The sequence below is a fragment of the Typha latifolia genome, chromosome 7 (genome assembly GCF_019914945.1).
Source record: "Typha latifolia isolate L0001 chromosome 7, TyphaL0001v2, whole genome shotgun sequence".
Lineage (NCBI taxonomy): Eukaryota > Viridiplantae > Streptophyta > Magnoliopsida > Poales > Typhaceae > Typha > Typha latifolia.
The window spans coordinates 9,841,585-9,907,453 of NC_133092.1; the positions used below are offsets into that span (position 1 = coordinate 9,841,585).

Below are 65,869 nucleotides of genomic sequence, written 5' to 3' on the forward strand. Positions count from 1 at the left end.
GCACCATGCAAAATAATCACAACAATCATCCTGCATTGAGACTATTAATACTTCAATCAAACACCAGTAGAATATCAATTAAATTGCAAATCATACCTTATGTCCAAGGCAAGAGTAAAATATTCTTTTTTTGTTCTTCTTCATATTAAAAACTCAAATTTTGCAAACACCCCTACCATAAGGGCAACTGAAATTTTCACCCACATCATTCAAACTCAAATTTGAGCTCATTGATGATGACATTAACCCTCTTGGGAGCTACAGAAAAGTAAATTTGAGCTCATTAATTAGCTAATAGCTATGCCATTTCTGAAATCTATACTTTAACATTTTAAATAGGAAGTAGGTTCAGAATTTGATAAGTGAAATTGTTGTAAAAACTAAAACCCAAGCTATGCCATTTCCAAAAATCGAAGCTATGCCATTTCCCAAATCTAAAGCTAAATCTAAAGAAAATATCAAACCCAAGATAGAGGAGGAGAAGAGAAAATCCTACCTTTCCTTTATCGGAAGAAACTATAGGGGTTCTGCCTAAAAGAGAGGAAGAACAGAGAGAAGTAGAAATAGGGAGGAGGAAGAAGAATATAAGGGTATTTTTGTCATTTAAGAAAATTAATTGTAAATTTGATGGAATATTCCTATCTGCCCAAACGGTGTTAGTTAAAATCTAACCTAGGGTGTTTTCTATAAAATATTAATTGAATCATAGGGCTCGATCTACAAATAGTGAAAATATAGGGTGTAAATGTAAATTTAACTAAAAGGCAGGGTGTTATATATAAATTTCCCTTAGATATATTATATATATGTGGATTACATATTTTATTTTGAACTAGTCAAATTATATGTCAACATGGCAAAAAAAGGCAAGTTGAGTCCTACTATACTGGACATTTTGAGGTGTTAGAGTGGATTGGAGAGGTGGCATATCAAATATGTGACCCACCTCCCCACTCGCCTATTACACGATGAGGAAGAGGTGGCCATGAGTTCTTCGACTAAAGCGTCAGATTTTCAAATATGATTCTAAACTTTCCCTATAGATCAAAACCCTTGATCCCTCCTAGTTTACTCATATTCTTCTTCCCCCTTTCTTTTCCATCAGAGTTGCATAATAGGATCGGACTGTCGAAGCACCGTCGGAGCCATAAGAGACCATCACCCAACTCGTCGGTGAATTCTCCCCTGTCCCACATAATTAATTTGGAATTTTATAGGGTATTTAGTGTAGTACCTTAGTTTTGGTGTTTGTGGCTTTTGCTGGGATTCATTTGTTGATAACTTTAGGTTGCCATTGTAGTGGTCGGAAAGTTTCACACTGTTGGCTTTGTGCTGTGGATGCTTTTCATGGGAGCTCTCGTGGCTTTGGCTACTATGGAAGCAAACTCCGTGGCCATTGGCCATGGAGAGAAGGGAGTCATTATTAACGACCACCTTGGGCAACCTTTCTCCACCCCGTAAGGTCCTAGGGTTGTGGCAGTTGGCGAGTATCATTGGATTAGCCCACCGGTGGCACTATCGCAAGTGATCATCCTGTGCCCTTTCTCTTATTCCTCTCCTTTGAGAAAGAGAAAACCTCGGTTAGGATCTTTTGATCCAAACCCGTGTTTGGGTTTCGTTAGACCCAACCTAATTGTGTTTTAGGTTCAAGTTTAGGTCTAGATTTTGGATCCAAGGACGCCTCGACCTTGATTAAATAATGGTGGGTTGCGGATTGCAGCCCTTGGATTTTGTGGTTGGGCCTCTCCTAACCCAACCATAGCTCTTATAGTTAAGTTGTAGCTAGCAGCCCAACTCATTTTAATTGATGTTTGGCACTTGGGCCCAACCTAAGTCCAATAATTGAGAGGGCTATAATCTACAACCAGCTCTAGTCTTCGGGCTTGATTTAGCCCAATCAAATTATATTCTTATTTTAGAAAAAGAATGATTATAATTAGATTAAAATATACTATCTATTTATTATTAAAGGTGGTGATTTTTTTAGCACATGATCTAGAGATTTCAGTTACTTATACTCAGATTAGTGAGTTCATTCATGTTTTTACCTACCTTATACTTCGTGCTTTTAGATTATTATATATATTTCTATCCGCAAAATAAATATCATATTTTTATGTGCAAATTATAAGTAGTGTGACTTGATCATACTTTCTTTATATATTTTACATCGTTTTTTAAATTTTTGTCTAAGAATTTGCCATTACATAAAATTACACTAACAATTTAACTCTTACTTACAAAAGTCTAGTTCTATCTCTCCCTCGCACCGAATTTTTATAGACGTGGAAGAAATGCTTTTCTGAATCAGGAGATTTCTGATGTTACTGATACTATCAGCACATTAGTAGTCCGATTAATGTTCAGGATAGGGCAATTTGGAGGCATTAAATCTGATTTTAATCTTAATATATGGAAGCTACCAGTCCTTTTGAAGGTTAAATATTTTCTTTGGCTTGCTTGCAATTAGAGGCTAGCTTCACTCGAGGGATTCTCTTCAGGGATTGGGTCTTCTCCAGTCTCCACTTTGCCCTTTATGTGATGACAACTTTGAATTAGTTAATCACATTCTTTTCTCTTCTGAAGTTTTTCTGCACTTCCTGATTAATTTCAACATTAACTCCCTTCCTCAGTCCTTGTAGGTTTATTGGAACTCTTGGCAATAAGATGTTTGTCAAGCCATCGCTTCAGAAAGCTAGCATATTATCTGGTGGTCACTATGGAGAGAAAGAAATAGAAGAATTTTCAAATGGAAAGCGAAGACTCTTTGCAGTCTAATTAAAAACCATACTTTCTTTCCTAAGAAGTCTGTTATCGACTTTTCTTCTGTTGTTTCTCTCTATAATTTCTAACTTTTATTCAATATTAGCATAATTGGGTCTAATCCCCATTTCTTAAAAAAAAACAGTAGGAAGATGGACGAGGGGACGAGAAGGAGAGGAAAAAGGAGAATTAAGGAGCTTTAACAAATAGGGAGATGAAAAAGTGAATAGAAATGAAGAACATTTTTTTTTCTTTTGGCCGGAGAAAGAGGAGAATTTTTTTAATTATTATAGAGAGTTGTACACCTATTTTAAAGTTTCTCACAACTTTATTTTTTATTTTATAAAATACAAGAAATGATAAAATATTTTTCTCATTCGTACAAAAATTATCGATTATTAGATATATAGTTGTGGGAGGCGGGGGGGCGGGGGGGGAGGGGGGAGGGGGATTGAATAAACTTTTCAATACTTTGAGAAATATACGAATAAAAGAGTGAAAAAGAATTAATTTTGTTATACAATTGGTCAAATTTTGAAGATACTCTTCATTAAGGATGAAGTTTTAGAAAATTAGATAAGATTTCGAAAGCATATAAAATAAATTAATCAGAATCCATATTTGAAAGATATGCCAAAAGGAGTGAATGGAAGATAATTTTATTATTTAAATTAATAAATTTAAATTTTAAACAACTAATACTTAGATATGAAGTTATAGAGGAATAAGCTTTCTAGCACTTATAAAATAATGTCGATCGAAGTTTATATAAAAAATATATGAGCAAAAATAGTGAATAAAAATTAATTATATTACTTACTATGGACTTATGCAGGCATTTATGGAATTACGTAGGTATTTATGGAATGACATTGGTAGCATTGTAATTTTATTTTTATTTAAAATAGTTTATATAAATTTTAATCCTTTGAAATGTCTCAAATTAAAGATACTCATTAATAATAAAGTTTAAATAAGCTTTTCAGCGCATATAAACCAATGCTGATCAGACTTTTCATTAGAGATAAAATTATACATATTAAATAAGTTTTCCAATGCATATAAAATAATGTCGATCAGAGTTTATGTTGGAAAGATCCTAGTGCTATCGTAGTAGGGAGATAAATGAAGACTTTAAAAATTATGCAATAATTTTTTTTTTAAATAATAAGGACAAGGATGAGGACGAAGACAAACAGCTCAAAAAATTATCATAGTTTGTCTCTACACTCAATCTCACCTAATAAGGAAGGGTTTTCTTCCAAAATACTCTTATATTTTAGGTACTAATGAGGAACATGCATTATCATTTCTCTATATTTTATTAAATGAAAAATAGAGTTGTCATAAACTTTTAAAAGGCAAGGGATGGCAAATTAGTTAGAAAATAGTAAAAAATATGGAGAATTTATAATTAAAAAGAAAATGCAACCTCCAATATATCTCGAGTTTTTAAAGTAAAAGTATCTCAAAAAACGTATACGTGATGCCTCAAATTGAAAACGTACTAAAAAAATTTATTTTTCAAGTTGCCTATTTCTTTTTATTATTAGTATGTTAAATATATATATATAAAAATATATATATATATATATATATATATATATATATTCTCATTATTATAAATTAACAATAATTGTCTTTATCCACTTCACCAGATTATTACATGTTATAAAGGTTAGTTTGTCACATTAGTTAGGAGGACAAGAAAAAAGGAATAGTTAGAAGGCTCATGATTAAATATTGGAAATAAAATAACAAATTGTAAAAGACTCTGCTAATGGGATATTGCTTAGATGGGTAAGACGAACTAATATTATATGAGTTTTTCTGGGTTCAAATCCTAGCGAAGCCTATTTAATTGAACTCCACTGAACCCCATATTATTCATAAAAAAATTTAATATCAGACATTTCATAGAGCAAAAGCTGAGAGGGAACAAGCATTAGCAGTTCCTGATGCTAGCTTCAGTGAAAATAGAAGAATTGTAACTAGTTATGTAACCTGCAGCTATACTAAGTGTAGACATGACAAAGTATTGTAACAAATGGATATAGATTTGTAACAAGCCAATACCAAAGCCAGCCGATGTCAACTCTGGCTCAGCTTGGCTTGGCTTGAACTTCTTAAAGCCAAGCTCAAGCTCAAGCTCAACTAACTGAGCTGGCTCAAGTTTGGTTTGATAGGATAGATTTCAACTTCCGAGATAACTACCCTCAAAATCTCTAGATCATCCTACGAACGGATCATTCTAGATCTAGTACGTAATATTGGTATTAGAACCGACGTTCCTTGGACGATGATTAACACATGATCCAAGACGAATGAGGAAGGGGCGACCATGGAGGGTCAGGAACTCATCTCCGTTCTTGTGAAAGTATCTTCGGCGTCCCCTCCATCATGAGCAATCGTCGACGATGAGCCACCAGCATGGGCAAAGGCATTTTTTAACAAATTTTCGGCCAAATCGAAAGAGGGTCCCGAAAGGATCAAGAAGACGATCCAAGCATTGACGGCCGTTCTCCTAGCCCAGCGCAGCCGGCCCATGCCGCCAGCTATGCTAGCGCCGTTGGCCATGGCAGAAATAGGCCAACCACTGCCACCAACTTCAAATTATGAGGGATATGGAGAGGAGACCCAACCGTCGACAAACCCCTCCTCCGATCAAGGAGGAACGCCTTCCATCCCTATAGGCCGAGCATGCCGTTGTAGTGACGCCGGAGCAACCAATTAAGACAGCCCTCGAGTCATCTTCCCCACCCATGGTGGGAGCTAGGGCCAAAAACCCTAGCTTCCCACCAACGGCCCTAATCGCCACGTCCACTCGCTTCATCGGACCAACCGCACCCAGGACGTGGCCTCTATTTATGCCAACAACCGCTAGAAGACCGCCAACGATAGTGGTTCTCACTGCAGCAAACCTGTTGCTGGTGGCCGCAGGTCCAGCGCTCCCACGACCATCGACGGCCATGGTGGGCTTCCTCGGGCCTACTACCGGCTAGTGGTGGCCGCTGCAGTCGTCGACAACCCTAACCCTCGGGTTTAGCCACCCGAGGGTGGCTGAACCCGACAGTCACAACCATAGGAAGCTAGCCGTATGTCGGGGTGGCTCCACCGCTATTGTTCCCATGCAGTGGGGCCACGGGCTCCTTCCGTAGCTGCCGGTGGCCGATGGGCCTGCTAGCGATGCACCATGGTCGTCGCTGCACCAACTTGAGCCCGAGCTCGAGTTCGATCTTCCACCACCGCTCGTTGCCATTTCACCACTACAAGGACCAGCTAGGGGCCGACTGCTGGCGACCCACGATTGAATCCAGCCGCCGCCCCCATGCACCCTGTGGTGACGCCCCTAGGCCGAATTCCAAATTCAGCCCTAGGGTTAGGGTTAGGTTATTTGAATGAAGGTGATGAAGTGCACAATTTTTGAGACAGACTAAATTTTTGCAAACCGATTCGACCACCTCGTGTGAACCAATTTGGAATCCAAGAATATGACCCTGAGCATGAGTACGGGCCCAAGGATGAATGGTGGAATGACCCGGTGGGCCTGCATCATTAGATTAAGCCAAACCCGCGTGCAGCCCGGTGTTACGATCCGACCACATGGGTTAAGTCGAGTCAAATTAATTACTTAGCTTTATCTTTCTATTTTGAATTCCAAATAAATCGAATAATCCGCATGTGGATTGTAACAATCCAAACCAAAAAAAAAATTTCTTTACATGGGCACGACGTGGCCGGCCATAGTGTGGCCGGCCTCGTGCCCATGCATTGGGGCAGCATGGGGGAGGAGCCACGCACCCCCCCTCGCGTCACCGCAGCCAACCGGCTGCGGCGGGCCCCAGCGTTGCCGCAGCCACCGCCAACCCCCCACCCACCGCCTTCTCTCTCTCTTTAAATCTCTCTCTCTCGTTCGGTCTCTCTCTCTCTCTTTTCTTCTTCCCTCGGACTCTCTCTCTCTCTCTCTCTCCCCCACTGCCGAACTGCCGCCACTATCGTCGTGCTGCCGCAGGTGAGCCTCCTCCTCCTCTCTCTCTATCACTATCTCTCTCTCTCTCTCTCTCTCTCTCTCTCTCTCTCTCTCTCTCTTTCTCTCTTTCCTTCTTTGGGCTCGGGCTCGTCGGAGCCGAGCCGCCGGCGAGAGGCCGGCAACTGGCTAGCCACCAGCTGCCGGTGCCCTCCCCGCAGGCCGGGTCCGCACCTCCCTTCCCTCCTCCCTTCTTCTTCTTCTTCTTCTTCCTTTCTTTCTTTCTTTTTCTCTTCCCTCCTCAGCTTCCACTTCTTCTTTTTTTGCACAGTGCTGGGCTCGGCCCAGCACTGTAGCAGGCAGTGCTAGGCCGAGCCCAGCACTATAGTAGTGTTTTAATTATTTATTTATTTATTTATTTGATGTTATTTATTTAGGTTTTTCCTTATTAATTAATGCAAATAGATTATTTAGACATTAATTATTTTAATAATAATATATTCTTCAATATGTCTAGTATTAATTGTAATTTGTATAATCAATGATTAATTAGGTATAAATATAAGTAATACTCATATTTATTTATTTATATCTCTATTAGATTAATATATAGATTTGTAAATTATAATTATCAAATTTATATACCAATATTTTTATGAGATACATTTTAAATAATTCTAATAATTTATTATACATTATTATTTGTAACAAATAAGATAATGACTACATAGTCCCTAATTAATCAAGATATAATTTATAATTAGGTTTTTATCTATATTTATATTTTATTTATAATTAAAAATCTAGCCAATTATAAAAATAAGTAGAAATTTTAAAATCTAATAAATCATCATATTTTACTCGAACGAATTATATTGGGATAAACAACTAACTCTATGTTACTTAAATATTTTTAGATCCCGAACCCCTTATTTGAGACCCCGTAGACTTTGCTAGCGATGAGTGTCACTCGGTTAACTGACGGACGTGAGAGATGCGTGGTTTGTGTCTTCTGATTAGACTGTGAGTAGTCTTATCTCTTAGACGCCTCTCTCAAATTATGTTATATTATACATTTATGTACATGCATGTTTTGGCCTCCAACATGATTATATGATTTTATCTAGAAATGATTATAGTCGAGCATATTTTATCATGCATTCGATTATGCTAATTTGAAATATGAGTACATTGGTGACATATATATAGATGATTAGAGATGATTCTACTATTATGATTGTTTACCGAGTTTATTTGTAGCATGAGTATGCATGTAATAGATTAGCATGAGTATGCATGTGTTGACGATACAGTTGGAGACTACATTGCATCATTTTCTCTTGATTCCTATTCCACCTAAATTCCTATTATGCATTGACTTGTTATCGTACTGGATATATGCATATGATCTGTCATTTAGAAGGAAAGCATGAAATATGATTGATAAGATAGTTGATAGAAAGTGTGAGGATACCCGAGTAGGCGCGAGGGTTAGGACGCGTTTGGTGGATGATTGATCGCTCGATATGGTCGCGATCCTATTGGCCTTACGTCCGAGGTCATTAGTCTGTGTGCGCAGCAGACATTCAGACACATGCCATTCGTCAGGGCATATGTGGTAAGTTATCCTCACAAAATTTCTATTAGATAGAAGGGTGCTCGGTCTGGATAGAGGTTGATACTCTTAGCGGATGGCAGGATATGATTATATTTGAGATACTCCTTGTGGATGGCAGAGTATGCTCGGAGCATTCGGGCATGATGTTGAGACCGGATACCGGGTGTTGACTGTGCACAGTAGTCTAGTATGATGATGACATATAGAGATGGCATTGATGATTGAGATGTTGAGAAATACATATAATTTCATTATCATCTGATTACCTGATTATCGAGTGGTCAATATATACCATATATGGTTGCATTTGATATCATAGCATGGTCATGGTCGGCATGCATCATGTGTCATATTTGATAGAGAGTTATGATGATCATATGACATGGAGATCTGTTTATTCATTGTCGAGGATTGTATACTTTTATCAGTATGACATATTATCTACTTTTCATTTATGTATTATTGATGATACATTCATATACTCATTCATGACATGATACTCTTTCTGATTTATATTATCCAGTACTTGATTTACTCTCTGTTTGGCATCACTGATTCGGGGTAAGGTCTATTCACTGAGCCTTTTGCTCATGACTCTCTTTATTTTTTTTCTAACCCCTCAGATTTGTGGTACGTGATAGCGACCTGATATATCTTGAGAAGATATTTTAGAGTGATGATGAGGTGAGCTATTGATACGAGACGGTATAGAAGATAGTTTAACCAGACATTGAGTTGTATCGTTGTTTGTTATATTTGTACCTTATTGTATCAGATGATGATTTGTACGGTATATGTCAGATTTTATAGTACTCGTGTATTAGTTGTTTAGTTGTATCTTGATGGTTTGTTGTGGCCTATGTGGGTCCTGCCAGATTTTGTAGCGGTCTAGTGTTTATTATTGTGGACTTGGATATTCATATGTTAACATGTTTATTTGGTTAAGAGTATGATTTATTTGGTGATGGATTATCATATATGGATAGTTTAGCAAGTTTTATTTAATAATGTCATGATTGTATGTGCATAGGAGTGTATCTATGCGTGACGGGCCTCGCCCGTCCTGTCGTGTGCGCCGTGTGTGCCGTGTGGGCGTGTGGGCGCGCACGTGCCCGTGCCGGGCGGGGGCGTTACATGGATGCTATCTCTTAGGGATTTTACTCTTATAAATAGAGGTGGATATGAGTTGATAATGATCATTGAGACAAATCTGAGTTTAGTCAATTATTATTTTCGTCCTTATCTTTTTATACATTAACCGTTGGATTGTCTTTATCTTCTTAAGAGTATATCTTAACCGTAGATCCTTTTCAAGCATTCAAACCCTAGCCACCTCCTACTGATACGAACCGGGTCAGATCGGATCACATAAAAGGGAGATTAGGCTCAATGGATTGAGTCTAATTATCTTATTTGGTTATTTGGTTTACTTAGAGTCTTAGTAGGTTAGGATTTTATTTAATTAACTAAATCCATCTCTGCGTAGTTTCGAGAAAATATTCGTAGAATATTCTACACATATTCAAATAATATCATACTAGTTGTATAATTAAACTCCATATCTACAACTTTTATATTTATGACTTATCCAGATTCAGAATCTATTAGTGATAAAACGAAAGCTTAATCTGACAGTTAATCCAAGAAGATAAAAAAGACGGGTTTAGTTGGTTTTTAGGGATTTAACTTAGTTGTTGATTTGTTAGGATATGTTAGAATTGTTTAACTTAGTTGATGAATCCCTGGGTGAGCCTTTATATATATATGGAGGAAACCCTAATTGGAGTATGAAGAAGAATGCTATTGGATTATTGATTTCTTATCTCTCTATCATCTATCTAACCTAATCTCCCTCCTCCCTCTTCACCATCTTTCCACCTCTACCGTTGGCAAGATTCTCTTAACTTCTAATCTCTCTTGACTATCGAGCCACCCCTCTTCTTTGAGATCTCAACCACTTCGTTCCCTTCGTCTATATCCCTAAATCACATCCACAATGCACATTCATCTCCATATCCATCTATAATCCTAACATCCACTCCACCCATCACCACCACCATCACCCACGTTATTCTATGTTTTCATCCATGCTACAGTTCGAATCTGCAAAGGGTATAAATACGAAAGTTGTAGATCAGAAAGTTACAAATCTAATCCAATTAGTTTTGTAATTTTCTAACTACAGAAGAATATCTAACGAATAGTTTTCCACGGTTGTGTGGACTGATTCCTTTAATACATTCAAATCTTGAAGGAATCGTTATGTAGCCTATCTTTAGTTCGAGAACCTATCAATTTGGTATCAGAGCCTATCAAATTAGTATCAGAGCAGGCAAACCTCAGACCTTCATTAATGGTTGAAATAAGGAAGATGACATCAACAAGGAGACCTATGGAGAGCACACCGACAAGGGAGGACTCAATGCACGATGATCCTAACCGTGAGGCTGATTCCTTTGGAGCGACCACGGTAGGACCGAGTCAACCAACGTCTATAGGTTCGAATATGGATGAACTAAGAGGCATGTTCCAAACATTGTTGCATAGAGTTGATAACATATAAAAGGATCACAATGAATTCAAGAAATATGTCGTGAATCGATTAAGTTTGTCATCTCCTCGACGACGAATGGAGTTTCAAGAAGGACCAACAGTAGGACCCTATAGAACCAATACCCCACAGGTCCAAGTGCGTCATATGAGTGTTAATAACCTCCTCTTACCGATGCCTACACATTATCCTCCACCTCCATTACAAAACCCAAGACCGGCGGTGGTGGAACCCAAGAGGCGTGCGACACCAGTGCGCTTCGTCAATGAGGAGGATTGGCACTATGAGGATGAGGTTGATCCCTATGGAGTTGGTGATGGACGTGCTCGAAGACTTAGAGAAGGTGATCAACATGCACAAAGGTTGATCCTCTTACCGATGCCTACACATTATCCTCCACCTCCATTACAAAACCCAAGACCGGCGGTGGTGGAACCCAAGAGGCGTGCGACACCAGTGCGCTTCGTCAATGAGGAGGATTGGCACTATGAGGATGAGGTTGATCCCTATGGAGTTGGTGATGGACGTGCTCGAAGATTTAGAGAAGGTGATCAACATGCACAAAGGTTTAGACCTAAATCAAGGATCTTTCGCAAACAACCACCACCCTTGGTCATCCGCCACCCTTCGACAACCGCCACAACGTCGGAAATTACCGTTCTGCCCTCTCTGACCTATCTCCACTATTTTATTTTTATCTTTTTCATCCCGACCTTCGATTTAGATGAAACGAGCCATTAGAACCCTAACTCACGAGGCTACCTCCACCTAAATTTTCATAATCATCCTATGGATGGATCATTTCAGATTCGGTCCATAACATTGGTATTAGAGCCGACGTTCCTCAAAAGATGGTTAACACGCGTTCCAAGGCCAACGAGGAGGCATTGACCATGGAGGACCATGATCTCATCTCTATTCCTATGAGAGTTGATCTAGCACCCCCTCCAATCCCAGCCATTGTCGACGATGAGTCACCAGCATGGGCAAAAGCTTTTTTTAAAGCATTTTCGGTCGAGTCGAAGGAGAACGCAAAGGAGATCCAAAAGATCCAAACCGCCCTCAAAGACTCGATCCAGGCCTTGATGGAGGCCTTACTAGCCACCCTCCACCGACCTGCGCTGCCAGCGCCGTCGGCCACGATAGGACAAAGCCAAACGCAGCCACCATTATCAACCCGTGAGGGAGGGGATGAGCTGGCCCAAATCGCGGCCTCAACCCCTCCTCCGACAGCAGTGGGGACTCCTCCTGCCCTGCAGATCTTTCTAGAAGCTGCTGCCATGTCGGAACCGCCCACAATAGTGTCCACGAGATCATCTTCCCCATCCACAGTGGGAGCTAGGGCCGAAAACCCTAGCTTCCCACCAGCGGCTGTCCAAATGCTCATGACCCCTACTGCCATGACCAATCTCTTCCATGAGGCCCTCGCACCCGAGCCCAGGCTGCCTTTCGCGCCGGCACCGGCTGGAAGACCGCCAGCCGTGGCGGTTCGTGCTGCAGCAAATCCGCGGCTAGTGGCCACAGGTCCGACGCTCCCACGCCTATCGGCAGCCACGGCTGGCTTTCTAGGGCCGACTATCGAGCAATGGTGGTCGTCGCAGCCGCCGACGATCGTCGGGTGGCCAAACCCAACAGCCACAGCCGCGGGAAGCTACCCCTACATCGGGGTAGCTTCGCCATAGTTTTCCACCGCCACTGCTCCATTACAGTGGGGCCACTATCCCTTTTGTAGCCGACTGGCTGATGACACACCAGGATTGCCGCTGCAACAGCTCGAGCCCGAGCTCGAGTTTGGCCCTCCACCGCCGCTCATCGTCATTCCACCGCCGCGAGGACCAGCCAGGGGTCAAATGTTGGTGATCCCCGATTGAGCCCAGCCGCCGCCGCCCCCCAAGCACGCTATGGCGGCACCCCTAGGCCGAATTACAAATTCAGCCCTAGGGTTAGGTTATTGGAATGAAGGAGATGAAGCACACAATTTTCGAGGCAGGCCAAATTTTTGCGAACCGGTTCAACCACCTCATGCAAACCAGTTTGGAACCCATGAACAAGACCCTGAGCATGAGTACGAGCTTGAGGATGAATAGTGGAATGAACCGGTGATCTCGCGTCATTAGACTGAGCCAAGCCCGCGTGCAGCTCGAGGACGACATGAGCCAAACTCGTGAGCCTATGACCCACGAGACTAGCCTCAACCTCGAGGTCACTTCACCCGTGATGACAGACCATATTTTGGGATCCAAGCTCGAACCATATTTTGGGATCCAAAATTTTCTAGAGGAGACTCGCTAGATTGGACTTATCTAGCGGAGCAATTTTTCACGTACCATGGCACGCCCGACCACTAGAAGGTCTAGCTAGCCTCATTTCACTTGGAGGGTGTGGCGATTAGGTGGTACTAGTCGGCTGAGCGGACTCGACCCTTTGAGTCTTGGCAGGACTTTGCAGATGCGATTTGTGCTCGATTCGGTCCGACTCAATATGAGGACTTTCAGGCTATGTTGACTAAGCTGACTCAATCAATAATAGTTTGAGCTTACCGGGAGGAGTTTCAGCGGATAAGCAACCGAGTCACTAATTGGTCTGACTCGGCCCTGAAGAGTACCTTCATTAGTGGGCTTAGGCCTAACATTCAAGCTGAGGTCAAGGCTTTAAGGCCCACTACTTCTGAAGAGGCCTTCTCCTTAGTTGTTCTGATGGAGTCCAAGTTGGAACATTTAAATCAGATCCGCAAAGAGGAGAGAAGAAAGGCAGCCCAAGCCCATGACCCACTAGAGACGGCATCTACCCCGACTCAGATTGCACCAACGGCTCAGCCTAACCGGCAGATGATCATGCGCCACTTTGTACCCAACGACTTGGAGGAGCGCCAAAGAAAAGGCTTGTGTTTTTACTATGATGACCGATTTACCTCTGGTCATAAATGCAAGCGCCAGCTAGCGCATGTCATGTTCCTAAGCTGACTCAAAGAAGACGAACCTGAATCCACTAATTGACACGACAAGTTATATGAGTACAAGGGCGTGAGAAACTAGTCACTTTGAGGACAAGGTGTCGGAAGCGTGGTGGATTGTTACGAACCGACCACATGGGTTAAGTTGAGTCGAGTCAAATTAGTTACTTAGCTTTATCTTTCTGTTTTAAATTTCAAATAAATCAGATAATCCACAAGTGGATCCTATCTATTAGGGATTTTACTTCTATAAATAGGGGTGGACATGAGTTGATAATGATCATTGAGAGAAATCTGAGTTTAGCTAGTTATTATTTTCATCCTTATCTTTTTTACATTAACTATTGGATTATCTTTATCTTTATAGGAGTATATCTTAACCGTAGATCTCTTTAAAGCATCCAAACCCTAGCCACCTCCTACCTCCAGTAGCCACCCTACTACACGGCCGTCCACCATCACTCTTGGTCATCCACCACCCTCTAACGACTGCCACAACATCAGAAATTACTATTCTACCCTCTCTGACCTATCTCTACTATTTTATTTTTATCTTTTCATCCTGATCTCTGATTTAGGTGAAATGAGAACTATTAGAACCGTAACTCAAGAGGCTACCTCCACCTAAATTTGCATAATCATCATAAGGACGGATCGTTCTAGATCTGGTCCGTAACACCCGGGTGCGACATGAGCCGAACTTGTGGGCCTATGACCCATGAGACTAGCCTCGACCCCATGGTCACTTCACCCGTGATGATAGACCACATTTTGGGATCTAAGCAAGGACCGTCAAGCTTGATTTTCCAAAATTTTCGATTAGAGACTCACTTTATTAGACCTATCTAGCGAAGCAGTTTTTCACGTACCATGGCACGCCCAACCACCAAAAGGTCCAGCTAGCCTCATTCCACTTGGAGGGCATGGCGATTAGGTGGTACTAATCGGCTGAGCGGATTCGACCATTCAAGTCTTGGCAGGACTTTGCAAATGCAATTTGTGCTCGATTCGGTCCGACCTAGTACGAGTGATGCAAACAGGGTCAGATCAGATCACATCAAGAGGATATTGGGCTCAATATATTGAGTCTAGTTATCTTATCTGCTTATTTGCTTTAATTAGAGTCTTATTATGTTAGAATTTATTAGTTAACTAATTCAGCTATGCATAGTTTTAGGAAAATATTAAAAGAATATTCCATAGATGACCAAATACTACGAAACCACTTGGAGAAGATCGAAGACGTCCTATCTACAACTTCTGTATTCAAGGTTTCTCCAGATTCGAACTCTATCTGTGGTAAAACAAAGAATCAACCTGAGAAGGATAAGGAATGCTGATTTATCTAACTCATGTTTATATCTTATGTAAGCACTTAAGAGATGTCTAGTTAAGTCATGTAAGCCACTAAGGCAAGTTCAATTAAGTCATGTAAGCCTCTAAGGCAAGTCCTAGTTTGAGTCATATAAGCCTTTAGGGTTAGTCTAAGGCAAGTCCTAGTTTTAGTCGTATAAGCCTTTAGGGCTAGTCCGAGTAGAACTTATTGTACCCGACCTCTATATATAAAGGGGCTGGGTTTTTTTGTTTATGAGGAAATTGAATGGAAAGAATATTGAGTTAAGTTAAGTTTATTTACCTTGCATTACTTATTGTCCGTATATTTTACCGTAGCCGTTAGATCGTTGTTATCTTTTTAAGAGTAAATCTAAGTTAGAAATTCTAATTCTACCTCCAACCCATAGCCACCATCACCTCCAGCAACCACCCTATCCTACGGCCGTCCACCACCACCCTTGGCCATCCGCCACCCTTCGACGACTGCCGTGACATCTAATATTTACTATTTTGCCCTATTCTGACCTTGCTCCACTATTTTAATTATATCTTTCCATCTAGACATCCGATTGATGTGAATCCAAAGCCATTAGAATCCTATCTCGTGAGGCTACTACCATCTAAATTTTCATAATTTCTTATATCCAGATCAGTCTAGATATGGTCCGTAACAATGAGGACTTTCAAGCCATGTTGACTAAGCTGACTCAGTCAACAATACTTCGAGCTTACCGGGAGGAGTTCAAGCGGATATGCAACCGAGTCACTAACTAGTCTAACTCAGCCCTAAAGAGTACCTTCATTAGTGGGCTCAGGCATGACATTCGGGCTAAGGTCAAGGCTTTGAGGCCCACTACTTCTAATAAGGCCTTCTCCTTAGCTGTTCTGATGGAGTCTAAGTTGAATCAACCAGCTGAACCAAATCTAAAAGGAGAGAAGAAAGACAGTCCAAGCCCATGACCCACTAGAGACAGCATCTCCCCCAACTCAACCTGCACCAACGACTTAGCCTAATCGACAAATGATCTCGCACCGCTTTGTATCCAATGACTTGGAAGATCACCGAAGAAAAGGCTTATGTTTTCACTCTGACGACCGATTTACCCTTGGTCATAAATGTAAGTGCTAGCCAACCCACGTCATGTTCCTAGGCGGACTCGACGAAGATGAATCCGAATCCACTAATTAGCACGACAAGTTGTATGAGTATAAGGACATGAGAGACTAGTCACCTTGAGGACAAGGTGTCGGAAGCGTGGTGGATTGTTACGATCCGACCACATAGGTTAAGTCGAGTCAAGTCGTGTCGAGTCAAGTTAGTTAGTTAGCTTTTATCTTCTTGTTTGAATTTCAAATAAATCGAATAATCCGCATGTGGATTCGATCCGCTAGTAAATTTTACTCCTATAAATAGGAGTAGACATGTGTTGATAATAATCATGGAATATATATGATTTTAGCCAAATATTTCTTACCGCCTTTATCTTTTATTGTAGCCGTTAGATTGTCTTATCTTTCTAGGAGTAGATCATAGCCGTAGAAGCATCCGACCTTCCAAACCCTAGCCACCTTCCTCCACCAACAGCCACCCTATTTTACGTCGTCCACCACCAACCTTGGCCTTCCGCCACCCTTCAATGACCGCCGCAACGTCAATTAATTACTGTTTTGCCCTATTTGACCTTGCTCCACTACTTTAACCATAACTTTCAATTCGAATCTCTGATTGACTTCACTCCAAAGCCATTAGATTTGTTACTTCTGAGATTACTACCCCTCAAAATGTCAAGATCATCCTACGGATGGACCGTTCCAGATCTAGTTCGTAATAGAAAACCAATGCCCTCTTAACCTAATATGTTAAATTATTCTTACTATATACTTAATATGTTAAACATAATAAATATGTTATAAACTAAATATTTTTAAAATTTAAAACTAAAATATCATTAAGATATTAAATAAAATAATTAAATATTAAGGATAATTATGTAATTTTGTAAAAATAGTTGACCCACCTGGCTCGCCAAAAAACTAGTTGGATTACATGGTTCATCGGTTCAAACCATTCGATCAATTGTTTATTCGGTCTAAAAAACAATATCGAACCAGTTTGGTGGTCGATTCACCGGTTCATCGGTCCGGTCTGGTTCTAATAACTATGCAAAAAAAGAGAGTTTGAGCTTTGCTTAAGTTTAATAAGTGAGTGAACTTTATAAATATGTCGAGATTGAGCGGCTCACAAGCTATGAGCTTTATTGACCACCCGAGACTAGTAAGGATGAAAATTGGTTAAATTAATTCCAATTTGACCTGCGATCCTACTCGATTCGGATAAAAAATCCTACTCGACTCGGATAAGGGTAGAATAAAAAAAATGGATACAAATTTTGATACAGGTAGAAATCTCGGATATGTATAAGGACATCAGATATCCATTTAACCACATTGTTTGAGTGGTATATAATTTTTAATTTATTTATTTAAATGGTGAATATTTATATTATTACTAATAATGTATTCTATATTATTTTTAGAGATTGATTTTACTAAATTTATATGTATTTGATATGCAAAAAAAATTCTTTATTTTTAAAACTCTTAATATTTTGTGTTAATTGTCTCTAAAAGAAATATCATAATTTATTTAAAATTTGATCTACATTTATTTAAAATTTGATTCTCTATCCAAAAATTATTCAACTTTTGCTATATCTAATATTCGTATGTAAATTCGTATTTGGACCCAAAATATAAATCGACCTTGGTTTGAGTATATTCACCCCTACCCAAGAGGGATGAATAATAAGAACCTACAGATAAATACTGGAGGTTTGTTTGGGCATAAAATAATCTACCTAAATAGTTCAGTCCCCAACGATTTGGGTACATTCTTTTGGTACATAGGTCTAGTTAGGCATTTCGGTACCAAACACAGCATTGCTCATTCATTATCTTCACGTGTCCCCCCGTGTCCGGTCCATCTTTATTTTCCTCGTTTCTCGTTCGCGTTTCTATCTTTCCAATGCTATCCGTTTCTCAGATTCGATTCCCTCGATATGTTTATATTTTGCGGATTAGGCTTGCCAACGGAAGAGAACTAGTAGAAGTTTGAAATCCTCACGGAGCCGTTGCTCCGTACGTTTCTTCTACTTTCCGTTACAACTCTCTCTCCCTTTATACACACTCTCTGAGCTGCAAAGAGCCCCACTCTCTCTGTCCAGTCTCTCTCTCTCTCAACCCCCCCACACTCCAGTTGCATCCAAGAACCAACCACCTATAGATCAAAGCAGCCAAAAGCAATCAAACACCCCAAATTTCGAAATGGCTGGCTTTGTTGGTGTTCTTGTCTCAGATCCTTGGCTCCAGAACCAGTTCACCCAGGTGGAGCTCCGCTCCCTCAAATCCCAGGTAAAGAAAAAAAAATGGTGAAAAATAATCCATCACTCCTTTCTCTTCCATTCCACACCGTGGTTCTAATAACTCCACTTGCCTTTTCTTGATTTCTTTGGTCGTAGTTCCTCTCAATGAGAGATCATGGAAGAGCTGATGGTGGATTAAAGTTATCCGACCTCGCCTCCGCAATGTCAAAACTTAAGATCAACGGCGACGGCCTCACCGAGGAGGAGAGGTCTTCATTTCTTAGAGAGTCTTACGCTAACCTCAACGAGCAAGTCGATTTCGAGCTCTTCCTTCGGGTTTGATTCATAACCTTTTGCTCTTCATGGAGAGACCAACTTGGCTGTTTGTGTTCATGTGTTGTTGGGTTTGTTGCCTTGAAGGTTTATTTGAAGATGCAAGGCCAGGTCGGCACGAAGAGCTCCTCCTCAGCCTTCCTAAAGGTGGCGACGACGACTCTTCTTCATACTATTAGTGAGTCGGAGAAAGCCTCTTATGTCAGCCATATTAATAACTACCTTGGAGAAGATGGTTTCCTTAAGAAGTATCTTCCAATTGATCCCATGACCAATGACCTCTTTGAGATCTCGAAGAATGGTGTTCTTCTTTGGTAACCATTATTGATTTTAAAGTATATCTTTGATTGCTTGGATGTGATGATGTGGGTAGGCATTAAAGGAGATTGTTCTATTTCGTTTGGTGTGTGAAGTAAACTTATTAATGTGGCTGTTCCGGGGACGATTGATGAGAGGGCAATCAACACAAAGAGAATGCTTAACCCGTGGGAGAAGAACGAGAACCATACACTGTGTCTTAATTCAGCGAAGGCCATTGGGTGTACTTTGGTCAATATTGGGACACAAGACCTAGCTGAAGGGAGGGTATGTTCTGATTTTCATCATAATGGCATACCATAAGATCTTTACTTAGTTGTGAATACGCATTTGGTGAATGCACCATAACACAGTTATTGCTTTTCATGTTCCAGATATGTGAATCAAATCCTAGTGTAATCATGAAAATTCCCTTAATGTAATCTTATTATGTATAATCTAGTATTGTTGCCTCTTTCAATTTGCCTACTTTCTTTTTCTTATCTAGAGGATGACACAATATTTTATGACATGATATTTTATCATAGTGATCTAGGTTGGTGAATCTTCCTACAATGGTGAAGTTTTGAATGAATTTCTTTCGCTGAGTATCTTAAAGGATGATACATTGGCTGGATAAATTGTTTTACTTCCATGAAATTGAAATAGTTTCTTAATGCTAGCCTAGTGTTTTAGCCCCACTGGAGTGTCAAATTGGCCCCACGGAGATTGTCATCTCTACCTTGTGACGATGCATTTTCATGTTTACATGAATTATGAAGAGTTTATCTTAGTCATTTGATGTGATTAATGCATATATATATATATTTATATTATTGTCCTTGTAGTTCTTAGTGCAGGTCGATACTTGATAATCTTGCTTTATTGGTACTTCTCTAGCAGTTCACGTCAAAATCTGGAGGACATATAAAGCCATCCCTTATTTAATCTTTCCATGGATCCATGTATAACTCTAGTTCTGCTTCATAGAATTGGAAAGGTTGGCTAAATATGTTTAATAGCTTTACTTCAATTGAGTACTGACTACTGCATTAAGAATATCTCATGCAATATTTGAGGCTTTGTTGCTCTGCTCTATGTTTAAGAAATGATTCCATATATCAGACTCTTTGTAAATGATAGAACGCTCTAAAAAGGCTTTTTACTAATGTTATTCTACCTTTTATGCGTGCTTTGCAGCATCATCTTGTCCTTGGTCTGATATCACAAATTATTAAGGTACTTATTTGTTCTGTAAGAATATTCTTTCCTTTGTGAATTCAACATGCAAGTTGCAAAATATACAAAAACAGCAGAGAAGCTGCTTATATCTTTCTCTATATAATCTATATTATATTATTGGGACGTGAGTTGTTTAATCTTGTCTGACATAATTCTTCCATCAGATACAACTTCTTGCAGATGTCAACCTGAAGAAAACACCTCAGTTAGTTGAGTTGGTTGATGATAGCAAGGTGGGGTAATGATATCTGATCGTAGCTCTCTTCAAAACCTTCATGCTGTTGTTGTCTATCAAATAATTTAAAAGAGATGCATCTATTATGTAACTTGCAGGATGTTGAGGAGCTGATGAGCTTATCCCCAGAAAAGATTTTACTTAGGTGGATGAACTTTCAGCTGAAGAAAGGTGGCTTTAGAAGACTGATAACAAATTTCTCATCAGATGTGAAGGTTTGTTCAAACTTATGATGTTCTTATGATGTAGATCGACCTTCATCTAAAGCATTTCTCTTCTCTACAGAAGTATACTATGTATCGTTACTCTTCAGACAGCTGACTGACGTTTTACTGTTTACTGAATATCACTTTTCCTTTTCTATGTTTTGAGTAGACTATTTACTGTTATATCTGTTTATCACTGCCAGCTCAAGTTATCTATGAAGTGTAATGCTTGGTTCACTAGTTTATTTTCCAGAGATGCAATTCTTTTTGCTATAATTTCAGCATCTATCATTTCATTAGTGTAATGCTATAATTTTGCTATATAGAAAGTTTGTTGCAGAATATGCAGGTCATTACAAAGTTTACTCAAAATCCTTAATTGGCTAAACTATCATTTCATTATGCCGATTGTACCTTTGCTCTAACCAAAACTATTGCAATGTTTGCTCCTATAGTGGTGTTACGGATCAGATCTGGATCGATCCGGATGTAAGAAAATTATAAAAATTTAGGTGCTGATAGCCTCATAAGATAGGATTCTAATGGCTTTTGTTTCATGTTAATCGAATGTTTGAATAAAAAAAATATAATTAAAATAGTGGAGCAAGGTCAGAATAGGGCAAAATGGTAAATATTTGACGTTGTGGCGGTCATCAAAGGGTGGTAGATAGCCAAGGGTGATGGTGGATGACTGTAGGGTAAGGTGGTTGCTGGAGGTGATAGTGGATATAGATTGGAGATAGAATTTGAGTTTCTAACTTAGATCTACTCCTAAGAAAATAAGATGATTTAACGGCTATGATAAAAGCGATAAATGCGAGAATAAGAAGATAACTAAACTCAATTAATTCTCAATACTTAGATTCTTGGATGAATAAAACCCAACCCCTCTATATATAGAGGTCAGGTATAATGAATCTTATTCGGACTTAGCTCTAAAGGCTTATATGACTCAAACTAGGACTTGCCTTAGAGACTTATATGACTTAATTGAACTTGCCTTAGTGGCTTAAATGACTTAATTAAACTTGTCTTAGTAGATTACATGATTTAACTAGACTTGTCTTAAGGGCTTACATAAGCATGAATCAATTAAAAGAGATAAATAAGCTCGATCTATCAAGCCCAATGTCCTTATGATTTGATTCAATTAGGTTCGGATCGTATCAAGTGGAAATGAGAATTCACTATAGCTTTTCTCTTTGGCTATACTTGAGTCTTTGGGATAATATGGGAGAATTCTAAGCTTTTCCACCAAGCTCACATTTAAGCTAGTTAGTTGTATTTATATCCCCTTTTGGTATCCCATTTTGTTATGCTGAGCTTGGTGATAAGATTATCCAGACAAGTTGCTAACTTCTAGGTATCTAGTCCTTGAAATTAGACTTCATCCATGCCACTGCTATTTCTTTTAGGTGGAGTAAATCAATGGACATGCCTATGTGTTGCATTTACCACCTAATATGGGGACCAATTTCACTTTTATCGATGAAAACCTTGCACATTAGTCATAAACTACAAGTTCAGCCATTTTTAATCCTTCAAGTTCTATTTCTATTTTACTCACTCTCTTATATCCAATGTTTCCAGTATCAGGATCGGGATCGATATCGGCCGTCTGGAAAAAACGACACGTATCGCCGCTCGTATTGGATAAGACTATTTTTTAATTATATAAAATTCTAAATATTATTTAAAAATGCAAAAGAATTTCTAAAAATTTAGAAAAAATGAGAGGAGAATAAGAAAATAAAAAATACTCACGTATGAAGCCTAAAAACTTAAAAATGTATTAACTTACTTAAAATTCAAAATTTTGATGAATATCAAGCTCTCTCTCCCCTCTCCCCCTCAAAATTCAAAACTTACTCAAAAATTATTCACATAGACAAGGTTCATATTTTCTCTTTACTTCTTCCCCCCTCTATCTTAGGCTCTCAGCAACTAGTGCTGCTGCTTCACCATAGCAACAATAGTAGAGATCGTGGAATCTACTCAGTGCAGGAAGAGAAAAAGAAAGGGAATAAGAGGAATTAAAAACTGAAAAAAAAAATAAATAAAAAAACTCATCCGAGGTTGCCGGAGGTCGAGGTCGCCGGTGGAAGAAGTGAGAAAGAAGAGAAAAAGAGAAAGAGAAAAATGAGAGAAAGAAAGAAAAAAGAGAGAAAAGAGATAAAATGAAGCAGGTGGAGGGGTGGGGTTCGGGTCGGATCCCACCCGTTCCCGCCAGTTTCGGGTAGGATCGGCCAATAAAGAGGTAGGTTGAGGAGTGGGGTTCGGGTCGGATCCAACCCATTCCCGCTAGTTTCGGGCGGGATCAGCCAATACGGTCGATCCCGTCCGAAATAGATCGGGTATCGGCCGATACTCCCTGGCTAGTTTCGGCTAGGATTAGGATCGGCTCTAGCCGATCCCACGATCAGTCGAAACTGGGAACTATGCTTACATCCACCATCACCATTTTAAAAGAAGATGAAGACGAAAGACATTGGGAGCATTTTTAAGGATTGCATTTCTTTCACATGTTCCATAGGATATCACATGCTTACTGTGAAATGAAATGACAAACTTCATATTGCACATGGATTATGGATATGGATATTTAGTACCTAGTAGGAAAGTTCTATTACTTCCACTGTGTCCTCAATTTGGCAGAGTCAACTTTTCAAGCTGGAGAGATTTGCTGGGGTTATTGTCATGATCATGATGGTTCTGCACCTATTTCCTTTTTGAAGATCTTGACCATTTTAACAAATAAGGTTTACACTGGACTTTTTTAGGAAATTAAAAGCTGAATTGATACGCTCTGGATTGGATTCTAGTGAGAGTTGTTTGATTTATTTTGGATTTAATTGTATTTAGTCTAATAACCCATTTAGTTCATCATCGGTCTTAAAGATATATTATTTTTGGGCCAATTTGAAGTATGTGTGGAATGTAATTCTTGATCATGTCATATGGTGTGAAAAGTCACCCTTGATCATATCTTGGTTACTATTTGATATAGTAGACAGCCACAGGAGATGTTTTTCTTAGCTACACTCAATCAAATTAAGTTGTCTTTTCCTATGTCTGTGCGCAATATATGCTCAGGTCCTCCTGAGTGAGCCTGTTCTTGATTCCATTTGGTTCCTTCTCTTCCTTTTGCCTTTCTTCTAGTTTTTTCCACTCTCTTTTCCCTTTACTTTTGCTCTGGATTAATATTTAACAGCCAACTGAAACAGATCTAAACACATATAGCAGACCTGGTTGACCTTCTGGTCGCTTTTGCGGATCCAACATTTACAAGTGATGTAAGACATGGTTTTAACTCTTTCATTGACTGCCTATGCAAAATTGGTGTTTGTTGTTGATTAAAAAATCTTCATGATACTCCAATATTATGTAAAAGCTGTTTAGATGTCTCCTTCTAGGCTAAGCACCTAAGTAGCTGCCTTGGCTTTTATGAACTACTTTACCGACATAGCTTCTAATATATATCAAGATAGTAGATAATTACAGGCTTTCTTAGTTCATCACTTCCATTTATTTATTATTTCTCTATATTTATGTTCTTGTATATTAACTCATCAAATGCTCTAAAAACTTAAGTTATTAGATAATGGTTGTTTTTGTTCTTTATATTCTAACAACCTCATTTTTGACCTTACGATATTTTGATGTGCCTAAAAAGTGGATTGACTTTAAATAGGTATTTTTCTTCTTTTTCTTTAATTTAATTGGCAAAGTAGGGTCTAGCAGGGTTCAACAATCTGTGAACAAATTAAATTTACTTTTTTAATAATGGGCTTGTCTTTTGGACATGTGACGGTAGTCATCTTCTCTGTTGCACAATCCTTTTGTTTGCATGAAAGTGGATTATATGTTACCTAGAGCTTTGCTCATTTATTATTATTTTGGTAGTCCTTCCAAACTAAGACACTAGTAGTTGAGTTATAAACTTATAATGACTTACCACATGATCTTTGCAGGATAGTGAGGCTTATTCTTGCCTTCTAAATGTTCTAGCTCCTGAATGCAGTAGTAAACCATCTCCAATGGCCATCAAAAATCTTCTCGAAAGAGCAAAATTAGTTCTTGAGCACGCAGATAGAATGGGTTGCAAAAGATATCTGACCCCGAAGGACATTGTTGATGGTTTGCCAAATCTCAATCTTGCTTTTGTTGCACATATTTTCCAGAAAAGGTGAGATCATGTGCTATTTGATATCTACATTCTTTTAAAATTTCTGTTATTATTAGAGTTTCAAATACGTAATTGTAGCTCGAGTGTTTGTTTCTTCTGTTCTTAATGTAGAGCATCATGTATTATACTCTTGGAATGACATAACATTTCCATTTAAAAATCAACTATCATGTACTTGAGAGTTCATTACTAGTAGTGCATCTTTAAACTTCCACTGATCTGCTTGTGCTCCATGTGATGACCATATTGGACTGAATTTTGTATGACAAGGAATTCTATCTGAGTATGGATACTAGTGGGCAGGTCCACTCAAGTATTGCCATTCAGATTCAACCTATTCTGATAATCCAGCCATGAAATTGCTTGCTTCCAAGATTATGTTGAGCATATTCATCTTCAAAATTATCGTAAAAGAGGAAATAAACTAATTAAAGTGCTTTACAAACCTATAGTTACTTGATTGAGTGATCGGAGGCCTCGCCACATGCTCGAAAAGTGACCTACACTAGTTGCTATAGCCTTGATAGTGATAGTATTAAAATTAACATTATGGTTTGCCTGGGGAAGACTTTTGACATGCTTTTGTCAGGATTTACAAACTGGTGGTTGGCAATGGAACTTTTCATTGGAAAAGCAGGATAAATGTTGTGATGTGAAATGAAGTTGAGATTGTTCAATGGGAAAAGGAATGCAATGGAGCATGAAAAAGTTCACCTTAGTTGCCTTTTAGGGTAGTTTTGAAGCTGAAGTTGGAATCTCACTTAAAAACTCCAGCCTTTCTAGTATGGTGCAGTGGTTGTGATGGATGCTTGACGTAGAAATACAGAATGAGACTCTTGTGTCTTGATTTATATAATCGGTCTTAGATATTCTTCCTATCTTTCTAGAATATAGGTGTAGAGGAGCCATGCTAGAACAATCTATTGTCAGCTCCAATCGGTTTGAAAGTACAAAATTCTTCCCTCCATGTCAGCTTCAGCCTAATCAATTGCACGATATGGTTTTTCTCTTTTAATAATGTTCCCTTATTAGGTAACTTAAATTAAATTAAGGAATATAATACTTCTGTGAGGCACTGATGATAACTCAATGGGGCTATGAATCCAGGATCAAGATAATGTCTAGATATTATGTAGCCATTTTGAGTCAAACTCGAGCTAGGTACCTCAGAATTGACTTCCACTGGACTAACCAAGAATTATTCTGCTCCTGCTCGACTCAGTTAATAATTGAGTAAAACAAGCCTAACCAAGAATTATTCTAGCATGAGCAGCTGACAAGACAGCAATTTCTTTGGTACCCTTATCTTGGACATTAATCCCCTCTTATTCTATCTGCGAGTATCCTAGAATTTTTTAGTCAGATTTAAATGAGATACATTTCTCAAGTATTGTGCCCAAACTCTGCCGATGTCTTCTTTGGCTAGAGAAATCCAAAGATATCCTGAATGATTTCAAACATGAGTTTCCACCTTGCTTTCTAGATCAATGGGCTGCAAAAGTTAGTTTTCTGTTATCACTGTCTGCTTTACACTATCCTTTATTCCTCTCTGTGGTACTTGCTACTTAGTATGTTTATCGAATTATATTGTCCAAATTGGTCTTCTTCCTTTACTTTAGCTAAAGATACCGGCGTCCATAAAAGAGTTTAAACCAGAATACTACAGAATCTTGATTTAGACAAACTGATGGAAGTTCCAATATTTTCTGTTGCACATGCCTTGCAATTGTACTTTCACACTTTATCATTCCATTGCTCAACAAAGGTTGAAGATGTTGGCAACTATGTTTTACAAATCGTACAATTTTAGCATCTGAAAAAGTATGAAAAATAGTCATAATGACATATCAGTTATAAATATATGACTTTCTAATATTTGTCTTTTCTCTTTGGATTCAATTAGATAACTAGGCAATATATTTTGTGAAATCCTTGTACTAACTAATCTTTAATTCTCTGTTAACTTTTAATTCATGAGCTATTAATCAAACTGATTGAAACAAAATTAGAAAATCCCAGAGAATGAAAGGAACTACTGTGCTCCTGTACATGGCACATTTTTAGAATGTATAAGTTATAACTGCTTGAATCACCAAGGTCTACATACAAGGATGTTCATGCAATGCCTGAATTTAAAAGTACCATGTGAAGTGTGGTTTTGAGTTCTGACAGCATCTACTAGTTGGTGACTTACATTTTCCTTAATGAATGGATTGAATTGCTACAAGGCCTGTACATTGTTACTGCCCAATGCTGGTGCATAGAAAGATAAATCCTGAACTACGCTGAACATGGTAGAAATAGAAGTTGATCAGAATTGGGATAGTTGTCCAAATTAATATGATAGGCTGCTACTTCTTGTACTCGAGCTTTCTTGAAATATTTACGTCAATTTTCTTTCATCAAGAACAAATTTCACGAATCCACCTAGACTGATGCATCATAACATCATAAATATTAAAATTTGATTTGTTGCAACCCACCTAAAAAGAACAAAATGCAACAGATGTCTTTAATAGTTGAAACGACCTTATCTAGTTACTGAACATTTTATATTAAGTTTAATGGGGCTAGCTCTTTCTTAGTTTGCTCAAAACATTTGAAGTTAAATAATATTGGATAATTGATGCTTTCGCAAGTGCCTAGCATAAAATCATAAATATACTCACAGCTATGAATTGTAATATGCAGGAATGGATTATCAAAGCAGATGAAACAAGTATCCTTTTTGGATGCAACATTGGATGATGTACAAGTTTCACGAGAAGAAAGAGCATTTAGACTATGGATCAATAGTCTTGGAATTTCAACTTATATTAATAATGTGTTTGAAGATCTTAGAGATGGGTAAGGCATCTAATTTAAGTTAATATCTGTGATATGATTTTTTTTCCCTTCTGTTTGGTATGCTGTTTTTGGGGCTTCAGCTGGTATTCTAATACTTCCTTTGTGATTTTAAAACAGATGGGTCCTTCTAGAGGCCATTGACAAGGTAGCTCCTGGTATAGTTAACTGGAAGACTGCAAATAAGCCTCCAATCAAAATGCCATTCAAAAAAGTAGAGAACTGTAATCAAGTTCTGAAAATAGGGAAACAACTGAAATTTTCCTTGGTCAATATTGCTGGGAATGATATTGTGCAAGGAAACAAGAAACTAATTTTAGGTAGGTTTTATTGTATTTATTATATATCATGCATAGCTTAGGTCTGACATTGATTTGAGCCTTATCTATTTGATACATCTACATTCCATAAAATATTAGTCATTATTCCACTTCTGTTGACATCATTTAGAAGTGGGCACATTGTTGCTCAAACATATCTTACTGGTTTTGACATTGTTTATCTGTTTGGTTTTTTTTATTTCAGCTTTTCTGTGGCAATTGATGCGGTATAATATCCTCCAACTTTTGAGGAACTTGAGATTTCATTCTCATGGAAAAGAGATTACTGATGTTGACATATTGAGCTGGGCTAACAGTAAAGTAAAGAGTTCCGGGAAGCACCGACGGATGGAAAGTTTTAAGGTATGCATTTGCATAGCAACTAAAAGTTTGTGAGTTCTTCAAGAAGTATAAGATTCAAATTTATTTTATTGTTGAAAATGTTACTCATTATCTGTAACTTCTCAAAATGCCAATCATGAGTTGTTAAGACTAGGCTAAAAGAATAGCATTTACTGGTCACCAGCATAGTCACCAGCATATATATCTCACAGATATGGACTACTTTTGAAGGGTTTTTTTTTTAAATGTTTCCAATGATGAGTTACTCTTTCTCACTCATGTATAATTAGAGGTTAAAGTTCTTTTTTGTTGCAGTAAAGCAAGTGGGATAAGAGGGTATACTTTTGGATATCTTGCATGTATACTCCTCAAAATATCTTTATTTGTTTGTATGCCTTGTAAATTTCATATTACATGTATATCCTTTAACGCCCATGATTTTTGCACCAACTTTTAGGTTTTTAACGGTTATAAGTAATAAAATCTTAATAATTTAAAAAATGAAAAGACAAAGATGCCCTTAACTGAAAGGGATACATGTAAACAAGAATAAGGGCAATTTTATTGATCAAATTTTAGTGATCTTTGAATGCCATGTAATAAGAAAGAAGGGTTTTCAAATCCATGCAAAAGTCAAGTGTTTTGATGTGATACATACAAAAAATGAATATTTTATAGAACTTTTGTTCTTTTATAACATCTGAGTTGGCTCATTGCTCCAACTCACTTCATCCCCATATTTTCTCATCTTTCCAACTCTAATTGTCTGCCTATTTGAATCTTATACTTCTGAATATCAAGCCTTTTCTAGCTTCCTGCAGATGCCATAAATACATGTGTTCAAGAAAATTTGATGACTTAGCATGGTTTTCAACTTTGCAGGATAGGAGTCTCTCAAGTGGCATTTTCTTTCTTGAATTACTCAGTGCTGTGGAACCTCGAGTTGTAAACTGGAGCGTTGTAACTAAAGGAGAGACAGGTAAATGAATTTGAACCTGTTACAGAAGAAAATACTTTATTTTGGATTAGATCCATTTTGCTGAATGGACCTAGGTAGAGTGTCCATCAGCTTTTTTACATCATGAGAATTTACTTGATATATTTAACAGTTAATACCTAGAACATTGTTACCAGGTTTATATCTGAGTTTGATTTGTTCATTATTCTCATATCATTTGGTATGTTATCATGTAATTAAGTAAAGTGCCAAAATGGTTCACCTTTCTCTGCAAGCAAGTCAAGTAACTATCAGAAAAGTTGATGTCTTCTTTCTATCTATCTGGACCATCTTTCTGCCTCCAAGGTGGTCCTTAGAACTGATTGCACTATGTGCTTTATCTTTCTTGGATATAATTTGGACACCATGTCAACACTGTGATAAGATCAACAGATTAATTGCCAGCCATCGGCAGGTTACTAATTATAAGTGTCATATCTTATTTCTTTTGTCTTAGGTCAGTAGTTTCTAGTTTGGTCTTTCTCGGATTGAGGTGCATGGGCCCACATATAAGTCAGTGAGTAACTTCAGTTACACACTTTCTTCTTTCTTTCTAATTTCTACATGTCCATACTTCTAGTATTTTAGCAAGATGTCATTGATTTGTAGTTGCAAAAAGAAAAAGGAAATCAGAAAATTCCAATCTTAAAGTAACACAGTTTATGTTTCCAATCCTCCTCTCAATATCATCAAATTGTCTCTTGCAAATTCTCTTTTGTATTTTCATTACTGTACACATATCTAACCTATCACCAATTTTATTTTGGTGTCCATCTGTAATTTCTGTTCATCTATAACAATCTGTCCACCAAATTTAAAGTTAATTTTAACGTTCTTAATGGTTCTGCTATTGCTTGAGATTCTTGCTTTTCTGTCCTTCTGCTGATGCTGTTTGGTGCTTCATTTTACTCAATCATAATTTTTATTTATCTGATTCGCTTCTTTTTTGGTAGCATTTCAGTTATCTTGTTTTCCTCCACTTCTAGCTGTAATTGGAGCATTCCCTGAATAGGTTTGGCTACAATTCTGCTTTCTGTAGGCTATGTTGTCAAAAGTTTTTGGATTTCACTTCTGAGCATAAGCTTCTTGTCATTTGTGTGTCTCGCGATGAGGTTTACTTTTTTCTATTGCACAGATATTATCCTCTCCTTGCTGCTCTCGTCATGAAGCCTATTTTCTGTAACTGCTATTTCTATTATGATTGTTAGATAAATAGAAACTAGGAAAAGTAGTTATAACATGTATGTTAATTTTGCCTCGTGAATCTTCATTTGGAAGTATATTAAAACTGTAAAAGTTCTATACTCTGACAAACAGGCAAGCAAGACAGAAAAAAGCTGCAAAGGTTAATAAGTTTCAGCTTATATCATTCTGCAGTTACCTTACCATTATAGTAAACTGAGTGTTGAAATCAGTTTTTTTAAGTCCTCGCGTAACTGCATTGACTATTGATCTTTCTCTATGATCATATTTGTATTCGTATTGTTTTCATTGGTTGTTATTTTTATTAAATAATAGCTGTTCTGTTATTGCAATAGTTTTATCAGAAAATAACATGCTACAATTATACAGATGAAGAAAAAAAGATGAATGCTTCCTATATCATCTCAGTGGCAAGGAAGCTTGGCTGCTCCATATTTTTGCTTCCTGAAGACATATTAGAGGTAAAGTAACAACACAAATGTTGATAAAAGGTCAACTTTCTTGACAAGTTAGTCTCATTGCCTACTATTTATATACCCTTGATTTCACTTATTCTTCAGGTGAACCAAAAGATGATGCTTACTTTAACAGCGAGCATCATGTACTGGCATCTGAAAAGGCCAACCGAAGACAGATCTGTGCCATCAGATGGTGAAAATGGAAGTTCTTCTGAGACAATCTCAAATTCAACTTTAGATGACTCTGCATCTGAGTCATCAACAGATGATAATGGAAGCAGATAGTTGGTTATATATAAGCAGACAAAACTCAAGCTGACTCCGCTAATTTTTCTTCATCATCCATTTGTTAGAAAGTTTGAAACAAGGAAACTAGTCGCAAGCAAGTAACTTTGATAATGCAAAGGCTTGAACTAGATGGAAAAAAGAAAACACAAGCCGTAATGAATGTGAATATCTACATAAAGTAAGTCCTCAAACTAGCCAGTTTGATGCAAATATATATCAGTTGCCTCTTCAGATAATTATATCTTACAGACTGCCATTTTGAATTGTTGTGGTATTACCTTATATTTTTATTTTGAGAGAGAATAGCGGTATATCCTTATACTGCCTTGCTGCAATTCTTACATAACTAAACAATAGTTCTCTTTTCATCTCTGGCCCTTTGCGTGTATTCTTTTTTAGGCTTTATTTCATACATGTGTTGTTCCTTTTTGTTTTAGTTTATTTTATTAACCTTTTTCTTTTAGTTGAGAAATAGATAAGAAGTATAAGTATTTCTGTACATATGTTTCTATTTCCTTGTTATGAAATGAACTTTGATTTTGAAAAAGCTATGCAACTAAGTATTTCACTTGATAACTAGTACTTAAATCCTTTTTCAGTGAGGCTTCTAATTCACTGAGTTGTGATTCTACAACCACATCCCCACTGCTGAATTTAATTTTGTTTATTTGTATTTACAACAAAAAAAAATATATATATAGAAACAATTGTTAGCAAACAGGCTTTCTATTTTATATTAGAACAATGAATGTGTTAACAAAAAGTAAGCAAAAAACAGAAGCTCCAATTTGTCATGTTACACATAAAAATGAATGTGTTAACAAAAAACTGTTTTTGTTAAAGAAGAATATTGAGTCTTTAAAAGATAGAATCTAAATTTATGGATTCGCTTTTCTCATTTTACCCAGGTTTATCCAAATATTGTGTTTATAGTCGGCCTTTGGGCAATTTTTGATTGGATTCATTTGTTTCTGAAAATCATCGGATAAGATCATGATGCCATACTTTATTCGTTAAATCATATTAATTATTAAAAAAAAAAGAGGCTAATGGGATTATGCTTAGATAGTTAGAGGGGCTCAGTTATATAGAGTATTCTCTAATTCAAATCTTAGCACCATTGGTTTTAATTTGAGGCATCATAAAGTTTTCACTTCTCTCCAAAATATATATTTTGTTGAAAATGTGTAACAATCCAACCTTTAAAAAAAAATTAATTAATTAATTAATTAATTTTGGGCATGACGTGGTTGGCCACACTGTGGTTGGCCTTGTGCCCATGTAAGCTGCTCATGCAACTTGCGTGGTGGGGGCCACGCGCCCACTATCGTTGTCGTAGCCCGGTTATGGCCATCTAGCCGTGGCGGGCCCCGGCACCGTCGCTACCCCTCCTCCACCGCCTTCCCTCTCTTTTTAAGTCTCTCTATCTCTTTCGGTCACTCTCTCACTCTGCTCTCTCTCTACTCTCTCTCGCACTCCTTCCTCTCCTCGTTAACGACGTCGGCCCGCCGCCATCTCCTCAAAGCCACCGCCGTCGGTGAGATCCCTCATTCCCCTTCTCTTTCCTTCTCTCTCTCTCTCTCTCTTGCCCGAGCTCGGGCTCGTCGGAGCCGAGTCGCCGGCGAGAGGCCAGCCGCTGGCCAACAGCGACCTGCAACCCCCTCCCTCACCTTCTCTCTTTCTTTTCTTCCTCTTCTCCTTTTCTTCTTCTTCTTCTTCTTCTTCTTCTTCTTTCTTTCTTTCTTTCTTTCTTTCTTTTTCTCCTTCTTCCTCAGCTTCTTCTCCTTCTTTCTGCACAATGCTAGGCTCGGCCCACCACTGCCTGGCCCAACACTGATGGCAAAATTAATTAATTAATTATTTTATTTATGTTATTTATTTAGGTATTTTTCTTCTTAATTAATGCAAATAGATTATTTAGACATTAACTATTTTAATAATATTATATATTCTTCAATATAATTTTATTAATGATAATTTTTATAATTAATGATTAATTAGGTATAAATATAGGCAATACTTATATTTATTTATTTATATGTCTATTAGATTAATAGATAGATTTATAAATTATAATTACTAGATTTATATTCTAATACCCTCATCATATATATTTTAAGTATTTCTATTAATTTTTTTATATATGATTATTCGGCAACAAATAAAATAATAATATAATTATAGTATTTGAATCGTATCTATAATATAAACCTAGTTGTGTAATCAAAAATAAAGAGAAGTGATTCTAAATCTAATAAACATTTATATTCTAATTGAATTAATTCTAATTAGATAAACGACTAACATCATACTACTTAAATATTTTCAGATTCCGAACCCCTTTATGTGAGATCCTGTGGTCCCTGACGATGAGTTGATGTTTGACTAACGGACGTGAGAGATACGTGGTTTGTGTCTTCTTATCAGATTGTGAGTAGTCTTATCCCCTAGACGCCTTTATCAAATTAGGATATATTATATCTTATGTACACGCATGTTTTGGTCTCCAGCATGATTATATGACTTTATATAGAGATGATTTCAGTCAAGCATATTTTATCATACATTTTGATTGAGTTGATCTGGGATTTGAGTACGTTGGTGATATATAGAGATGATTGGAGATGCAAATAGATTATTCTCTGTTTGGCATCACTGATTCGAGGTAAGGTCTATTCACTGAGCCTTTTGCTAATGACTCTCTTATTTCTTTTCTAACCCATCAGATATGTGGTATGTGATAGCGACTTGAGATATCTTGAGAAGATATTTTAGAGTGATGATGAGGTGAGCTATAGATGCGAGACGGTATAGATGATAGTTTATATAGAAATTGAGTTGTACTAATATTTGATATTTGTATTCTTTTGTATTAGACGGTGATTTGTATAATACAGATCGAATCATAGTGTACTCTTGTATTAGTTGTTTTAGTTGTATCTTGATGGTTTGTTGTGGCCTGTGTGGGTCTTGCCAGATTATGTAGTTGTCTAGTGTATATTATTGTGGACTTAGATATTCATATGTTAATATATTTATTTGGTTAATAGTATGATTTATTTGGTGGTAGATTATGTGATCATGGATAGGTTAGTGTAACAACCTATCCTTCAAAAAAAAATTTCCTTTACATGGGCACGACGTGGCCGGCGTCCTCATGCAATGGGGCAGTGTGAGGGAAGGAAACGCACCCCCTCGCGTCGTCGCGGCCAACCAGCTGCGGCCAATTGGCTCCGGCGTGCCCCAGCACCGTCGCGCCACCTCCAACCCCTCCCAACGCCTCTTTTTCTCCCTATATATTTCTCTCTCTCTCTCTCTCTCTCTCTCTTTCTCTCTCTCTCGTCGAGGTCGGCCTATCGCCGTCGCCACCTCTGCGAGTGCTGGTGAGCTCTTTCTCCTTCTCTCTCTTCTTCTCTCTTCTTTTCTCTCTCTCTCTCTCTCTCTCTTTAGTATTCTCTCTCTTTTCCCTCGTGTCGTCGCCGGCCTACCGCCATCGGGGTGAGCCTCTCTCTTTCCCATTCTCTCTCTTTCTCTCTCTTCCTCTCTCTCTCTCTCTAGTTCCCTTTCTCTTGCCCTTGGGCTCGGACTCGCCGGAGCCGAGCCGCCAGCGAGAGGCCTGCCGATGCCCTCCCCGCCGGCCTGGGTCCGCACTTCCCTCTATCCTCTTCCTTCTTTTCTTCTCTTCTCTTCTCTTCTCTTCTTTTTCCTTTCTTCTTCCGCAGGCCAGTGCTGGACCAAGCCCATCATCCTTATTTTTAGTTATTTATTTTAAGTATTTTTTCTTAATTAATGCAAATAGATTATTTAGACATTAATTATTTTAATAATAATATATATTCTTCAATAAGATTAGTATTAATTATAATTTGTATAATCAATGATTAATTAGGTATAAATATAGGTAATACTCATATTTATTTATATCTCTATTAGATTAATATATATATATATATATATTTGTAATTATAATTATCAAATTTATATACTAATATTCTTATGAGATAAATTTTAAATAATTCTAATAATTTATTATACATTATTATTTTGTAACAAATAAAATAATAGGCTTAAGTATTTATTTATTATTTTATAAAGTAATGACTACATAGTCCTTAATTAATCAAGATATAATTTAATTATAATTAGGTTCTTATCTATACTTATATTTTTATTTATAATTAAAAATCTAGCTAGTTATAAAGATAAATAGAAATTCTAAAATCTAATAAATCATCATATTTTACATGAATGGATTTTTATTAGATGAACGACTAACTTCTTGCTACTTAAATATTTTCAGATCATGAACCCCCTTATTTGAGACCCGTAGACGTTGCTAGCGATGAGTGTCATTCGGTTGATGGGCGGATGTAAAGGATACGTGGTTTGTATTTTCTAATCAGTGTGAGTAGTCTTATCTCCTAGATGCCTTTCTCAAATTAGGTTATATTATATATTATGTACATGCATGTTTTGGCATCCAGCATGATTATATGACTTTATCTAGAGATGATTATAATCAAGCATATTTTTATCATGCATAGAATTAAGCTGATCTTGGATATGAGTATAATGATGATAAATAAAGATGATTAGAGATGATTATACTGTTATGACTTTGTGTCTGAGTGATTTCTAGTATGAGTGTGCATGTGATAGACTATTAGGAGTATGCATGTGTTAGATACATGGTTAGAGTCTACATTGCATTATTATTCTCTTGATTCCTATTCCACATAAATTTTTGTTATGCATTGACTTGTTATCGTACTAGATATATGCATATGATCTGTCATTTAGAAGGAAAGCATGAAATGTGATTGATATGATAGTTGATAGAAAGCGTGAGGATACTCGAGTAGGTGCTAGGGTTAGGGGTGCTTAGAGTGATGATTATGGTCACTGATATGCGATATCTCGTGGCCCATGTACGAGGTCAGTTGAGTCTGTGCACATAGACAATCGGACACATGCCGTTCGCTAGGGCATATGTGGCGAGTTATCCTCACGAGGTTTCTATCAACTATGTGGGTGCCCGATCTGGATGGATATTGATACCCTAGCGGGTGACAGAGTATGATTATATTTGAGATACTCTTGTGGGTCGCGGAGTATGCTATGAGCCTTCGGACATGATGTTGAGACCGGGTACCGGGTGGTAGATTGTGCACAGTGGTCTAGTATGATGATATTATACCGAGATGTCGGTGATGATCGTGATGTTGAGAAATGCATATAATTTTATTATCATCTGTTATACCTGATTATCGAATGGTCAATATGCATCATAGGTGGTTGCATTTGATATCATAGCATGATCATAATCGGCATGCATCATATGTATTATATTTGAGAGAGAGTTATGATAATAGTATGACATGGAGATTTATTTATACATTGTCGATGATTATATATTTTATCAGTTATGACATGACATGTTATATATTTTTTATTTATGTATTATTGAGGAACATTCATATATTTATTCTTGACATGATGCTCTTTCTGATTTATATTATCCTGTATATGATTTACTCTCTGTTTGACATTATTGATTCAAGATAAGATCTATTCACTGAGCCTTTTACTCGTGACTCTCTTATTTCTTTTCTAATCTCCTTAGATATATGGTATGAGATAGCGACTTGAGATATCTAGAGGAGATATTTTAGAGCAAGGATGAGGTGAGCTATAGACGTGAGATGGTATAGAAGATAGTTTAACTAGATATTGAGTTGTACAATTATTTGATATTTATACTTTATTGTATCATATGGTGATTTGTATAATACATGTCAGATTATAGTGTACTCGTGTATCGGTTGTTTAATTATATTTTGATGGTTTGTTGTGGCCTGTGTGAGTCCTGTCAAATTATGTAGTGGTCTAATGTATATTATTGTAGACTTAGATATTCATATGTTAACAAGTTTACTTGGTTAATAGTATGATTTATTTGGTGTTAGATTATGTGAGCACGAATATGTTAGTAGGTAGTATTTAATGATGTCATGATATAAGTGCACAGGAGTGTATCTGTGCGTGACGGGCCCCGCTCGTCATATTTGTGGGTTTTACATAATATTTTTCTTTCCGAGAAGTTTTACAAAAATATTATTATCTCATATTTGAATACTATTACTGAGATAATCCTTTTTCTCTTGTTAACTGCAATCCAAATATTGACTATGATGAATAATTTGATTTGTAAAAATGTCAACAAGGATCTTTTGATGGACAGATGATATTATTACTTGCATGCTAAAGCACAAAGGTCCAAATAATTTTATACCTTGGAATGTCTGCTATCATAAACGTCGCTTGATTTATGATCTTCTCTCTTTGAATGACAAGAAACTTGTCACTGTTGTCAAGAAGAAAAAATCCTTCAAAATCTACTGAAATCAAATAGCTTAGATGATTCTAAAATTAGAATCTCCATTCTATTACTCTAGGAAACTGGGATTCCACACAAGGTATTACATTCAGAAGAATCCAAATATCCCACATCAACCAACAAAGGAGGTTAAATGGTCTCTTGCATAGAAAATATAATTAGCTTGGTACATAACGAATATATCCTCAGTTCACTCAATATGCAAAGAACATAAGCCAAATCACTCACCTAAATCTTCTAGAGAAATTGTAAAAACTCATATCTCTTTCCGGATGGATGGATTGAATAAAATTAGGAGCATTTTAATCACACTCAAACAGTCGACGGCCAGTCCTTTCTGATCTCAAAGTAGTAGCTCATATCAAGATAGCACTTACCATCGTCGTCCACAAACTGACACAAATGGAACATAATATATCATCTCATACTCAACTCTTCTTTTAAGAAAACTTAACAGAAACTTTGTTCAATCTAGCATAATGTATACCTTTGTTCTGGCAGAATAGGATCCCCTTGCAAATAGACCAGAAGGGGTAGTCTCCTCTTCAAGTTCATATGTGTAAGGTTCCTTCTGAGGACTGAAGGTCCCTAGCATTACTTTTGTGTTCTCCACTGCACAAACATATCAACATGGTATGATGAAGTTGAAGTTAATAAATCACTTGCTCTAAGAAATGAATGAGAAGAGGATGTGTCACCTCTTACTCCAGTCTTCCAGACGGTGTTTGTGTATCTGAGCCCAGAGACAATGTTGTTGGAGACGACGAACGAGAATTTGAGGCGATAACGGCTTCCATCTTTGAGGCCGAAGGCATAGCCCTTTGTGTCCCGCTTAAATGGGATTGGTAAGACTAGATTAGGGCGTTCGGGGGTTAGTATGGTGAGGTCTAGGATCTGCACTTCTGGGTCTGGGTCCTCTGTGCAAAACCACCATTATATCTCCTCTTACTTACATGTTAATGTATCATCGCAATTATGCCATAAGAACATAGAAACAGTTGGGGGAAATTTATATTTAGCACCAATATATATATATATATATGTCGTGTTTATTAGGTTTTACTACATCTGTTAAGTGGGTCAACCTCATGAGAATGTGACATGCTTCAGCTTGGATTTGCAGGATCTTTTCTTGCAAGGAGACTTGAAGTAGAAGAGGAGTTCTTTCTTCTAAGAGTTATATTCCTAATTGGAAAGATGAGTCTATAATTTGCATTGGAGATTTGCAGTGGTGTGATCTATTTTGAGGTTTTTGGAGATTTGTATTGTTCTCATTGATAGAATTTGTATTGAGGATTTAGCTCATCAATTTGCAGAAAATTTTCTGACATTTGCCTTTTCTTTTTTGTGATTTATTTCTTCATGCACAACAATACCTTCTGTGTCTATCCGGGTGCAATTTTATATACCAATAGACATTAAAAAAAACTGACCCTAAATATTTGAGACTTATATTATTGTTGTTGTTGTCAATAGACAGTTAATGAAACTCAGGATGTAAATACCTCCAACATTAGATAAATCAACACTTCCAAGGAGCTGCTCTTTCCACCTCCTCAAGCTTTCATCATCCTGACATTTAAAACCCCATTCACCATGGTACATATTAGATATTTAGACAACACAAGAATTACAGATACTAGCAAAACAATCATAATATGAACATCTTTCTATTCAAATTTTTTTTTTGTTTTTTTGTTTCTCAAGATGGTGCATACCTTGTCCATCTCAAGCTGGTCCTTGAGGGGGACCTGAGGACCTAACAGCACGGATCGCTTCTCCTCGTCGTCCTCATCCTCACCGCCGTCTTCCTCGTCGTTTAGATCCGCCGAGCTCACCGAGGCGTAGCTATATTTCCTGCTTAGCTGCTCGCCTTTCTTGTTCTGTTCCTCATCTTCCTCCTCTTGGTGATCCTTCTTCTCCTTGTGCTCTCCTTTCTCCATCTCTTGGGTTTTGGAGGCAATGCCCTTTGCAACCTGAGAGATATATTCTTTCTTTGTCTTTCTTCTCTAGAAAGAGAGAGTTTAGAGAGAGAGAGAGAGAGAGAGAGAGAGAGAGAGAGGGAGAAGAAGGGAGGAAGAAGAGGTCATTGTTAGGAGGATTGCTATTTTGTATTGCGACAAGTGGAAGAGAGGCCTCCTTTTTTGCGAATTTGAAGACCGTTGGAGGTCTGGCTAAAGATGGAGGGAAGGAGGGCTCAATTTGAGGGGAAACAGGTGGAGGGACAAGCAACGTCCTACGACCTACGTGGGTAGGATCTTCTATAGGAAGAGCGGAGGAGTTTCGTGCAGTCAGAGTACTTGGCACCTCGTCATTGGCGTCCAAGTGGTAAAATAGTGGAAGGATAAAACTTTGGAAATTTGCAAACCCTCTATCTTGCGAGTTATTTTGGCTCAAGCCCTACGTTATTGCCAGCCTTTTACAAAATAACTCCTGCCTTTCACGGAAAAAATATTCATATAAAAAATTAATTAGGTTAATTTTAACTCACCTCACCTCACCTCACCTTAACGTATAAGAATCTAGAAATGAATATTCTAAGTTACCCTTGCCTTTCATGGTTTTACTTTTAGTAATATAATGTTTAATTTAATTCTTCCTTCCTAATTATTATATTTCTAAGTTTATATTATTCCTATCAATGAGTATTCAAATTGTGCTCTTAGCAAAAGTATTTTTGATAATTTCGTAAGCATGGTTACTTAATCTTTGTAGAGAATTTTTTTATTTAATAAGCGTGGGTCTTGAGGTTGTGTGGGAAGTTTCTTTTTTTTCAAAAGTGAGAATTCTGAGTAGTAGTAGCAACCCCTGTTTTATTTTCATTGAAACTGAAAAAAGTAGTAATCTTTCATAAGATTATGGAAACAACACAACAAATAATTTAGCCAATCCCAACATATGGGCCACAAGAAGGTCCTACAACACCCACAAAAAGAAACAAAGTTAAACAATCACTTACATCCGCAAACTAACAAACTACGGAGTTATCTAACCACCGGTCAATTACCACAGTTATCAAAAAAAAAAAAAAAATCTAGACATCCACAATGAATTACACATCAAGAAACAAAGTAAATCATCAGCAACCGCACAACTCCACCATCATTCCTCATCCAAGTCCATAATAGGGTCCCACTGTCAATGCTTCTTCACTATCTCCTTCCCTTGGATCCCTGCCCAGTAGAGAAACAAGGCAATCACCTTATGTGAAAAAGCTTCACAAGTACAAGCACGATTATTGAAAATCTTGTTATTCCTTTCCAACCACAAACTCCGCAAAAGGCACTCAATTAAATTAACCATCATTTTTTTTATCTTTGCTCAGTTGTAAGTCCAGCCAAAACTAGTCTTTCACATGCTTAATGCAATTTTTAATTCTCCACTTTGCCTTTGCAGCTAGCTCTCAAACTTGCATCTCAAAAATAGATGATCTATTAACTCATCCTAAGAGCAAAACACACAACAAGCCTTCAGTCCACCCACGTTTTACCAAATTATCTCTAGTTAACACTCTGTTGTTACATACTAACCACAAGAAGGCTCTAACTTTGAGAGAGATTTTTATTAGCTAAATTTTAGCCAAGTCATTGTTAATCTATTGTGGTTATTGATTGAGATACAGATTGGACATGACCAAACAACTTCAAATTATGTCATTTTTTATCTTTGTTTAAAAAAATAACTTCTGGTAGGTACATTCAAACGCAAGTGGAGGGTGTTCGAAGGTGACATTTAAATGCCTAATTCGCGTTCGCATATCAAAGCCTTATTTTTGGGCGTTCGAACGTCTGAATAGCATTCACATATACACAGGACGATTTTTGGCCATTTGAATGCGATAAAAGTGCGTTCAAACACGAGGTTCAAACGCCTTATTCACGTTCGCATATCCAAAGCCCTGTTTTTAGCTGTTTGAATGCAATCAAGGGGCGTTTCAATATATGTCAGTTAAGTTATTTCATGTTATGATTTGTTTAGAATTTTTGGATAATTGACTAGCATCCAAATATATGAAAAAGCAGCCATCTATTGAGTATTGAATATTGAACTTTGTTTTGCATCTAGGCTTGAGCCAAACTTCTCCCTCCTCCTTCCTCCCCCTCGATGTCCAACCTGAGCTTTCATCTACGGTTGAGGTTAATCCTCTGTCACTTCTCTCTCCTCACGCCAGCAATCAGCTATATCTAAAAGCTCCCTTTCCCACCTCATCTTATTCAAGATACTAATCCATCTACCATAGCCCTCATAATCTCCCATTACCTTAACCATAGCATCCACGTCCATTCCGTCATCTCCTAATTTTTTGTCACCATTTTCTTCATAAATTTTGATATACTTGCCCAGTCGATGAGATTTCGATTGTTTTGGATTTTTAACTTCCATAGGAACAATATATTCAAATCTCAAATTATTCCAATACTTGGATTGATCCTTACTACCTTTGAAAGTTACATATTTAGTTATGTCCAAATTAGCAACTTGGATAGACAATCATCGTTCTCAAGGTTGACCATAACATAATCCTGCCTCTATTATTCAAAATTTGTATAAAGATTTCACAATAAAAATACCACTGTGTCCAAACCTCCACACTACTTTCTCGTTCCCTTTGGCCTCATGATCACAGTTACCAAGAACATAATTTATCAACTGCTGTCCTCCCTCTAATAGTATCCTACTGTCCCTCAAATTTCAACTCCTCTTCTTAGGCCAAACATCATGAACCAGAACTTCATCTGAAACAATATTGAATAGCTAAAAAAATCTAATAGCTAGAGAGTAGTCCAACCCAGATATCCTTCTAAAACTTGATTAGTTTGCCCTTATGAGTCTTCCAATTTATACTAGTCTTAAAAATTGCTCTAGATTGAAGTACTCTCCCTTTAAAAAGGAGAAATTCTACCAAAATTTGCCAGTTTAAAAGATTTCACCTTAATTTCTCTATAGTACCTTTGCATCACAATAGATGCCCATAATTGATTGCAGAATTTACAAACTCCACCACCATTTAACGAACAATGAGCTATTAAAATTCTGTAAATTATTGATCCCCATTCCACCATATTACTTTTTCATACAAACATTGTCGGAATCAACCAAACCATATTCTTTTTTTATTTCTACAATGCCTTGCCACATAAAATTACTTCTTAGCTTATCTATTCTTTTACTCACCTAAACAAGCATATTAGAGCACTTCCAAGGGAAGGCTCCAAATATAGAGTCAAAAATGGAGCAAGATATAATATATTTATTAAACGCAATGGGCTCCATATTTATTAAAATAATAATATAATATATTTATATTTATATTAGCTATTTTAAATTACTTAATAGGTCATTTTAGTGTTATTATTTTTTAATAAAAAATATATGGTTATAAAATTCTCATCGAGATATTTAAAATAAGACTAATATTTAATAATTTTAGAAGTAATTTTAAATTACTAATTTTTTTAATTAAACGCATCAAAATTATATTACACGAAATAAACATCAAAATAAGTATTATATGTCATTAACTAAGAATATCAAAATTACATTATATAAAATAAGTAGAAATTATGGTCGAGGCACGGGAATGAAGGAATATAAATTTTAATATAATTTTTATTTGATGTACTTCATGTTTGATATATTTCATATCTGATATATTTTAATATTTAATATTTATATTGAAAAATAATTTTGAGTTATTATATTTTCGGACACATAATTTATTAGACTCATTTTTATAAATAATAAAACATTTAAAATTTAAATTAACTCAAAAATAATTTAATTATTTTAAAGGTCTCAATGAGACCTTTCTAATGGTATTATTTTTGTTAAAAACTAATTAGCAAAACTAATTATATACTCAGCTTAACTAAGTAGATTATTTAATAAATAATATAGATAGAATTAAAATTGTTGAATGCAATAATTATTGGGCAAATTTGGTATTTTTAAAAAGGAAAAGACAAATGGAGCCGGGCTCTATTTTTTTTGGTGGGCCTCCAAATTTGGAGCTCCACTATTGCTAGCTTCAAATTTGGAGCTAGCATTGGAGGCCGGTTAGAATTGCTCTTAAAGAACGATAAGAAATATAATAAAACAACACTAAGCACAGAATTAATCAAGAGTGATATAACCGCCATAGAAAGCAATTTTTGTTTCCAACCAGCCAGCTTCCTTTCAACCTTCTCAATCACAGGCATTCAGTCCTTATTTCTCAACTTAATCAGCAGCTCCTTATCTTTACAATTCAAAAGAGCTGCTAATCCTTTCCCTTTGCTCTATTGTTTTCTAAATAAACTAGAAAACACATCTTGAAATTAATATTAAAACCAGATATTGCTCAAGGCCATAAAGCAAAAATTTTAGAATCATTATATCTTTGCAGTCAGCTCTCAGGACTAGCAAGGCATCATCAATATATTGTAAGTCGATGATCCCATTATCACAAAAATCATATCCCAATCCTGTAATTAAACTGTGCTGCTTTGCCTTATTTAGCATCCTATTCAGGCTTGCAATCAACACAAAACGGTAAAGTGATAATGGGTCACCTTGCCTCAACCCTTTCTTGCATTTAAAATATTTCCCTCGTTTACCATTTAAGGTTACTACGGAAGATCTAGTGGTGATAGATTTAATCATCCAATGAATATATTTTTTTGGAAAGCCCTGCAACTTGAGAACTTCTACTAAAAAATTCCATCTCACCTTATCATAGGCCTTCTCAAATCTAATTTCATCATAATGCCCTTATCATTTACTTTTTGATACCAAAAATTATTTCATAAGAACTAACCATGCTATCCAGAATGTATCTACTTTCAATAAATGCACTTTGGTTGTCAATGTTTAACTCATCAATCACTTGACAAAGCCTGCTAGTGAGGGCTTTAGTAATCATCTTATAGCTATAGTTTAGCAAATTAATCAGCCTAAAGTTCTCAATTATGTTAGCTCCATTTCTTCTTAAGAATTAGACAGGTTATAGCATAATTCAGTCTATGCAGAAAATGATCTCCATTATAGAAGGTTGTGAACAGATTCATAATCTTGTTCTTAATAGTGCCCTAGAAGTGATGAAAAAAATTTCATGCTAAAGCCATCGGGCCCCGGGGCTTTATTTTCAATCATACCAAAAATAGCCTGATAAATTTCCTCCTCACTAAAGAAAACAACCAAAGCCTCAGCTTTGTCCATCCCTAATTTAATATATTCCTAGTGAAACACCCAAATCTTCAAATACACGTGTAAACTGTGTGGGTAAATCTCCCCACGCGATGCATCACATGACCTGTTAGTAATAGGTTTTCACAAGGCACATAGAAATATAGGTTCATACCATAAATAATCTTAAGCAATTATGAATCCGAATACAAGTTCCATAGGCCACAACAAGCCTTTGAGATACACATCCAAAATACAACTCTAATATCCAAAATACAACGCTAATCATAACACCCTCACAGGGCTCAATAAAACAAATAGAAATAGTCATAACTGAAACAAAGACGGCTACTCCTCGCTACCCCACCAAGAGGTGGTGAGCACACAACCCAACGAGTAGAATCCATACAATCTATAATAATAAAATCACATATGCATATCGAATGCATGCCTATAGTTGCTAGCAATAACAATACGCTTGTTTAAATGACTTACTATGAGTTACTAAATCAATGCAATCAATAAATACTATACGTCACTATTCTGGAATATGTTAACTCCTAATTATATCAAGATAAGTCCACACAAGTATAAAGCTTGATACAATCTTTTATTCATACAAATCTCAATCATAGTGTTTACATGTTATGCTTAGAAATAAAAGAGTAGTTTAGTCATTTCATGCTCACCAAGGCATTAATCATGTTTTATCATAGCTCACCGAGCTATTCACTGCACAGTGTAGATATTCTCAAGAAAATCATCCATCACATAACCATCCATCATCTCATACATCTAAGAGAGATATATACACATTTAGCGATAATGCCATCCAAACATGCATGACGACACTGTATGTGACCATCAAACCAAGGACCCCGATCGTGGGCCCATATCTCACTATCTCTTAATTATCACCGCCCTCAGTGGGAGAATCGAGAGCCCTCGGCTCATCAATGGACGCCCTAACCCTACGTCGTTGAGTATCGCTAGAGATATATCTCCGCCTCACAATCATATTTTTCTATCATCATAATCTAGTTTTGACTATGCAGTATAATTACCTGAATGCCACACAGGCTTCCGACCTTAAGTGTAGGTCGCTAATAATATAGTCATATATGATACACTCTACCCTTAACCCCGGGCTGAGTAAGTAGGGGCACTGCCTAGTTAGAACCCGACTACTAATGATAAGTGAAAGTGGTGTAGTTTCTATGAGTGTATAAGTCATGTTATAGTTGTCATGATCGTTATATTCTATATTCACAACAGATATTTATGCAAGAGTTTATCATACATGATACATGTAGAGCATCGTTACACTAATGCATATGCTAACATTAACATTCCCATAATATCATGATGAGTAAACTATCAATAACTGTACATGTCAAGATATATTATAGTACACTAGATGCATGTACTAATACTAACATTCTTACAGTGTCATGGATGGTATAATAGCTGCAATTATATTATTCTAGACTTGTATAAACTCTAGTCGCTTGGGGGGTCTCCATAGTAGTCTAGTTTTCCTAAGCTAGTCGGCATACGTAAGGTTAGTGAATTAATATAATTAATTATCTTATTAGGGAATTTAGGTTTAGGCATATACGTCAAGTGTCCCCTAGGGTGAGTTCTATGTCGTCCTAAAATTCACATTGTTTAGGTGATAATAATTTATCTTTAGGGGAGTGGTTAGGCTAATTAATCAAGTGGAATAGTGAAATGAGGCTATAGGGTCCAAATGACCCCAAATGGGCCTACGTTGGGATGTTGGGTTGGGCCCAAGCCTAACCCAATTAGTAAGGAAGGCCTTGGTGGGCTGCAGTCCAATCGTAGCCCACCAAAGGGTTGGATTGGTGGGCTGCGGTTCGCAGCCCAGCAACATTGTGTTGGTGGGCTATGGTCTGCAGCCCACCAAAGTTGGGCTTAGTGGGCTGCGGATGGGTGGGAGTTAAATTGACCACATCTATTTTCTCTTCCCTTGCCTTTAGCTATCTAGAACACTGCTAACACTTTAGCTCTTTATTACGATCAGACCACATGGGTTAAGTTGAGTCAAATCAAGTCAAATCAAGTTAGTCAGTTAGTTTTATCTTATTATTTTAAATTTCAAATAATTGGATAATCTACATGTGAATCTGATCCACTAGGAATTTTTACTCTTATAAATAGGAGTAGACATGTGTTGATAATTATCATTGAATGAATATGAGTTTAGCTAAGTTAATATTTTCATCCTTATCTTTTATCGTAGTCGTCAGATCGCTTTAATCTTTCTAGTAGTAAATCATAATCGTAGAAGCATTTCGATCTTCCAAACCCTAACCATCTTCCTCCACTAGAAGCCACCCAACCTTCTGGCTGTCCACCACCCTCTGACGACCGCTGCAATGTCGGATATTTACTATTATGCCCATTTTGATGTTTCTTCACTATTTCATTTATAACTTTTCATCTAGACGTCAAATTCTCATGAAACTCAATCTATTAGAACCCTAACTTCTGAGTCTACCTTCATATAAATTTTCACAATTTTCTTACCTCTAGATCATTCCAGATATGATTCGTAATATTGGTATTAAAGCCGACGTTCCTTAGATAATGGTTATTATGTGATCCAAGACAAACGAGGAATGAGCAACCATGGAGGACCAAGAACTCATCTATGTTCCTATGGGAGTTTCTCCAATGCCCCTCCACCACTAGCAACTATTAACAACGAGCCGCCAGCATGGGTAAAAGCATTTTTTAAAGAACTTTTGGCCGAGTCAAAAAAGAACTTGAAGGAGATCTAAACCACCCTCAAGGATGTGATCTAAGTCTTGGCAGAGGCCCTACTGGCCACCCTCCACCAACTTGCGCCGCTGGCCATGATAGAATCCAGCTAGATGCAGCTAGAAAACTCCACCTATGAGGGAGGTGGAGAGGAGCCCCAAACCGCTACCTTAACCCCTCCTCCAACCGCGGTGGAGATTCCTCCACCACCATAGTCCTAGGCTGCCACCATAGCGACGTCAGAGAAGCCCTTAGTGATGGCCCCAATGTTATCTTTCTCAGCCACGGTGGAAGCTAGGGCCGAAAACTGTACCCGCCAGTGGCTATCTAGTCGCTTTTGGCCCCCTCCCCCACATACGGTATCTTCCACAGGACCTCTGCACTTGAGCCAAGCCGACGACAATCGTAATAGGAGGCTGAAAGAGCATAGTTGATGACCCTCCTCATTGCAGCAAAACCGCGATAGGTGGCCGCAGATCCGGCGTTCCAGTGACCACCGACATCCATGATCGACTCCCACTAGTCGACTGCAAGACCGTGGTGGCCACCATAGCCGTCGGCGACCACTGCATGGCCAAACTAGACGGCCATGCTCGCGGCGATATTGCCCAAGCGAAGCCACATCGGGGTGGCTTCCACAGGCCTCACCACCACTAGGGCCCCAAGTAGTGGGACTACGGCCACCAACCGTAGCCATCGGGGTTGGGGGACTCGTCGATGAGGCTCCATGGCCGCCGTTGCAACCACCTAAGCCCGATCTTGATATTTGGCTTCCACCATCGCTCATCGCCGCAAGGACCACTGGGAGGTCGACTGCCGGCAACACAAAACCTTGCCCAGTCGCCGCAGGTGCTTATGCAACCCACAACGGTGCCCCTAGGCCAAAATCCAATTTTAGCCCTTGGGTTAGGTTTTAGGGTATTGAGTGGGAGGGATGAAGTGCATGTATCTCGAGGTGTGCTAAATTTTTGCCATCCCGTTCAGTCAACTTGTTCGAACTAGTTGGGAGGTTATGAGCACGAATTGGAGCTCGAGGACAACTAGTGGAATGAATATGTGGGCCTGCGCTATGGGAGTACGTCATATCTGCATGCAGACCAGTGGGCCTACGAGCATGACATAAGCCAATATCTCACTCTCTCTAAATCATCACCGCCCTCAGCAGGAAAATCGAGAGCCCTCGGCTCATCAACAGATGCCTAACCCTACGTCGTCGGGTACTACTAGAGATATATCCCCTCCTCACAATCATCTTCTTCTATCATCATAATCTAGTCCTGACTATGCAGTATAATTACCTGAATGCCACACAGGCTCCCGACTTGAGGTGTAGGCTGCTAATAGTATAGTCATATAAGATACACTCTATCATTAACCTTGGGCTGAATGAGTAAGGATATTGCCTAGTCAGAACCTGACTACTAATGATATGTGGAAGTGGTGCAGTGTCTATGAGTGTATAAGGCATGTCATAGCCATCATGATCGTTACATTCTATATTCACAACATATATTTATGTAAGGGTATATCATACAGGATATATGTAGAGTATCGTTACATTAATGCCTATGCTAACATTAATTTTCTTATAATATCATGATAAGTAAATTATCAATAACTGCACATGTCAAGATATATCATGGTACACTAGATTCATGTATTAATACCGACATTTCCTATAATGTCATGACATACGGGACATTTCCTATCTCCCCCATCTCTTTCAAGGGAGGGAGACATACCGGAAAAGGGAAAGCCCATGCGGTTGCGGTGCCGGTGGCGCAGGCTCGAGGCCAGCAGCACAGCCACGAGGCCGGTAGCGCAGCACGAGGCCGATAGGCAAGAAAAAGGGAAGGAAAAGAAAGAGGGGAGGAGGTAGCAAGGTGGAGAGGAAAATGGGGGTTGGGATGGCTACGGTGAGGGGAAGAAGAAGATTAATGGAGGTGGGGAGGGTGGCATAGAAGAAAGGAGAAAAGAGGACGGGGGGAAGGTGATAATGTCTAACGCATGTGCTCGGCGCATGCGTCAGGTTTTTTTTTTAAAATTGGGGTGTTATAACTATCCCCAGCAACAATAAATTTCGTCCTCGAAATTACGCACCTGAGTCGATAAATAAATAAGGGTAAGTAGACTGAATCTTCTCCTCAGGCTCCCATGTAGCTTCCTCTACTCTATGGTGCCACCAAAGAACCTTGACCAAATGTACGACTCTTCTTCGGAGCATTTTCACACATCTGTCAATGATCCACACTGGTTGCCCTTCATAGGACAAGTCCTTCCTCAGCTGGATAGGTTCTTCCCTCAGAATATGTGACGGGTCATACAGAAACTTTCTCAACACCGACACATGGAACACATTATGAATCTTAGACAGCTTCGATGGCAAATCCACCTGGTAAGCAACCGGTCCTATTCGTGCCAAGATCTCATAAGGGCCTATATATCGAGGGCTCAACTTGCCCTTCTTCCCAAATTGAACTACCCTTTTCCATGGGGAGACTTTGAGGAAGACTTTGTCCCCGACTTGAAACTCCAGATCTCGACGTCGACGGTCAGCATAGCTCTTCTGTCGACTTTGGGCAACCTGCAAATATTCCCGTACCTTTCGCACCTTGTCCACGGTCTCCTGGATCAGCTCTAAGCTCTCTATCTTCCGTTCTCCCACTTCGTCCCAACTGACAGATGTCCGACATTTTTGTCCATATAAAGCTTCATAGGGGGGCATCCCAATGCTGGAGTGATGACTATTATTATAGACGAACTCAATTAGGGGAAGGTGTCGGTCCCAACTGAGTCCGAAGTCTGCAACTGAAGCACGTAACATGCCCTCTAAAGTCTGGATCATCTACTAACGTCAGTCTAAGGATGATAGGCAGTGCTGAATTGCAATTTGGTACCGAGTGACTTGGCAAAATGATGTCACAGCCTAGAAGTGAACCTGGGGTCACGGTCAGAAGTTATAGAAACTGGTGCCCCATGGCGAGCAAAGATCTCATCCCGAAATAAAGTGGCTCGATGATCCATAGAATCAGTGGTACTGACTAGGAGGAAGTGAGCCGACTTGGTCAAACGATCCACAAACACCCATATAGAGTCCTTTTTCTTCAAGGTCTTCAGTAGACCCACCACAAAGACCATAGTGATATGTCCCACTTCCACTCAGGAATAGGTAAGGGCCTGAGGGTCCCAGCCGGCTTCTGATGTTCAATCTTGACCTGCTGACAAATGATGCGTCGAGCTACAAATTCTGCAATGCTCTTCTTCAGTCCTGGCCACCAGAAGTATATACGAACATCATGGTACATCTTCGTCTCCCTAGGGTGCACAGTGTAAAAAGCCTAGTGAGCTTCTTCCAAAATCTCCCGACAGAGTTTGCCCACGTTAGGTACACAGAATCTATCTCCAAACTTTAGGGTTCCCAATCCATCAAACCCTTTTTACTTGAGTCTCGAACTTGCTGGAGGACTTGTAGTAAATGTGGGTCTTCTACCTATTGTGATCCTCTCCGCTAGAGTCGGCCTCACAGTTAACCGGGGCCAGAGTCCAGCACCCACATCTTTGGCTATGATGTGCATGTCCATCTTCTGCAGATCTCGCAAGATGTCCTGCTACTGAGTAATCAAACTAGCCAAATTTCCCATCAACTTCCTACTCAAGGCATCAGCCACCACATTTGCCTTCCCAAGGTGGTAGTTAATAGTGCAGTCATAATCATTCACCAACTCAAGCCACCTGCGCTGTCTCATGTTCAACTCCCTCTGCGTGAATAGGTACTTCAAACTCTTGTGGTCAGTGAAAATCCCGCACTTCTCCCCGTAGAGATAATGCCTCCAAATCTTCAGAGCGAACACTACCGCTACTAGCTCCAAGTCGTGGGTAGGGTAGTTTCGCTCATGATTCTTGAGCTGCCTAGATGCATAAGCGACAACTTCGCCCTCCTGCATTAGAACATAGCCCAAACCCGAGTATGAAGCATCACAGTAGACCTAGTAGCCCCCTCCACTATGAGGAACTATAAGGATGGGTGTAGATGTAAATCTCATCTTCAGCTCTTGGAAGCTCTCCTCACAATCAACTGTCCATACAAAACACTGATCCTTTCGGGTCAGCCTTGTAAGGGGATTGGCAATTTTTGAAAATCCTTCCACAAAATATTGGTAGTACCCGGCCAATCCCAGGAAACTACGGACCTCCGAAATGGTACTCGGTTGCCTCCAATTGAGTACAGTAGTGATCTTGGATTGATCAACGCGTATGCCCTCTCCCGAGACCACATGCCCAAGGAACACCACTTCCTCCAGCCAAAATTCAGACTTGGAGAATTTAGCAAATAACTTTTCTCTCCTTAGCACCTGTAGTACCAGCCGAAGATGCTCTTCATGCTCCTGTTCTGAGGCTGAGTAAATCAAGATATCATCAATAAATACCACTACGAACTGATCCAAGAAAGGGCGAAAGATTCAGTTCATCAAGTCAATGAAGATAGCTGGTGCATTGGTCAAGCCGAAAGGCATAACTAGGAACTCATACAACCTGTACCGGGTATGAAAAGTGGCTTTTATGACATCCGCTTCCCTAATCCTCAATTGATGATACCTAGATCTTAGATCAATCTTTGAGAAGACGCGCACTCCACACAATTGATCAAACAGGTCTCAATGCGAGGCAAGGGGTACTTGTTGTTCACAGTCAGCTGGTTCAATTGCCGATAATCAATGCAAAGGCGGAGGGTACCATCCTTCTTCTTCACAAACAAGACTAGAGTGCCCCAAGGGGATGAGCTAGGCCAGATGAGTCCCCTACTTAGCAAGTCATCAATCTGCTCTCTCAATTCTTCTATTTCCTTCTGAGCCATACGGTAAGGTGCCTTGGAGACTGGTCCTGTCCCTGGAATTAGGTCGATGGTGAACTCAACTCTCCGTCCTGAAGGAAGCCCCTGAATGTCCTTAGGAAAAATATCTGGGAACTCCCATACCACAGGTAAGTCAGTCAGGGTTTGGGTCCCAGCTGACTCGATGAACATGATTGCCACCAATTGTGAACGATCCACCTGTCGATCCTTACACAATCGACACTCAATGTCATCATTAAGCTACAAGATAACCTCCTTGCTGTAACAGTTAATATTGGCATGGTAGGTGGCTAACCAATCCATCTCCAAGATTAGATTAAAGTCCTACATCTCGAGGGGTAGGAGGTCCGCCTTGAAATCCCACTCGCCAAAAGTCAAGGTGCAAGATCGATAAACATGGGGAACTTCCAAAAAGTCACCAAGTGAGGTGGCTATGACCAAGGGTTCAACAAGAGGTCCCGGCGCCACATCCGCATATTCTAGGAAAGATGTAGAAATAAAAGAATGGGTGGCCCCAGGGTCAAATAAAATCCTAGCGGTGTGTGCAAATAATGTCATAGTACCTGCCATTGCGTATATAAGTCTTAACTAAAATAGGAAAAACATATTTTTTCATAATATGCAAATTTGCACAGGATTAGGGAGGATCTAATATTATGTATGAGTAGGACATACGTAAAACTTAAATAATATGATTAATTTACTCAGTTACATGTGGCCACCTCATTGGATGCTTCAGCATCCTGCAGGGTCATAGCAAAAACTCGGCCGGTACGTCCGCCCCGCCCTTTGCTAGGAGGTCTTGATCGTGGGCTACCGCGACCCCTACTCGCAGCAGTACTTACTCCCAATGCTCTAGATATAGTACGCGTGGTAGGAGTGGCTAGCGCTCTAACCAACAGGGGGCACTACGTGCAAACATGCCCAAACTCTCCACATTGGAAACAGGTAATGCGAGCACTGAGGCAGTCTCCACATGCCCAGACTCTCCCTCTTAGAAACATGCCCAGACTCTCCACATTGGAAATAGGTAATGCAAGCACTGAGGCAGTCTCCAAAATAGGTCCGACTCTCAGAGGTAGACGATCGTACAAAACCACTACTGCCCGAACTGCTTGAAACTGTTGTTGACCTCCCACCACTAATAGAAGGTCGAGCCCTACTCGACCCGCCTGAACCTTAAGGGCTGGGTCTACTCAGGGTAGCACTAGAACCTGCGCCACCAGCATAGGGGTGACACCTCGATCGCAGGAAGGTCCCACCAGAATGACCTCCATGCGGACGCCCATCAAAGCGGCCGGTATGACCCGCTACCTGCTCTTGATGCTATGAGCGCTCCTCAAAGTAGGTCCCTCTCCGCTATCCCTGCATTCTCTACCAGCTCTGCTAGGTCAGGTTCTTCACCATGTTCACTTGCTTACGGATCTCGATCCGGAGGCCCATCTTGAACTAGTAAGCTCTAGCAGCATCATCAGATATGACTCTAGGGCAAAAGCGGGATAAGGCATTGAATCTGTCCTCATACTGTGCCACTGTCATATTCCCCTACCTCAACTGGGTAAACTCCCTCATTAGCTCAAAACGTAGCGATGCAGGGAAATATTGCGTGGAGGACTTCCACCAGAAGAACCTGCCGTAACTACACTAGCGACCAATCAAACTTCGCTGACGATGAGAGTTTTCCTAGGGCAGACGGACACATTACTGCCCAACCCTCCTAGACCAAGGATACCTTACTCGGCCCCACCAGGAGTGAACCATGGCGTAGATGAAGAAAGAAACAAACACTATCAGGGCAGGGGCGAACTAGGAGCAGCGTAGCCATATGAAGATGAACATGTGATTGCTCATGAGGAAGAGGAAAGGAGACGTCGAGGGCCGGAGATTCACATCCTTCATTCGCCAACAATGAGGATGGATCCTCTAATGGACAATAGACGCGATTATGGCCTTCGTGGACGATTCGCTCGGCTGGAATTTCCAAAGTTTAACGGAGATAATCCTATTGATTGGATTTTTTTCTATGTCGAATAGTACTTTTCATGTCATGGCACGCCTAAAGAGGCTAAGGTACCTATTGTGATCTTTCATTTGGAAGATGCGGCATTACATTGGTACCAATCAATGCATGCCCACCAACTGTTCGACAATTGGACAGCATTCACATATGCATTAGCTCGATGGTTTGGGACTGTTGGATATGAAGATTATGGGACCACACTCTCTAAATTGACACAAAAGACTACTGTGACAGCATATCAAGAAGACTTTGAGCGTCTTAGTAACCGATGTTTTCCAAGGTGGCCATAAGAAGTATTGAAGAGTACATTTTTGGTGGGGCTACGCAAAGAGATAAAAGCCGACATCTATTCAATGCAACTGCGAACTTTGATGAAGGCTTTTGAGATTGCCACAAGGATGGAACAAAAGTATACTACTTTGAAAGGAGTTATGAGGATGAATTGTACATCGAATGACACTAGTATATGCCACGGGCAGCATCCATAACCGGCGGTTCCAGTTACATGACAAAACCACCGGCACCCTCTTTTGGACAACGGGGTACCCCAAGACCAACGACCAGATTCAGAGGAGGAGGCATGCAACCCAAGGGCCGGTCCTTGTCCCAAGCATAGGTGGATGAAAAACGAACCAAGGTCTTGTATTTTTGGTGTGATAAGTGCTACACTCCGAGACATCGATGCGCCAAGGCTACAGGCAGTGTCATGTTGATCAACGGCTATGATGAAGAGGTAGAGGGGGACATCACAGAGGAGATAGTTGGAGAGGAGCTTGAGGAGATTATGGAGGAGGAAATGCAGGCCGAGATATCGATGCATGTGTACTCCGGTACTAGCACCCCAAAGACCCTACGGGTGGATGGGCTCATCTAAAAGCAATGTGTACACATCCTCATTAACACGAAGAGCACACATAACTTCTTGGACGAGAGATTGGTACGGAGTATAGGACTGGAGGTCAAGCCTACTATTGGATTTGACACGAGGAGCACACATAACTTCTTGGACAAGAGATTGGTACGGAGTATAGGACTGGAGGTTGAGCCTACTATTGGATTTGATGTGACCATTGGGGATGGTACTTACCTTAGAGCCGACAGCATCTGTCGAGGAGGTACGAATGAAGGGACATAGCTTCATCTTAGACTTGTACCCGCTAGCTCTTCGAGGAGCTGACATTGTGCTAGGTACTCAATGGCTACAGAGTTTTAGTCCCGTCACATATAAATTTTCATAGATAAGACTCATATTTCGGAGAGATGGACGTGTGGTACGACTCGAAGGAGTTTGCACGCAAACGAGCCCCTCTTTGCGATTGTTGGTTGACCTTCCACAGATAGGCAAGGTTACCTACTTCTTACAGCTAGCGCCCATAGAACCTGGAGTCTATCTCTAACTTAGGTACTCGTCATGATTTGGATTGCTTATTAGCTGACTTTTCTGAACTCTTTGAGGCTCCACAAGGGCTGCCACCTGCCAGGCACGCTGATCACAGGATTGAGATTGTATCGAGGGTTGAACCTACAAATGTATGGCCCTACCGCTATCCACACATCTAGAAGGAAGAAATATCGAGGCTGGTTGCAGAGATGTTGAAGCAGGGCATTATTCAACCAAGCTGGAGTTTCTATTTATCACTAGTTCTATTGGTGAGAAAAAAAGGACGACAGTTGGCATTTCTGTGTGGATTACCGCGTGTTGAATGCCATAACCGTCAAGGATAGGTACCTGATACCAGTCATCGAAGAGTTGCTAGACGAGCTGACTAAAGCATCATACTTCAGCAAGTTGGACCTTCGTGTAGGGTACCACCAGATCCGAGTGTGTGTAGAGGACGTTCACAAAATGGCATTCCGAACTCATGACGGACACTATGAGTTTTTGAACGATGTCGTTTGGGTTGATGAATTCTCCGGCAACCTTCCAAGGGCTGATGAACGACATATTCCATCCACTCTTACGACAATATGTGTTAGTATTCTTCGATGATATTTTAGTGTACAACTAGACTTGGAAGGAGCACTTGGATCATCTACGATCCGTGTTGGTGCTCTTGAGAGACCATTCCCTCAACGTGAAGCGAAGTAAATGCCTATGAAGCGAACGACGAGTGGAGTACTTGGGGCACATCATTTCAGCCGAGTAAGTCACGGCCGACCCAAGGTGGAGTGCATGCTCAGTTGGACACAACCAAGGATGGTACGGGAGCTACGTGGTTTCCTTGGTTTAACAAGCTATTATCGCAGGTTTGTGGCCAACTATGGGAAGATTGCAGCACCATTGATAACCTTGCTGAAAAAGGATGCCTTTGAGTGTACTAATGTAGTGACAAAGGCATTCGAGGAGCTGTAGCAATGGCGTCCGCACCGGTATTGGCACTACCCTACTTCACCAAGAAATTCGTGATTAAGTGCGACGCATCGAGCGTAGGTATAGGAGCTGTATTGATGCAGACAGGAGGCCCATTGCTTACCTTAGCAAGGCCTTGATCAAGAGGTCACAATAGTTATCCACTTACGAGCGAGAGATGCTCGCTCTCTATTTGATTGGGAGATGATTTGTGATCTGGATAGATCAGAGGAGTTTACCTTATTTTATGGGGCAGCGGATTCACACGCCCGCACAACAAAGGTGGATCACCAAGCTATTGGGGTATGACTATGAGCTACAATACAAGAAAGGAGAGAAGAACAAGGCGGCGAACGCGCTATCCCGACAACCCGAACTGGCCAAACTGGCGGCCCTATCTGTGCCTGTCTTCCCTTTCTTAGATGACATACGAACAGCGAGATTTATTCATCCAGATATCTTGAGAATTTTGTAGGAGAAGGAGGGGACGACCCCACTAGTCATCCTGGGATGGTGAGCCAAGGTGGATTGCTCTTGGACCATGGACGCATTCGGATACCTGTTGACGTAGGCTTATGACGAAAAGTGAAGGAACATTTTCATTCCATCCCTGAGGCAGGACACGAGGGACTCCTACGGACTCACAAGAGACTACTATAAAGTTGTACGTGGCCTAGAGTACGACATGAGCTAAGGGTGTTCGTACGTGCTTATGAGATATGCCAACGGGCAAAGTTCGACTTATTGAGGCCAGTCAGACTACTCCAATTGTAATAACCCAAGGTTAAAAAAAAAATAATTAATTATTCCTGCACTGCATGGCACGACAGCTCGTGCCATGCAGTGGCAGCAGAGATGGGCGCCACGCGCCCCAAGCGCTGGCCCGGCCAACCTGGCCGAGCCACCTGGCACGGTGGGCCCCCACCGCCGCCGCAGCCTCCCTCCCCACCGCCTCTCTCTCCCTTTTCTTCCTCTCTCTCTCTCTCTCTCTCTCTCTTTTTCTCTTTCGAGCTCTCTCTGACCTTTCTCTCTTTCTCTCTCTCAAACACTCTCTCTCTCTTTACCCGCTACCGCCGCCACCTCCTCTAGCTCTGGTGAGCCTCCCTCTCTCTCTCTCTCTCCCTCCCTCTCTCTCTCTCTCTCTACCTCTCTCTCTCTCTATTTCTCTTTTTCTCCTTGTCGGTTTCCTCTCGGAATCGCCGGAGGATTGAGCCGTCGGCGAGAGGCCGGCCGTTGAGTGGCCACCAGCGACCGCACCCCTCCCCCATGGCCCAACCCTCTTTTTCCTTTTTCCTTTTTCTTTCTTTCTTCTTCTTCTTCTTCTTCTTCTTCTTCTTCTTCTTCTTCTTCTTCTCTTTCTTCTTCCTCTCCTCATCCTCCTTCCCTTCTTTCCTCTATCTGCATTTTGCAAGTGGTGCTGGGCTCGGCCCAGCGCCCTTGCAGCGCCTGGCGCTGGGCTCGGCCTAGCGCCTTGCTGTGCATGGTGCTGGGCTGAGCCCAGCACTATATGCATTTCTATATCTTTGTTTTTTTTCTCTCTCTCTTCTCTTTCTATATATATATATGCACAATTAGTTTAGCTTAGTTAATTTAATGTGATTAAGTTATACAAATTAAATATAATTATATCATAGTTAGTATATAGTTCTAATTATACCATGTTTAGCAAAATGCCTGCAATATAAATTACTATTTTAATCCTAAGAAATTTTTAGGGTTATGTACGTATATTCTTACGTAATTAATTGCAGTAACTTAATTTTTATTTTCTTAATTATCAAAGAGAATAATAGACAGATAAAATATATTCTAAATACACAAATAAATAATATAATTATGATTAATAAATAACAAAAACAAATATAGAAATGAAGAGTACATAATTATAATAAGAAACTATTCTTTTGTCTGGTTAATTTTAATTAATAGAAAGAGTGACATATTTGTTATAAATAATTTCAGATCCCGACCCCCTTGTTCAAGATTCTGTGGACTTAGCTATCGAGGCGTGATCGTTATCGTAGTAGCGTGAACGAGTGGTGGTTTGGTATTTGCAGTGGGGTGAGTAATCTTATCCCTTAGACGCCTTTCTCAAATTAGGTTATATTTTATATTTGTGTATATGCATGATTTTATCATCACGGTGATGATCGTGATGTTGAGAAACACACATGATTTTATTATTATCTGGCATACTTGATTATTGAGTGGTCAATATACATCACATATGATTGCATTTGATATCATAGCATTGTCATGGTCGGCATAAGTCATATATCATATTTGAGGGAGAGTTATGATGATCATACGACGTGGTGACCTCTTTATTCATAGTCGAGGATTATGTATTCTTATCAGTTATGACATGTTATCTATTTTTCATTTATGTAGTATTGAGGACACATTCATTTACTCATTCATGACATGATACTCTTTCTGATTCATATTATCCAGTACTTGATTTACTCTCTGTTTGGTATCACTGATTCGGGGTAAGGTCTATTCACTGAGCCTTTAGCTCATGACTCTCTTATTTTCTCCTTTCCAAAAACCCAAGTGAACGAGAGGAGCAGGATACTCCCTTAGAGGTCTTGCTGGTGAGTGAGAAGTAGAGTGTAGTTAGTGTTGTATGCCAAATGAGTTATCTTATCTGATGTAATAGTTGACATCCTCCAAAATGTATCTGTATCCTTGTCTTATATTTTAGCAGGTGACTTTGTACTTGTATAATTATGTATATACCTCTATTGTGTATATGTAGTTGTGAAAAGCTCTTGATGATGTGTTGTGGTCTGTGTAGGGCCCATGTAGAGTTATTTGTATGCTGTTGACAGTTAGACTTGAGTTATTCTTAATTTAGATATTATGGATAAAATTTTGATGTTGCTACAGGTTTATTTGATTGTCTGTAACAAACCAATTGGTCAGGTTCTATGCACGTGTCGTGTGGGCTCGTGCTATGCACGTGTTTAGAGTGTGGGTGTCACACCAATCATTGCCCATATCGAAGAGGATTTGGGAGGACCTCTCTATGGACTTTATTGAGGGCTTACCTTCTATGAGGGGGTACTCGGTCATATTTGTGGTGGTAGACAGGCTGAGTAAGTATGCTCACTTCTCAACTCTGGCACACCCATATTCAGCAAGGACAGTCACAAAGGTGTTTGTGCATGACATTGCTAGGCTTCACGGCATGCCGCGTTTGATTGTATCCGACCGGGATCGAGTCTTTATTAGTGACTTTTGGACCAAGTACTTCACACTCCAGGGTACTCGGTTGAACCTTAGTTCAGCCTATCACCCACAAACAGATGGCCAAACTGAGGTGGTGAATGAGGCTATAGAGCGATACCTGCGGTGCTTTGTGGGTGAGAGACCGAGTAGATGGCTCGACTACTTATCGTGGGCAAAGTGGTCCTATAATACTGCATTTCACAGCATCATCGAGATGACACCATTCGAGATAGTGTATGGTAGGCCGCCACCTACCTTCAGGACATATGACCCCGATGCATCAGTAGTGAGGACGGAGACAGGGATGGAACTAGCAGATCGGGATGTGGTTCTCAGAGGTTACGGGAGCACATGACGATGGCCCAGAACTGCATGACGCAAGTGTATGATCGTCGGCATCGAGAGTTGGAGTTTGAGGTCGGGGACCTTATATTTGTGCGAGCCCAGCGATATTGGCAAGTTACCCTACGTCTTGTACGCAATCCCAAGTTAGCGCATCAATATTTTGGATCGTTCCGCATATTGGAGCGAGTGGGACCTGTTGCGTATAGATTGGAGTTGTCGGAGGGATCTCGGGTTCATCCTGTGTTTCATGTATCGCTACTACGGGCGAGAGAGTAGGGGCGTCGAGAAGGTCAACTAAAGACTGAGATCTTAGTAGAGTGGCTTGGACGACAAGGAGGACATCATGGAACGCTTTTCGGACTTCTCACCTTGAGGTCAAGGTAACGAAAGCGTGGTGGATTGATACAACTAGAGCTGGATCAAGTTGTATCAAGAGGAATAAATTTGTTTGGAAGAAAATAAAGATTTTTATCGAAAGGCGTTCGAATGCAAGGGACCGCGTATGAATGCACTATGTGAACGCCTCCAGGTGTTCACAAATACAGAGAATGAGATTTGTGCGTTCGAACGGCCTCGAGCCTATTCAAACGCATCTGTTCGAACGCTTGCATGTGTTGGCAAAGACAGAGAACGGGAACTATCCCCTTCATCCCCTTCATCCTATTCCCATCTCTAATTGCAACTATCCCCTTCATCATATTCCCATCTCTAATCGCACTATGCGAACGCATACACACCTCTTCTTCCCATTCATCCTAATCTCATCTCTATTCGCAATTATCCCTATCCACATATCATCTTCTCCTCCCCTTCCATCACCATCAAGATCTCCCTTCAATCTAAATAATCAACCCAACCCTTATCGATCTGATTCGTAACAAAATCAAAAAGTTCCAAATCTCATATCGAATTTTACCTAACTTACTTAGATTCATGATTTCTATGTTTTCTATGGATTTCTAGTTTGGGATTTGTCTGAAAATATGTCTTAATGGTTTTGAGAAAAAAATATTTTACTTCGACACGTTGTTTTGCAATCTCGAATCAATTTTAATTGATTCTACTTGATACACATGATTCTTGATATTTTGACTCAGTTTTATTTCTGTTTTGACCATTGGAGTCTTGTTGCATGAAAAGTTTCAAATTTATTATGTCTAGTTTTGACTAAAAATTATTAGAAAAATATAGCTTTGGTGACTTCAACAGTTTTGTGGCATAATTATTCTGATCAATTTATAACCATGTGACTAATTCATAATTTTGGAGTTGATGTTAATTCTTTTTTATCCAAATTTTAGGGATATTCAAATTATCTTGTTTTCATGCTTTTGAGCAATTTGTTTATCTTCAAAATATTTTACTATTATTTGCTACTCTTATCAATTTGTGACAAAAGGGCTAGAATTTGTTTGAGGGAGAGAAATAATTTTCAATGATCTCATGAGCATGAATTCTTGACTTTATATTTGTCTATTCAAGTTTGGAGCTTATTTGCTCTTTTTTTTTTAAAAAAGAAGAGCTTGATATACCTATTATGTGATAGGAGCTAATTGCATACTCATTTACTTAGCTTAATTGGTGTATGCTGAAATTGACCTATTCAAATTGATTTGGGATTATGCTTAAAAGTTTTGTATCAAATCATCTTCTAGATAATACACATGCATTTCGCGAGATTTTTTTGATATATTTATATTTGCAGGGATTAGATGTGAATATTTGAAGTAATCTCATATATCTTATTTTGTAAACTCTAATAATTGTTTAGAAATTATGTTTTATTATGAAATTGTAAAAATAGATATTGTAAGTGAGATATTTTTGTAATGACAAACTTATAGACAAAATCACATCGTATTTAGTTATACAAATTAGATTCAAGTGTATGGTCAACTCACATAATTTATGAATGAAAGATCATATTGTGTGAAAAAAAAATCGAGATGAAATTAAAAGAAGCTTAATTCAACATGCGGATTTCAGGACCTCATCCGAGCAAGACTGAAGGCATCTAGATGGTTAGTCAACCTCACTTAAAAGAAACTTTTCATAAACGAAAAGTTATTTTTGTCGGATTAGGATTTAAGTCATTTGTTAGTCTATAAATAGTTATATAAGCTTGTGGCAAAGGGTTATTGTTCAATTTAATTTATTTTCCTAATAAAATTGAGAGTTCCCTCAATCTTCTTACCTTTTTATTTCTCCGAAAGTTTATGCCTATAACCTAGTATTCCTTAGAATCAGCAGATTAAGGAAGAACTTTCCTCCTATATTCATGAGTGAGTCAACAGATTGAGGTTTAATCTATCTTCTTTCATGCTTCACAGAATCATTTGATACTAGAGCCTACGCTTTGTTCCTACAATATGTCTAGGAGATGTGCCACTATTAATCTTGTTGTTCTTGTGGACAGGAAGAAGGTATTACTTACATGCGTTAACGTGACAAACATAAAGCAAATAATGAAATAGATTTGAATGGATGACACAACTCATTTTTCAGATAGCTAAAGATCAATGTTGTGATCGCCATCAGCATCTAGTAAGTGAAAAGATTGTTGGTAAGTGTTTTTATAACGTTCAAATAAATAATGTTCTCATAATGGATCATTAATTAATTTTGTAAGATATTATTATGTAGATAGATGAGATCAATGCCGATTATTTACATAAAATTGATCTGAAAGTAAAGCACCATCATGACTTAAACCCTCAAGTTCTATCCAATGAAAGGAGAATGCTGGAGGAAGGAAAATGGTAAATTTAGCCTATACAAAGGATCCAAGATTAAAATTTGATCTCTCAATCCATTTAAGAGATATTGATCAAATTAAATATTTGACATTGATGGTTTTTTACAATTTAGGTGGATTTTAGTGGCTTTGCAGTTAGGCACATACTATTGAATTTTATTGATTGACTTTTTGGTCATATTTGATTGTCACATGTGTTTGACTTCATCGGATTTCATGTGTTCGACGAAATTAATCATTTTGGGCTATTTTTGTAGGATTTCATGGTTTCGATGAATTTTGTTAATTTTGGCTGATTTCATTACCACTCTTTTTTTCTTTATTAGATCATTATTGTTATATCTCATTATAGAATTTTATTGACTTATCTTAAGACATTCATGGTTTTTTATGCAATTAAAATTTTTGAGTATGATATGTATTGCATTATTGAAATTTTTGAATTTGTATTGCTGAAATTTTATGTGATGAAATATAGAATGTGCTAAAATTTATTACTTCATAAAAAAGCTGGGATTAAAATTTCTTAATTTATAAAATCTATTTTGAATTGCTGAAAATGAATTTCTAAAACTTTTAAAATCTGAAATTACTAAAACTGGAATTTATGAAATTCTGAAATCTGAAAAATGAAATTGTTTAATTGCTGAAAATTTAAATGCTCCTAAGAGATGTCTTGGGGTCTATGTTCTAGCATTGGAATGTCCTTCGAACGTTAGCCGTGCTCGTCTCTATCCATCAATCATTTCTTGTATACACACTCAGGGAATAGTGGTTGTAAACCTTTTTATGAGCTCGCGTTTAGTTTCAGCTTTTGAACAATTTCTGATAAATTGTTGAAGATGAACCAAGAACTTAAAATGTCTTGAATATTGCACAATAAATCTAATATTGTAGATATGATTTTATTGCATTTCATATTTATAAATTTGCTATCTGACAGCATAAACACTGATAAAAACTTTAATCTATTATCCCCTAATTCTTCTTAAAGGCTTCTTCTTCTATTTCCAAACTTAGAGTAAACTCACTAAAGAGATTAGAAAAAACAAGTTACGAACCGGCCTAGTCCGATTTGCAACGATTCTGAAACTTAGATCCTAGTTTGATAGCCCTCCAATGGCTAGATAGATGCTAGGGTTAGTTCTTGGTGTGAAGGGAGAGAAGTTATTGTGGAAGAGAAGGGGAATAGAGGCTGAAAGAAGCCGACCAAAGACTTGGGCAGTGAAAGAAGGGAGGTGAGAAAGGGCGCCAATGGCTAGAGACAAGGGAGAAGGAGATAAGGCTAAAGTCAATTCCAATAATAAGATCCTCCCTCAATTAGGGTTTCCTCCATATATATATATATAGAGGTTCACCCTAAGAACTCTTTAATTAACATAAAAACACTCCAAACAACCCTAACTACCCCTAACTAAATCTACACTTTCGCCGCGGTGCATTCGAACACGAAATTTCTGTTCTTTGTCGATGCGAACGTGATGCAGGCGTTCGAACGACCACGTTTGAATGTGCCCGTTTCCGTTTCCGTTTGAACGTGCCCGTTTCCGTTTCCGTTCGAATGCGCCAATTTCGTCCTCTGTCGATGCGAACATGATGCAAGCGTTCGAACCACCCCGTTCGAGTGCGGTCCTTGTGTTCGAATGCACCCTAGCAAAAATTAATTCTATTGCTTCTACTTACTCAACTAGATAAATATGCTCATTCCCATGAACCCAATGTCACGCGTGGAGCCAATATGGATCGAATCGTATCACTCCACTACACTTCTATGCACCTTGCCCTCAAGGTGTCAGCTCAGGGTAATGGTCCAGGAAGTCAGCTTTAGGCATCCATGTCACCTTATCCACTGGTCGTCTTTGCCACTCCACCAAAATCTCAGTCATCCACTCGTCCTAAACTCGAGTGTGTCGGCGAGCTAGGATCCGAACTAGAGTAGGGGTACTTGGTTCGGATTCAAACTCTTTGGCTTCCGTCATCGTTGGTTTGGGTGGAACACCTCCGATGGGCTTGGTAGGAGGAACTCGAACCTTGAGATTTGAGACGTGAAATACTAGATGTATCCACGCCTCCTTCGGTAAGTCTAGGCGATATGCTACAGGCTCAATCCTCTCGATCACCTAGTATGGTCTATAAAATTTTGGAGCTAACTTTTGATTGGGAATTGGTCTAACCGAGCTTTGCCGATATGGTTAGAGCTTGATGAAGACCCAATCCCCAATCGAAAAGAATCTTTCTTGGTGCCTCTGGTCGTAGACTTGCTTCATCTTATTTTGGGCAGCCGCTAAGTGTATTTTGAGTCTTCTCAACACCTCATCACGGTCTCGCAAGTATATATCTAAATACTAGGCAATGATATCACTCGTTCGCTTAAATAAAAGTCCGAAGAAATATTAAATACAAAAGCAGAGATGAACATCAAGATTTTAACGTGGAAAAACCCAAACGGGAAAAAACCACGGATCCAA

At 38.9% G+C, this 65,869-nt stretch overlaps 2 protein-coding genes across 2 annotated transcripts; one reads left to right on the plus strand and one right to left on the minus strand.

Moving 5' to 3' along the window:
• The first annotated feature begins 18,383 nt into the window (after positions 1–18,383).
• On the plus strand, positions 18,384–31,868 carry LOC140791639 (fimbrin-2-like). Its single transcript, XM_073142241.1, has 14 exons — positions 18,384–18,598; positions 18,706–18,885; positions 18,970–19,196; positions 19,296–19,467; positions 20,380–20,418; positions 20,586–20,654; positions 20,755–20,871; positions 24,834–25,048; positions 27,740–27,895; positions 28,013–28,212; positions 28,418–28,575; positions 29,437–29,533; positions 31,124–31,215; positions 31,315–31,868. The coding sequence occupies exons 1-14, from the start codon at positions 18,512–18,514 to the stop codon at positions 31,495–31,497; spliced, it is 1,992 nt and encodes a 663-aa protein (XP_072998342.1). The 5' UTR covers positions 18,384–18,511; the 3' UTR covers positions 31,498–31,868.
• A 6,155-nt stretch (positions 31,869–38,023) lies between these two features.
• LOC140791640 (rho GDP-dissociation inhibitor 1-like) lies at positions 38,024–39,889 on the minus strand. The gene is made up of 5 exons (XM_073142242.1): positions 39,616–39,889; positions 39,403–39,469; positions 38,596–38,814; positions 38,385–38,509; positions 38,024–38,290 (listed from the first exon to the last, which is right to left on the minus strand). The coding sequence occupies exons 1-5, from the start codon at positions 39,838–39,840 to the stop codon at positions 38,210–38,212; spliced, it is 717 nt and encodes a 238-aa protein (XP_072998343.1). The 5' UTR covers positions 39,841–39,889; the 3' UTR covers positions 38,024–38,209.
• Positions 39,890–65,869: the final 25,980 nt, after the last annotated feature.

Bases quoted from the DNA above. Each gene is read 5' to 3' on its own strand.
- LOC140791639 (XM_073142241.1), top strand. From the start codon at position 18,512: ATGGCTGGCTTTGTTGGTGTTCTTGTCTCAGATCCTTGGCTCCAGAAC. The intron at 19,197-19,295 runs GTAACCATTATT...TGGTGTGTGAAG, and splicing joins AAGAATGGTGTTCTTCTTTG to TAAACTTATTAATGTGGCTG. The intron at 25,049-27,739 runs GTGAGATCATGT...TGTAATATGCAG, and splicing joins GCACATATTTTCCAGAAAAG to GAATGGATTATCAAAGCAGA.
- LOC140791640 (XM_073142242.1), bottom strand. From the start codon at position 39,840: ATGGAGAAAGGAGAGCACAAGGAGAAGAAGGATCACCAAGAGGAGGAA. The intron at 38,510-38,595 runs GTGACACATCCT...ATGTTTGTGCAG, and splicing joins CTGGAAGACTGGAGTAAGAG to TGGAGAACACAAAAGTAATG. The intron at 38,291-38,384 runs GTATACATTATG...CATTTGTGTCAG, and splicing joins CCTATTCTGCCAGAACAAAG to TTTGTGGACGACGATGGTAA.